This window comes from Babylonia areolata, chromosome 24, assembly GCF_041734735.1.
Source record: "Babylonia areolata isolate BAREFJ2019XMU chromosome 24, ASM4173473v1, whole genome shotgun sequence".
Classification (NCBI taxonomy): domain Eukaryota; kingdom Metazoa; phylum Mollusca; class Gastropoda; order Neogastropoda; family Buccinidae; genus Babylonia; species Babylonia areolata.
In genome coordinates this window covers 5,453,649-5,518,648 of record NC_134899.1, presented here as the reverse complement: position 1 = coordinate 5,518,648, position 65,000 = coordinate 5,453,649, and the positions used below count along the sequence as shown (strand labels likewise).

The 65,000-nt window shown below is 44.6% G+C and overlaps 2 protein-coding genes across 2 annotated transcripts in view; one reads left to right on the top strand and one right to left on the bottom strand.

The window, feature by feature from the left end:
• Nucleotides 1–11,455, top strand: part of LOC143299145 (cGMP-dependent 3',5'-cyclic phosphodiesterase-like) — a 181,379-nt gene extending 169,924 nt beyond the window's left edge. The window contains exons 28-32 of the mRNA XM_076612274.1: nt 2,044–2,118; nt 2,454–2,553; nt 3,275–3,387; nt 5,352–5,497; nt 9,004–11,455. Of these exons, the coding sequence (XP_076468389.1) occupies nt 2,044–2,118; nt 2,454–2,553; nt 3,275–3,387; nt 5,352–5,497; nt 9,004–9,208 (639 nt within the window). The 3' untranslated portion in view covers nt 9,209–11,455. The remainder of the gene's footprint in view (nt 1–2,043; nt 2,119–2,453; nt 2,554–3,274; nt 3,388–5,351; nt 5,498–9,003) is intronic.
• Nucleotides 11,456–21,516: 10,061 nt separating this feature from the next.
• LOC143299144 (uncharacterized) lies at nt 21,517–50,790 on the bottom strand. The gene is made up of 13 exons (XM_076612273.1): nt 50,307–50,790; nt 49,612–49,817; nt 46,556–46,663; nt 43,458–43,551; nt 42,907–42,956; nt 39,030–39,111; nt 35,836–35,921; nt 33,431–33,625; nt 31,037–31,132; nt 28,883–29,020; nt 28,078–28,203; nt 25,714–25,799; nt 21,517–21,787 (listed from the first exon to the last, which is right to left on the bottom strand). The coding sequence occupies exons 1-13, from the start codon at nt 50,788–50,790 to the stop codon at nt 21,517–21,519; spliced, it is 2,022 nt and encodes a 673-aa protein (XP_076468388.1).
• Between the last annotated feature and the right edge of the window lie 14,210 nt (nt 50,791–65,000).

The window sequence follows — 65,000 nt, the reverse complement described above, 5'->3', positions numbered from 1 at the left end:
TGAGATTTATCGACTTATCAATAACCAACATAGTTTTCCAACTTATATGTCTATGAATGTTGACAGGCATCTGAAGCATGTAATGACCAAATTTAGATTTGGCGTTTCTGAATTGTTTGTCCATCGGTATCGTTACAGACAGTCTAACATTTCTGATACTATTGGTCCGTTATGCAAAAAGTCAAAGGAAGATGAAGTCCATTTTGTGCTAGATTGTGCAGAATTGAGAGATGTCAGAGAACAATTAATTCCAGAAAAATATTTCAGACAACCTTGTTTATTCAAACTTGTCTTGTTAATGTCATCTACAAATGAAAGTCTTGTTAAGCAATTCACTCTTTATCTGTGTAAAGCGTTTAAACATCAAAGTGCCTTCGTAACATCTTGAACATTCTGTGTATTTGTACGCGACTTTCATGTTTATCCCCCTTCTAAGGGGCTATGGCCATTATGAATAAAACATCTTCAGTCTTCAGTCTTCCTGCCTCTCTCTCATTTTGATGGAAAATATTTGATTTGAATGCATATTTTGTGGGGGCCCCTGTGTTTGAACAGAGGGAATCTGTGTAAATACACTGTTTGGGTTTTCATTGTATGGGCGGTGGTGGGTGGGGGGATTAAAATAAATTAATTTCCTCTAGAAATATTTGGTTTGTTTGTCAACACCAAATGTGGCTTAGAAATTAAGAAATCCTTCTTTCCCCACATTCCAATTTCAGTTTGACAAACAGGAGATGAAATGATTAACAAATAGTAAAGAGTGGTAACTTCATAGTGTCTGGGTATGTTCCAATGTACCTTTTATTTACCTGTGTGCTAGCTGAATCGCTAGCGTAAGCAGCACTGACTTGAAGTTGTGTACCCTGTGAATGGAGAGAGTTACCACTCTTTACTATTTGTTAATCACTTCTTTCTGATGTTATGCAAAAAATAGATAAATAAAAGGTTTGGATCAGTGTAAGAATTGGTAACACCTCCTTTCACCCCCCCCCCCCCCCCCCCCTCCCCCATCCCACCCTCCACATGAGCCATGAAGGTTTTGTCCCTTGTTTTTTGAAAGCCATGATGGTTAGTAATGACTTGGTACATTTTTTTTTAAGAAAAAAAGAAAAGAAAAAGAAAGCCCTGAACACACATGTTTCTGTCTCTCGCTGTTGTGTTTTGAAAGCCATTATGGTTGTAATTGACCAGGTGCACATGTTTCTCTCACTCAGCATTGAGTTTTGAAAGTCATGATGGTTGTTGATGACTTGGTGAACATGTTTCTCTGACTCAGCAATGTTTTCTGAGAACCATAATGATCGTTCATGACCTGGTGCACATGTTTCTGTCACACAGCAATGTTAATGACCTGGTGCACATGTTTCTGTCACACAGCAATGTTAATGACCTGGTGCACATGTTTCTGTCACACAGCATTGTTAATGACCTGGTGCACATGTTTCTGTCACACAGCATTGTTAATGACCTGGTGCACATGTTTCTGTCACACAGCAATGTTAATGACCTGGTGCACATGTTTCTGTCACACAGCAATGTTAATGACCTGGTGCACATGTTTCTGTCACACAGCAATGTTAATGACCTGGTGCACATGTTTCTCTCACACAGCAATGTTAATGACCTGGTGTACATGTTTCTGTCACTCAGCATTGTTAATGACCTGGTGCACATGTTCCTCTCACACAGCATTGTTAATGACCTGGTGTACATGTTTCTGTCACACAGCAATGTTAATGACCTGGTGCACATGTTTCTGTCACTCAGCATTGTTAATGACCTGGTGCACATGTTTCTCTCACACAGCAATGTTAATGACCTGGTGCACATGTTTCTGTCACACAGCATTGTTAATGACCTGGTGCACATGTTTCTGTCACTCATCATTGTTAATGACCTGGTGCACATGTTTCTCTCACACAGCAATGTTAATGACCTGGTGCACATGTTTCTGTCACTCATCATTGTTAATGACCTGGTGCACATGTTTCTGTCACTCATCATTGTTAATGACCTGGTGCACATGTTTCTGTCACTCACCAGAGACATCATCTGGCTCAGAGCATGTGCATTCTCAACACCGAGGGAAGCAACATCTTTGAGAACCTCAGCAGCAAGGTCAGTGGTCCCTTCTTCTCTACTGTGTCAGTCTCATCATCATAGTGTCAGGCTGCTAGCAGATTGACCAGTACTGGCAGTGTGTATTTTGAATGTGGTTTATTTTGTTTTGTTTTATTTTCAGTGAGAATAAACTGCAGATTAAGAACAGTTGATGCTGTGTGTGTTGGGTGTTACATCTCTGTGTGATGATGATGGTGTGTGCGTGTTAGGTGTTAACATCTCTTAGTGATGCTGTGTGTATGTGTGTTAGGTGTTAACATCTCTTTGTGTTAGTGATGCTGTGTCTTGGTTGTTACATTTCTATGTGACGTGTGTGTGTGTGTGTGTGGCAGGAGTACCAGCAAGTGCTGGACCTTATGAGGGACATCATTCTGGCCACGGATGTCGCTCACCACCTGCGGATCTTCAGCTCTCTGGAAGAGATGGCGAAAAGTGAGTGGATGTGATTGTGCTGCTGGTCTGGTTCATTGTCCCTGTATCATTCCCAGCCCTCTCCCCTCCCCCATCCCCAATCCATCTCTCCTCTTTCCCAGCACTCTGTTTTTTATTGAATCTGCCTTCACAAGAAATACCACCATTCCAACTGCACAGAAGATTTGGGGGCACATTTTTTCACGGGTGGACAATCCTGATGAATGGAATGGAAGTTTTAACAGTGTACACATGTCTGCATGTCCATAACCAGCTACAGAATATCAAAAGGAAAGAGAAAGACAATCAGCTGAAAAGATGGATAACTGTCACACATGTGTGTGAGAGACTGATGAAAAAAGATGGAGAGAGAGCCTGGCATATAGATTCCTGCACAGCATCACATTTGTAAGTGAGTTCCTGAAAGTTCTTTAAAAAATTCAGTTTGTTCCTGATTTTGCAGTTGTGTGTTACAGATGGATAAGCTTTTATGGTTGGCATGTATGCAAGAAAAGAAAGCGATCTTTACAGTCTGGTCTGTTGACATTTGGTTGACCGATGTGAGGTGCATGCTTTTAAAATCAAATGCCAGTTGCTCATGATATGACCACTGGTTTAACATTTTATTTTAGGTAACCCACACGCTGGACAAAATTTTCATAGGGAAGCTGATAATATCTTGAATATTGGTTTATGTTATTAACTATTTTATTTCCTTTTTTTCTTCAACTTATGTTTGCAGACGGCTACAACAGATCTGACCCAAAGTGTCGTAATTTGCTGCTGTGTCTCCTGATGACGGCATCAGACCTGTCCGACCAGACCAAAACCTGGGACAACACAAAGCACATTGCAGTCAGTCGCCTCTTTGGGAACTCTGATTTGATTGTTGTTGTAGTTGTTTATGATTTGTGTGTGTTGTTGGCAGGTGGTAATTTGTTCATGTTACTAATGTACATTATCATAAGTCCCATCTCACTATCAAGGACTCCACTCTTTTAGAGCAGGCTGATTATTGTCAACAGGTTCAGTAGGAGGGCACAACATCAAATGGCTAAAAGAATTTGAGGGTCCTAGGTTTGAAATCGGGTCATGGCACCTGGTGGGTTCAGGGTGGAGAATTTTCCAGTATCTCAGGTCAACTGGTGTGCAGACCTGCTGGTGCCTGAACCCCCTTCATGTGTACATGCATGCATAAGATCAAATGCACATGTTGAAGGTCCCGTAATCCATGTCAGTGCTCGATGGGTTATGGAAATAAGAAGATACCCAGCATGCATTGCTTGCTAAAATCAAAGAGTACAGTTGCCTGCATGGGAGGTTAAAAAAAGGTCAGACCACCGCTTATCATCCAGTGGAGGAGGGAGAGTAAAAACCATGGTCTGTATGTGTGTGTGCGTGTGTGTGCGTGTGCATGGCCCTGCATGCTTGTATATGTATATGTGTGTGTGTTTCTCCAGAGAGTCCTTTGCAAGTCAGGGACTTGTTTCTGTACACATTTTATATTGGAAACAAAGAGGAAGTGTAGATTTGAAATTCTATTGCCCTTTTGTGTGTGTGTGTGTGTGTGTGTGTGTTCTTCAGCTTGTGCCTCAGTGCATCTTAACTGTGGGTCACCTGTTCTCCAGGTTTTGATTTGAGGTCAAACTTTCAAAGATTTTTTTTTTTAAATTAGGACAGACATGTGTTTTGCATAATAAAAGTGTTAACTTGATCATGTCAGCTCACTTTGGATGTATGTGGAGTGAGAAAGGGAGAGTGTGAGTGGGGGAGGGTTTTTTTGAGAAAGAGTGGTCATGAATGTTTTATGTTACTTGTAATACTTTTCTTTCATGTAAAGCGCCCTGAGCTGTTAGTGAGAAAGGGCGCTATATAAATGTACATTATTATTATTATTATCAGAGATAACATGTATAACATATAGTTGTTATCGATAAATCAACAAAGAAAGAAAGAGAAAATGTTTAGATATAGGATAATTATGCTGGAAAAGGTAATGGAATGCTGCATCTGCTTTGAAGAATAGACATATTTATAGTACTGATAATATTTCTGCATTTTTATCAGTGTTTGATTCATTTCCTAATTCCCATACCTCACCCCACTCCCTTGTCTACCCCTGGTCACCCCTGCCCCACTCCCTCCACTACCCCTGGTCACCCCTGCCCCACTCCCTCCACTACCCCTGGTCACCCCTGCCCCTCTTGGGTCACCCCTGCCCCACTCCCTCCACTACCCCTGGTCACCCCTGCCCCACTCCCTCCACTACCCCTGGTCACCCCTGCCCCACTCGCTCCACTACCCCTGGTCACCCCTGCCCCACTCCCTCCACTACCCCTGGTCACCCCTGCCCCACTCCCTCGTCTACCCCTGGTCACCCCTGCCCCACTCACTCCACTACCCCTGGTCACCCCTGCCCCACTCCCTCGTCTACCCCTGGTCACCCCTGCCCCACTCACTCCACTACCCCTGGTCACCCCTGCCCCACTCCCTCCACTACCCCTGGTCACCCCTGCCCCACTCCCTCGTCTACCCCTGGTCACCCCTGCCCCACTCACTCCACTACCCCTGGTCACCCCTGCCCCACTCCCTCCACTACCCCTGGTCACCCCTGCCCCACTCGCTCCACTACCCCTGGTCACCCCTGCCCCACTCCCTCCACTACCCCTGGTCACCCCTGCCCCACTCCCTCCACTACCCCTGGTCACCCCTGACCCTGTCATCAATTTGACAGGTGAAGGTTTCAGTGAAAATTGACTGCGTACACGTCCATGATGTGATCAGCACTCTGTGTGTTTTTATTTGTGGTGACCATGCAGGTGCTGATCTACCAGGAGTTCTTCTCCCAGGGGGACCTTGAGAAGGCTCTTGGGGAGAGTCCCCTGGAGATGATGGACCGTGAGCGTGCCTGTGTGCCGGACCTGCAGATCTCCTTCCTGGACAATATCGCCATCCCTGTCTACAGGTAGGCCTCCAGCCTCCCACCCCCCTCACTGTCTGCATGCGGCCTGTTTAGCTCCTGGGCTGGGATGCCAGAGCGATCTTTGCAAGGTGGCGCTATGACACAATCGGTCAGGCGTTGCGACTTATGATCCAGTGTTCACCAGTGGTCAGGGTTTGAGGCCTTGTTTCTGCGTGGTGTTGTGTCCTTGGGAAGGCATTTTACCTGGATTTTCCCCACTCCATGTGTTCGGATTTAATGATACTGTTCTGAAATGGTTTCATTCCTACTTACCAGGTCGCACACACTCTGTCCTTGTAAATGGAAACCAGTCGGTTCCATCAGTGCTCAGATATGGGGTACCACAAGGTTCCGCCCTGGGACCAGTACTCTTTACAATGTACACACAATGTCTAAGTTTGATCGTCCAGCAGTCTGTACCTCACTATCATCTGTTTACTGATGATTCTCAACTGCACGATTCTACTATTCCCTCAGAAATTCCATGTTTGGCTTCTAAATTTAAAACTGGTATAGAAAATGTAGCAAAGAGGATGAAACAAAACAAACTAAAAATGAATGATCACATAACAGAACTCATGTTGACTGGTAATAAAAATAAGCTCAAGCAGATAAATACGACGTCTATCATTTGTTCCGGCATAGAAATTTCTTTCTTTTGTTCTTTCCGCAATCTTGGTTTTTACCTGGATTTATCTCTTATGATAGGTACCGTAAAGTTTGGTCTATTGAGTGCACTGGTATATAAGCCACACCCACTAAATTTAGGAAAAAAATTAAACTTCATACATACATAAGCCGCACTGGCTTATAAGCCACACTTATTTCCGGTACCAGAACACATACTGATACTACAGAAAAGCTGTCAATACTGTAGGTTATGAAATAAACACAAGCGGGAACAACACAAAGAAAAGCAAGTGAAAATACTGCTAGTGCCACAAAAAAAAAGAAAAGAAAGTAAACACAACGAAAATAAGATCTATAATTAAGGGATAGTCACATTTATTCAATGTCATCCTGATCACTGAATCCACTGAAATCTTCGTCTTCAGTGTCCGAGTTGAAGAGAACCAACACAGCTTCCTCTGCCATCCGCCTCACTTTCACTTTATGACCATGAACACAAAGTGGAGGTCACTGCTGGTTCGCACTGTAGTCTGCAAGGTTGATCGTCTTTAATTTGAAGGCTGCATGATAGGCATTTCGTTGCGTTTTTGGCATGATGAGGGTGTGTGCTTGAGCAGAGTAGAACTGAATGCTGATCTGAAGGCTTAATGTGTGGGAATTTGATTTATAAAACGTGAACAGTTAGCACACTATCCTGAAGCTCCTCCAAAAATTTATGGACAGAAATCATGATTTTGGTGAGTTGAAGGGCAGCTAAGAATAGACAAGAACGCGACACTCCCGGGATTGTTAAAATCCTCAAATAAGCGGCATCATTGTATAAGCCTTTGAAGCTGGGGTAAAAAGTCGCGGCTTATAGACCGAACTTTACGGTACTCATGTGAACCACAGGTTCTTTACTTTCAGCTTTGTAAGATTAGTAAAATCCGCCCTTTCCTGTGTGTTAATGCTGCAAACAAACTTGCTTTTGCCTTCATTTTATCCCTCATAGATTATTGCAATTCTTTTAACTGGCCTTCACAATGATAAACTCTACAAGCTCCAGAAAATACAGAATAGTGCAGCTCGACTCGTCCTTAAAAAGTTGAGGAGAGAGAGTGCTACTGCTCTCCTGCGGACACTTCACTGGTTGCCTGTTCAAGCCAGAACTGAATATAAAGTTGCCTGTCTATGCTTTCAGTGTCTGAATTGTGATATCACACCCTCATATCTTTCTGAGCTTGTTAACCTGTACTTGCCAAACAGAACATTGAGATCTCTCGACTCCTCTCGGCTATCTGTTCCCTGATACTTCCCTTCTTTGGAATGAGGTCATTTTCCGTCTTCAGCCCAACAACTTGCAATTCTCTGCCTATTGCTGTCAGACAAACAAATCATCTATCTACCATTAAAGCAAATCTTAAAACTTATCTCTTTAAAAAATACTTGTCATAACTCAAATACTGCTGTTCTCCCAGGCTCATAGCAGTGTGAGTGTGTGTGATATGTGAGTAGAGAGAATGGGGGTGGGTAGATGGATGGTGGTGGTGTGGTTCGAAAAGGAGAATGACTGCTGATTTTTACCTCTTTTATCTTTTCTATCTATAACTTTTATTTTACAATTTTTATCAAATCTGTGGAATGCAAATTATAGTTCTGCTCCTTTTTACATTTATGTATTTTAAGTGAAAATTGCTGTTATCTCAGCTGTTTAATTATGTGTGTGTCTCTGTGTGTGTGTTGGAGTGTGACAGTTGTAGTATTGAGAGTATGTGACTTTGTGAGTTTTATGCATTGTGTTTTTATAATATAATAATTCTGTTTTATATTTCTACTACTTTTCATATGTTTTCTTGCTTCACTTTAGGTACTGGATTGTAAAGCACTTTGAGCTTGCTTATGCTTGAATTAAAGCGCTGTATAAGAATAAAATATTTTTTTTTATTATTATTATTATACTGGATACAAGCTTTGTATCCATAATAGGGACTGGTGTAAAAATGTTATTTTTCACTTGTTGGTGTCATTGAGGAGTACTTTCTGCTGCCGTTGTTTGTACTTAATTTCATTCCAGATACAATAATGGTAAGTTGCTACATATATACACATTCACAAACTCATGTGTACACAAACATGCATGCACACATACATTGCATGTGCATGGCCCCTTTTCCCCAACCCATACACACCCATTCTCAACAAACACATGAGTACATTTGAGGGCAGTCTGCCCAAACTGGGAAACACATGGGTACATTTGAGGGCAGTCTGGGAGAAGTTTTGTTTAAAACACATCTATTGTATAACACCATAACTGAAATTCTTTTGAAAGGTGATAACCACATTTATCCAGTATAGGTTATTCTGACCAGTGAAGACAAATTTTGTGGGTTTTTTTTTTTCTTTGGCTTCTAATTGTCCTTGACTTAACCTGAGAGTCAGCTGATCAGATGTGGCATTTCCCAGGAAGTGCCATTGTGATAAGAAGGGAGTGCAGGACCTGACCGTACTGAGATGGCCATAACTTTCATTCCCTTTAGAGAATGACCTGGCCAGCTTGTTGCCCAGAAGGCAGTTAAAGCAGGACAGGAAAACAAGAAGTGGTTCAGTTCTGTGAATCACAAGAAATGGTTTAAATAATGTGGATCAGTAAGTGGACTGAACAAATTTCTGATAGACTGTTATAAACATTATGAATATCGCTATGAAAATGAAGAAAATTCTTATATCATCAGTATGTTAGAGAAATTTATGACTTGTAGAATATATATATATATGCAGAGAGAGAGATGGAGAAGTGAAAAAGTGACAGTTTAGACATTTAAGGCTGGTATCCTTGACATGCGGTCCCCAAGGGGACAGAAGGCAGTGGTTGTGATGATGTCCCCTGTGTTCTGCAGAGTGCTGGCCCTCATCTTCCCCAAAGCCAAGCCTGTGGAGGAGTGCGTGGAGAACAACCGCAAGCACTGGGAGCGCAAGGCCCAGCTCCTCAAGGTACACAACAACTCGGCTCAGTCCATGAGTGTGCAGCAGATCATTGCTCTGGGGGAGAACAGCGAGGAGGAGGAGGTGAAGATGGAGACAAACCAACACAACGGACGGTGAAACTGGTTCAGCTGCCCCAAGCTGTCAGTGAGGGTGTCTCCGGTATAGTCAGTCACAGTGGGCTCACAGTTGTCTCCCTGCAGTCAGTGGTGGGGTAAAACATTTCCCTGAGCAGAGGGAGTGGGGTTGACAGAGGGGGAAGTGTGTGTGTGTGGGGGGGGGTGACCGCAGCAGGTGTTGTGTGTGATCATCTCCCTGACTCCTGGTTGCAGCAGCCTGTTTGTTCTGGTGAAGCAGGCAGCGGGTGGGGCTTTGAGCTAGATTCCTTTCACTGGAATGGAAACCAGCCTGGACAGGACAGGAAACTATGCTGCTGTGTTGGTGGGCAGTTCAGGAAAGACACCAGTGTATCTGTGTGTGTGTTGCACTTCTGAGTGATCCCAGGCTGGCTTTGGTCATCAAAGGAAGCATTGATGAACTGGAGAAGTGTGGAGTTAGGGCTGTTGATTGTTCTGAGTGGAGACTGTACATAATTGTGAACACAGTGTGTGGTTTCAGATAGTCCCTAGTCTGTTGTCCTTCACTCTGTCTGGACTGCGTCTCTTGTGGAGCACTGATGTTTACACGTTTTTGCTACCTGTGGAAAGTTGCTTTCTCCTGAGGGAGGAAGAGGAGACATGTGGTTCAGCTACACTGTGTTATTCCAGATCACATTTGTCGGCATCCTTTTCACACTTTTTATTGTCTGTTCCATACTTGTTAACCAAAACTAAAACAAAGCAGAAAGCTTTGCTTTTTAAGAGTAGTCGAGTTTCTCTGGGTCGCCACCGTAGGCTTTGCTGTGATACTGCTTTCTCAGAAATCTGACAATGTTTGAGAAACCAAGCTGTTCAAAAATGTTAGATTGAGTGTTTTCTTTGTTGTCCTTTTTTTTAGAATCTGTTTTTCATTATAATGTTTCTGTGTTGATTGCATTTATGGGCTTCTTGATGAATAATGTTCCCTCACATTTGATGATGAATTAAGTGTATTTGTATTTATGAAGAATCAGCTGCTTGTTGATCTAAGTAGCCAAGTCTCGATAAAAGTGCAAGACTGTTACCTAAAATGCTTCACTGAATTAAGCACTGTTGATACGTCCCCATATTTCCACCACATTCCCTTCACCACCACACACACACTGAAGACTAAACAGGTACAAAAATTACATTATTCTTTTCCCCCTTAAAGTAAGGAACATTTTGAACACTCTCCTCCAGCACTGTGTCCTTTCTTCGTTGCACAGATACCTTTGGAGCATTCCAGAGACATAGATTTTACAGTAAAGAAACATTTGGATGAATGAGGAATACATTGTATATTGGATGATTCACATGCATACACAGATGATACAACTCTATACGTGATGATATGTTTTAGCCAGATGACTCACATGAAGAACTTCTGTGATGAACTGTTCACTTCTCAACATGTGGAGGATCTGCAAAATAAAGGGAAGTAATTGGCATGCTGACAGTTATAGGACTTGTTTCAGATCTGCCTGCAGTTTTGAGTTGTGTTGATGTTGAAGACATTACATTTGTTGTGAGTAAGTCCCTAGGACAGTGAGCCCTTTGGGGCTGGATGAACAGTGTGTGGACACTGGACTGTCACGCAGTGCATGCTGTGAAAGGAACACGTCTGAAGCTTCTTGTTTTGGGTGATGCTTTTTGATTTTTCATTTTTGGGATGCGGAAGGGGGTAGAATGATTGGGGAAAGGAAGTGGACAGTTAGGATGCTGTTTGAAGTGAATACTTTGTGTGTATGTGTGTGTGTGTGTGAGCGCGCGCGCACGTGTGTGTGTGTGTGTGTGTGTGCAAAATGCTGTGTTTGCATCTTCTCCACTAATGGAGGAAATGGAGCCAACCAGGCCCCAAAACTGTGTGAGGTATGAGTTGGTGGAATTGAGATTGTAACTGTTGGATTGTGAAAACTCTCACTCCTTGAACACACGTTGGAACCCAGTAGGGATTTTTTCTTTCATTGGCCATGTCAGAAGTGGGAACATTCCATCTGCTGCCCCTGCGCTGTCCCCATGAACCGCAGTGGGGTCAGCTTGTGAGGGGTCTTCCTTTGGTGTTCTAGACTCCCATTCCTTGTGAAATGCATGGTTTATTTTCTACACCTGTTTTGATTGACATCTGTGTGTCCCTCTGATTTCTCAGCAGCTGTCTCTCTTCCTCCTCTCCTTTCCTCTGTCTGATAGACCTGCAGCTGTCTGTCCATCCTTTGTCCCCCACCCCCGCCCCCATCTCCCTGTAGTTACTATCCACACATGCACCTGCTAAACATTTCTGTTTTTCTCTCTTTTTTTTTTATTTTATTTTATTTTATTTTTATTTTTTTTTTTACATTTTGTTTTGATAATTGTTCTGTAACAGCATGGGTGATAATCTGTTCAGTGTTTGTGTAGAGCAAAAATATGCATATCAAAGTGTCAGCATCTTGGGGCTGTGCTACTTTGAAAAACGAGATTGAGGACTGTGTACTGTGTGACAAATGTGAGGAATGTTATGCTGATTACAGTGCACTATGAAACTGACTGAATAGACCACATTGCATCGCCGTGCACATGCTGTTTGGAGGAAAGCTATGGACTGAACAATGGAATCCCAGCATTTTCTGTTAAACTTTGACCCTTTGAACTGCCCTTGTATGGTTTTTGGTGATTCCAACTGGAACTGGGGAGTTGTTTTTGTTCTTTACTGTTTTATTATTGCTGGAGGTTTTCTTTGCTTTTTCTAATTTGTATCTTGTGATTCAGTATAAGCCGTGAGTGTATATCTCCACAAAGGAATGGAATCTGCAGATTAAGAAAGCTAATCTGAAAATGGGTTGCATTTTTTAAGTTTTCTTCAGTGCATCATTAGATCGCTTTGATGTTTTCTTTGCTTTTAAAACTGTGCCTTTCTATGCACACAACGGGCAAAGTTCAGATATTTGGCTGTTAAGATTTGCATGCTTTTGGGGTTTGATTTTTTGGTGGTTGTTTTTTTGTTGTTGTTTTTTTCAGTTTTGTTGTATAAATGAAATCAAGTTTGTGTTGCCAGGTGTACTATGCCAGGATATGCATGTTTCATTCAGGAATCAGTGGCTCAGATCCAGCTGTGGAAGTGATGCAGGCCATAGGTGTTGGCCTTGTTTCAGCCGTTACTGCACATATAGATTGTTTTGTTCTGTTTCGTCAGTCATCACTTTCACATCTTTGCCATGTGCTCAGACTCACCTTAGTTCAGTTGCTTGAATGTTTGGGGTTTGTTTTGTTGGGTTTTTTTGGGTTTGTTTGTTGTTGTTGTTTTTTAACTCCTATCTTTTTAAGGAAAACCCTCTTCTTCTTCAGTCCATTTAGATGAAAACCCCATCTTCACACCAGTTCAAAGCAAATTTAAAAAAACAACAACAAAAAAACAGAAAGAAATACTGCGAAGTCTCAGCAGTTAAAAGTTTAAATGTTTCAGCTATATATTTAATGCCAAGCTAGATTACAGTTTCTTGTTTGTTTGTTGTTGTTTTTGTCTTCAAAGTAGTCAGAAAATTGTGATACATTGCATCTGTGTTATGTTTCCTTGGGCATTTTTTAAACACTTATTATTGTGACATATTAGAAAGAATAGTTGTGTATGCCTTTTTGTTCATTTGTGTTTGAAAAATGCTTTCATTCTGTGTTTAAAAAACAAAACAAAAACTTTTTGAACTGATGTCATTTTTATTACTTTTCGATTGATGACTGTTGTACTTTTATTATTATTGGTAGTTTTGTCATTTTTGAATGAGTGTGTGATTGCTTTTGTACTTTTCTTGGTTTTATCAGCAATTTGTAGTTTTATAACTTCAGTTATTTTCATTGTTGTAGCATACTTGTACTTTCATACAGCAAATATTTTTGATAACAGCAATAGCAACATGACATCACTACTATCCTTACTGAAAAAAAATGAAAAAAAAGAAGAAGAAAATGGAAAGGAAAAGAAGGGAAGGGGTGAAATACAGCAGAAAGCTGGTCTGAAGGTGAACTTTTAGAGTCAGGCAGGGTTGACAAGACCTCTTGTTTTCTTTAACCCCAAATGTATCAGGATGAAAATTGCCCTTCACCCTTTCACCACTGTACCCTCCCCCACCTCAGTAAGTTCTGTCAGCCTGTGTGATCTGAGTTCCTCAGGCTGCCAGCTCCCTCCTTGACATCCTCATGTGGGGGATGGACACTTCTGGAACATTCCAGAACAGTTTCAGAAGTCTTGCAGGTACAGGACTGGCAGTTGGAACAAGAAGTGTTCACCTGCCCTTGAGATGCTGGACGTCTGGCTGGGGTCCATGGCGCTCTCTGCTCATTGATGCTTCACATTTCCAAGCCAGGCCACTTATTCCCGCTTTCTTTTATGGTCCATGTCTGTAGAATTGTCTCCATCCCGACAGTTATAGTGGTTCCTGTCTGCACGTCCCCCTGCTCCATACTTGGTGAGAAACTTGAAAAACATCACAACTGGGAATTGAACATGTGCAGTTTCAAGTTATGTGTATATTTGCTGCCATGAGGAGAAACTTTGTTGTGGTTTGCATGCATGGTTTATAAATAGCATGTAGTCTTTTCTCCTGATTGAAAAAGAAAAAAAAGCCTGAAGTTTTAGCATTAGCTTGTCATGATTTGAAACACCAACCAAATTTAGGAACAAACGACTGGGTCATTATGGATCATATGCATCAAAAATATAAGTGTTAATGTACTTAATCCATGTGTGTTTTTCTGGCTCATTCTGTGGTCTCACTGCTTGTGATTGTGTTGACTTTTTGTCTACAGAGCACTTTCCACAAGTAATATCAAAATGGTTTGATGCTGGTTTGGATTGAGAACATTTGCTTCTCCTTTCGTGTGTCCTGCATTCCCACCCCCACCCCCCACCCCCTTTTTTCCCCTGGTTAATTGCTCTTTATCATATTTTTTATGTTATTATTAAGTGGTTGGGTATTAACTGTTAACAGAGGCAGTTACTGTTGGATACATTACTTCCAAAGCAGACAGTTTGCCAAGACAGTGTGCTGGTGTAATGTGCTACCTGTAATCATCTGACTGATGGTGATAGTGATGGTGATTTATTGAGAATTTATCCTACAAAAGCTGAAGTGTTATAACAAACACACATTCTTTTTAACTCTTTAAGAAAAGGTTAAGATAGTACTGTTGTCAAAGTTATTCACAACAGCTGGAAATGCCCTTGAAAACAGCTTTCAGAAAGCAGATGTGTTTTGCAGGGTGAACAGGCATACGGGTGTACTGTGATGAATTATTCAACAGGACTAGAGGGACAAATGTAAAACCTCCATGTGGAGAACTGTTATGAACTTTTGTACACAGGTTAGTTTGAGAAACATTTACACATGCTCATAAGCAAGCTGCAGATTATTGGCAATGTTTACTGTGAATGCTGCAAATATGATCACACAGTTACTTGCATAAAAAGACCACACTCAAAAAGAAATAATAATAATCTAAAACCACTGCAGAGAAAAAGGACAAACCCAAGACTGCTTTTATGAAGCATGGCGTCAAAAGTCACAGACACTCATGAGGTCTGGTTTGAGAAGAAGGGAAAATAAACAGTGCACATTTTTGTGTTGATATCATTTGCTTTTTACACATTGTGGGGCTTTGAGATCCACAGTCAGGATTGGAACTGCCATTTATAAGATATGTTTATTTATTTACTGAGTTACAAAGACATTATAAATTGTGCAAAGCAAACTCCATATATATATAGATTTGATGAACAGCATGAGAAATGTAGAAATATTAAAACCTAATAATATCTAAAAATGGATTGAAAGGATTAAAGACAAAAATGGGTCTAGTGCACCAACACCGTACGGTGAAGGTTAAATGAACAGTGGGGGTTGAAAGATTGAAGCATCCAGTTTTGTCAGTAATTGTTACAGACCACTGTTAAGTTTGTTGGTCCAAGTTTAGAGATGATGATTGTGGCATGGAAACACATGACGTGCAGCAACAAGAAAATAATTTTCTCTTTAAACCCAGATGAAAAAACTAAGGGGCTGTGTAAAAAAATCCTGTGTGCATATTTATAACTTAGCAGGATGGGTGGGTTTTCCCTTCTTTCCGGCATCCCCTCTCAGCCCAGCTCTCCTGCAACATCAGATTCAGATTCATATGGGGCTTTGGCCTTAATGAATAAACCATCTGAATCTGAATCTGAATCTCCTGCAACATCCTTCCGTGTCCTCTTGCCTTGGTAGAAGAAGAAGAAAAGAAAAAAAGAATTATGACAGTGGCGATGTGTGTGGTTATGAATTGTCTGTGCCCACCTTTACCAGTTTCAGTGTTTTTTTCTGGTGAAAATGCTTTTCAGATCCACCCAGAACTGATGAGGAAAGGGGTGGTGGTTAAAAAGCAGGGATTGTTGTTGTTGAAATCCCGGTTTTTGTGTATCTCGGCATAATCTCCTCTGCATGTGATTCTGTTCTTGTTTTGTGTGTGCGTGTTTCAAAGAAGCTGCTTGCCATCTGGTCACATGTGGAATATTACCTTCACTGTTCACGGCTGCACTTGAGTGTATTTCATTTGTTTTATTCCCATTTCCCTTTTCCCAGCAAGTCAGCTGACCTGACCTGATCTGACCTTTCCTTTACCAGTGCCCCTTCCTCCTCTTCCCACCTCTACACATTTTTTGGGTTTTTTTTGTTGTTGTTTTTTTTTTTAATATTCTAAATGGGAATTCTTTTTATCAATGAAAGGAATTCTTTTTATCAATGAAAAGAGATTGGGTGAACTTTTTGGAAATGAAATGGCATTAGGTGAATTACATTTTTGAATGCTGTTTCATTGCTCCAAAACAATGTACCATTCATTTTGTATGTGATGAACAAAACCACTAGGTAGATTTTATTTTTGAAATATTATTAACACTGCTCAAATATGACCTAAATTTGTAGTCGTCTTAATGCCTTTTTAATCTTTTTCTTGTTTCATCATCACATTTAAATGTTCTTTGCCTCTTCAAGGTATGTGATGAAGTCAGACAAGGTCCAAGTTTCAATGGACACACCTGCTTATGACCTGACAATTTGAGCTTTAGATCAAGCACAGAACAAACGTTTTTGTAATCTGTACATATCGAGGAAAAATAGGTGAGTTACTTGGTCAAAACCTTTTGTTGTTGTCGTTACCTATGTTGTATGTAAAGGTCCAATGCAAGTAATCTTATTGTGTGGTGAAGTGATTTCCTTTCGATCTACATCAATCCCTGTGGGAAGTAGTCACAGCTTTTTCGAAGTGTTTATTCTGGTGTTTGAATTGAACACATCCTGTGACCTTTCAGCTTGTGTCCTCTACATATTCTCTCATCCCATTTAGTACATGCGCGCAGATTTTAGACATGGCTGTCGTTCCATTTTATCTGCTTTTTAATGTTGATACATCATTGTCACCGTAGCCTATAGCAAGGGAAATTGTGGCACTTTGTTATTTAATGCGGATACACTTTTTTTCTTTTACAACATCTACATCAGTGTTATGCTCATGACCTTTTTTTTTTTTTTTTTTTTTTTTTTTTTTTTTAAATATGTGACCATTTACTGATGGTGAAGGTGCAATAATAATATTATCATTACTCATTGCATTGCAAGGGTCAGTTCATTGCCCTTTGGAAATGCAGTGGAGCTGTGCACACTCTCCCCAGAGTGTTCTATGCACAGTTGTTGTCCGTGATATCAGGATGTCATCATGCTGGCTGCATTATGTTTGGAGTCATGTTTGTTTAACTCTCACTTGTATGTATGTGTGTGTGTGTGTGTGTGTGTGTGTTTCACTTTGTGTTGCCTTTTTTATTTTTTTACTTTCTGTGTTGCTTTTTTTTTTCTTTAAAAATGTACCACCTTTCCATTTTTTTCCCTCCATATGTACAGGCTGAAGTCAGGACTAAGGGTGCTTATGTACAAACATTACTTTTTACACCTATGATGAAAATAGTTTGTTTAGAGACATTGCAGCTTTTTTCTTCTTTTTTTCACCTTTGTGTGTGTGTGTGTGTGTGTGTGTGCGTGCATGCCATTTCATCTACTGCTGTATAATAATCGTTTTTTAACCACATTGATGAGACATTTTTACATCTTTTGCTTTTTCCCCCCTCACCCTTTAACTGATATTTTATGTGTGTTCTGTAAACAAGGAGAAGGTATACATGTAAACTTGTGAAGACAAAAAAATTCATGAATAGTGATTTTTAGAAATACCTTTAACAGTTCCTAAAAGTAGTTGTAAGGTTACAAACAAAACCTATCAATTTTGAACCACAAATTGTCGATGAAGGCTGTATATGTGTTAAACATTCACTTTGTCTTTTCCATCCTGTTTTCATGGCATGGACTAAAACTTGCTGTTTTGTAAAGAAACAAAATAAACACACAGAAAATAGTCCAGATGATATGAGCTTGCTGTCCGGAGCATGACTGTGATAGGTCAAATTACAGCTTCAGGTAGTATCACCTTTTGATAGTAATGATCTAGTCATTTATTACTCATAGATTTTTGTGTTGAAAATGTTGATGAGATGGAATTTTATTGACGAGACAGAATTTGTTCAGAAAGTTCTGAATACAAATTTTGTAAACATCGACCACTTTTTCTATGTGTAGACAGTTCTTTGTCAAGGAATGAGAATAAAACAGGAATACTGAGTTATCAAGGATGATTTAAGAAATGAATGTCAAGCATCAGGTAACCCTGAGGACTTTGTGGTAAGTCATGTGAGAGGACGCATATGTGCAAGGAAGTTCTGTCTCTTCCAGTTTTGTTTTTTTTTTTTACTTTATGATAATCCGTGTCAGGTGGTGGTTCTGATTCTGTATCTCAAGCAAGCAACTGCAGTATCTGGTTTTCTGCCTGCTTTTCATTACATGAAAATACTAACACTTATCATTTGAGACAAACACTGTTAATCGTTTTAGTAAAACAAAGAAAACCAACTGCCTGCAAGTTGTATACTATGAAATCAGTTTGTGTTGAATTTTTTGGTTTCTTCGGCTGCCGTTGTCATTTTTTGGTCTCAGCTGCATTGTTTTACCTGAAAGGATGTGGGGACAACATTCATCAATTTCAGACTTTTGAAATGAGAATGGTTTATTGACATTGACAGCTTTAATGAAGACTTAAGACAGTGCATAGTTACACAACGGATCATCAACGAACCTGCAGTGAATTTAATTGGACAGCTGTGGCTGACGACTTGGGAGCCCAGTGTAGCTGTTCAGTCAGTTTTGTCCAGTTACGTATTTGCATCAATAGTTTTGATTGAAATCTCATATTGTTTACATGTATTTGTATGGGTTCATTGGCATTGCTGTTACTTTTTTTGGTGAAAGTAGGTATGTGATGCTTTGCACTCTGAAAGATTAATTGGTACTAGCCATATAATAAAAACTTTGCATGGGGTTGACCTGTTGTGGACCCATTTATTTATTTCAATTAAGACAAACTCATGAACACTTACATTATCTGAAATGTGAACAAAGTACTTTTCTCTACAAAGAAAAAAAAATTACTCAAGATAGTTGACATTATATTTGTGTGTATTGTATATTTTTTATTCTGTATATCTTGAATGTAAAACCTTGACATTTACAAAAACCCTTTATCTTGAATGTAAATCCTTAACATTGAAAGATACCTTTTAACCATTAATTTCCAGGTATTGGCATTAGACATGGGTGCTAGCAAAATCTCTACAAAGCAATATCTCAGGTAATTTTCTTAATTATGAAATAGTCAGCAACATTTAAAACCAGAATTGTGTTGGGTGAAATCAAGTACATGTGTGTTTTAACAGTTTTCCATGAAATAACAACAGGCATTACAATCACGCAGGCTTTGTCATGTTTATGCTTTAGAAAAGTTTGTGGTTTTGTTTCTTATTCTTCAAACATGAATCATTTTCAGATGTAAATTGTTGTGCAACTGGCTATGTAGTCCAACTACCATAGTTAAAGGTGCACGTTTGAGATTTCTACTTGACAGCCTTTGTGATTTGTGTTGCGATGTGGAGGTATGAAGAATGTCAATCACTTTTTAGCTCTTGGTCTCGTCTTTTCTATTTTTATTTTGTACATGTCACTGTGGCAGGCTAATTGGGTGTCTTGTAGTTGACATTTATTTATTTATTTATCAGCAACTCAGATTTGTTTCTTAATGCTCAGTTGATTAATGAGTAAACACATGCAATTATATAGTAAAGAGTTTGTCTTTGTCTTCGGTCAGCGGCATGTGTATATTCTCAGAGTGTGTGTGTGTGTGTGTAAGCAACACTTAATATGTTCTCTTCTCACTCCGCTGTTTACTCACTCTGAAAAAATTAAACCCATTCACCAGGTACACAGAAGAGTTACAGTTAAGCATGGACCTCATTCAAGTGACATCCTCTGCTCTCATACACATTTAAGAGTGTTGCTTGAATTCCCTGACCAACACTGCAGTGTCAGTGTCTTTAAGGCCTGAATGATGCCAGGATATATTATGAAAGGAAGTACAGCAGTGTTAGATCGCCTCTGGAACTCTGCAGAGATCCAGCTTTGTCCATCATGCACACAATCATCACAAAGAAAACTGTTCTTGCTATCAGCAGCCAGCTGTGCCTTCTTGACCACCTCCAGCAGGAGATACAAGTGCAGAGATGGAAACAGGCTGGAGGTGTTCGCTGTGGTGCGGCCAAGACAAAGGTTGACAAAGGGATGTCCTGCAGTCCTTTTCTTGCTTTGTGGAAAAGGGAGGACGGGTGGACACACTCTGACAAAGCAGGCACTCAACAACTTGAGAAGAATCGCCACTGCAGCATCTCCAAGGCCCGCAAGAAGAGGAACACAGCAGCAGCAGCAATGCCTAAAGAGTCCAGACTGTTTTCCTGCTCACATTGCAGATGCCCACGCAGATCCAAATTGGGGCTCCATAGCCACATGCCAGAGTCCATGCCAAAGAAGAATGAGAAAGGCACAGATGTCATTGTCCAGCCAGATGACAGACTACCTCAAGTGATGAAGGGGATAAGTTAGCTTGGTATTTCAGTGTTCCAGAGGTTCCGTTATATTCCAACATTGTGAACAAGGATCATATGTTTCTTCCAAATGGTGTTGAACAATGATGTTCAGTCATTGTTTTAATCACTGACAAACTGTTGATTCACAGTCAGGAGAAACCTGCTGTTAACACATACACAAAAAATAACAATACATCACCATCCCCCACACACGCACACATACATCTGGTATAAATCCCTTACTGAATATAAACATACATGACACAATCATGACAATGAAAAATCATTTTAACCCATCTCTCAACAGAGAAATCTTACGGAATATAAAATCAAAACACTATATGATGTTCAATAATAGTTATTCCTCACCACAAGTCTATGACATGAACACAGCAGAAAATCAAGTGACCAGTGCCACACCAGATCATCATACATATTTGCACACCATAACAGCGATAGATAACAATGGAAATGATTGATACTATTTTTCATATTATATCCATATCCACCTGCCAGATCACAGATATTCACACACCAGCATCACAGATAATGGAAGTGATTGATGGTATTTTTCCTATTCACATCTTACATGCCACTATAATGCAGTTCAGACCTAGCTATAAATAAATATTAATACATTCATCCTCACATCAGGTTTTACAAGATAATCACAGATGGCTTAGCAAATACATCATGTGTGTGTGTCTATTTATATACATGAGACATGCATAGACACTATAAACTTTCCAAGCATAACATTTGTTTTTCTTTAACTACAGTGAAGCTTAGCTTCATACTTTTTACAAACTTCCAACACTTACATTTACTTCACCCTCTTGAACAGAGCATAAAAGCAACTGGATCAAAGTGTCTGAAATGCCATCATAGTTTCTTTAACCGCTCAACAGCATGTCATTTGATGGGGAGGGGAAGCGAAAGCTGAGAAGACATATCAACAACAACAAAGCATTTTTCTTTTGAAGCAAGCCTGTCAGCCACACGAAATGTGTGCTTTGGGGTGTGGGGAGGACAGGAGTAAACATGGCAGGGGGAGTAGGAGGGGGACAAGAATGGGCCATTGGGGGCTGGTGGGGGGGGGGGGGGGGGGATAAAATCACCGAGGAAGATTCAATTCCCATGAAGCAGGCCCACCAACCAGTTCCTTACATGATTATCTGTACCATATAAGGATATTTTTGGTTCCTCTTGGTTCTCTCTCTCTCTCTCTCTCTCTCTCTCTCTCTCTCACGCACACACACACACGATTCTCTCTGTGCCTTTGAATGTGGTGACGATCACTCCTTGACTGAGGGCAGGGTGGCCGGCTCCTTGGTGGGCACGGCTCCAGACAGACTGCTCTTCCTCCTGGCTTCACTCAGGATGTCTGGCAGGCTGCCAGACCTGCGCCGCCGCCCCGATGTCTCCATCGACTGTTTGCGCAGTTTCTTGCGCATCATCTTGCGACGGAAGAGCTTCTCTCCATCGATGAGTTCCCTGTAGCGCACGTTTTTATTATCATTGTTATTGTTGCTTATTGTCCAGCCGGCCGCACAAGGCATATCAGGGCTGCCCAACTACACAAATGTCCAACACAAAACTGTCACACATAAAAAAAACCCTCTTTTTTTTAACCAAAAAAACCCCAGCAACATTAAGATAAATATACAAAACAGTTCATGACACAATATCTTAGCTCTCTCCATACGAACGGCGAAAGAGACGACGTTAACAGCGTTTCACCCCAATTACCACCATCAAAATATTGCGAGCGGAACGCTCTTATACTGAAGAGGTGAATGTTGACAAAGATTACCACAATTCTGACGACGGAAGCTAAAGGTTGGGTCATTGAGACACCCACTGGACATCTCGATGGGTCTGTGTAGAGGAGAAGAGAGGACTGGCCGTACTGAGTGAGTTAACCATTTCGCTCCTTAGGGCAAATAAGACGAGGCTGTGCTGATGTCAGCCCGACATCTTAATTTATCATTGTAGGGCAAGTGTTGGACACTGCCAGTCATTAATCAGGACGTCCATGCATATATTTTCAAAGCATTATTTTCATATGGTATGTGCTCAATAAGAAAAAAAAAGAAAATCACTGGCACCAGTTTGAAGAAGCTTTGAAATTAAGCAAGAAACTTCATAACTGGACAAAATTAAATTCATCTCTTTTTGTGTGAATTATTGAACGCAGCTTCAAAAGCATATCTCTGGGGAAAGGTGACCTGAAACATCTTGGGTGTGACTTTTAATTATGTCCATGTGATATATGTGACAATTACTTTTTTTTATTTTTTTTTTTTCAGAGAACACAATAAACTGGCAATATTATGCATACTTTTACTGACATTTATGACTATGCATTATTTGATCAGAGTTTTGTTTTTCACAGAAACAAAAACATTATTCAAAGCTAATTGAAAAACCTTTAACTAGATGACATACATGATAACTCTATGTGTGAATTATGGGTGTAAATCTTTACCCATCAAAACTGATCACTCTTTTTTTTAGAACTTTGCACAGTGAAAATATCATATCAGGGCTCTTTATTCAACACCATACCATATATGTATGTTGTGTTCGACGATGAGGTAACTGCTGTCCCAACTATCTGGGCTAGAATTTGATTATGCTGGAGAGTGTCTCGCCCAAGCTGCATCCCCACTCTCTCGGCCAAGAGGGTTTTAGGACAACCAGCGCTGAGATGGTTCCCAGTGGCCAACTAGCCCCCAAGGCCGCAGCACAAAGAGCCAGTGCAATTTTGCCTCCTGGTTTGAGAGTCATAGTCCTACCATACTTTTTATCATATTGTATGTACCATACCACGCACCATACCATAACATGCCATACACCATACCACATTATAACATATTTTCCATACACCATATATTATAAAGTATGTATTCATACACCACACCACATTATAATGTATGCACCATACACCATATAATGTACACACCACACACCGTATATTATAATGTACATACCATGCATGATAATTATAATGTACATATCATACACCATATGATGGATATGCATAAATACACCATTTGATATGCATACCATACACCATATATTATTATGTACAAACCATACACCATACATTATAACATACATACCATACAACACATCATAAAAAGCATACCATATAACACATACCTTACATACCATATATCATGTCATTAAAACGTACATACCGAACCCTATACCATATCATAACATACCATACACCATACCATATAACTGTAACAGGGTGAAATTGTAATCTTTGCCCAGCTGAGAGAGAGAGACAGAGTGTGTGTGTGTGTGTGTGTGTGTGTGTGTGTGTGTGTGTGTGTGTGTGTGTGTGTGTGTGTGTGTGTGTGCATGCATGTTCATGTCCCAGTGAGCAGTCAAAACGATTCATGCTTTAGTGTGGTTACTTCACACGCAAGATATTGTTCATCTGTAGGAAGGATGTGCTGCATCTTGAAAGGGGAAAGGCAACAGCCTAGTGTCAGGGCCTCTGTCAACTTGATAGAGTGAAGGGTGAGTGAAATATTTCATACTTTATGGTAAACATTTCTATCATTGAGAAATGGAATCCGATATGTTAATACCATTTGTATTTCCTTATTCATACTATTCTGTGAGAGTTTAAATGAAATGCATTTGAATGGATCTATAATTATTTCAAATAATCGAGTTTAGTGTTGAATGACATGCAACCGCAGGTCGTGTGCCGAAGTTTCTGGTATTTCATATCTATCTTTAATAAATTAGACTATTTTGAATTGAGAATCCAAATGGGTGAATGTAATTGCTCAGTTTCATTATTGGGATATTTCATTCTTTTCACTTATTCACTTGAAACAAGTTGTAGACTGATGTGTAGTGTTTGGTAAAGTGATGTTTGGAGTGAGTGAGTGAATGAACTTTGATAGACATAGGTGTAAGTTTGCTTACAAGGCCATTGTTGTTTAGTCCACCGGCTATTTCTTCTTCTGGCAAGAGTACAGTCTCTTGCCCGTTGAGCCCTCACTTTCCTGTTCCCTGCCCATATTCCATCATATTTCCCGTTTGAAGTAAAAGATTTGAAAAGAACCGGAAACCTTAGCTGATGTGGTGAGAGGACCCTATTCAACCAGTCACATAACACACACTAAACCATACTGTGTATGTACCATACACCATACCACATCATAACTTTCATACACACACCATACATGATATGCACCAACACCATACCATATTATGACGAAGCTAACTGAAATGCATGTTTCAATTATAATGCTAGTTTGAATTACTTTATGCAGATCTTTGGTTGGAATCTAACACTGCCAACTTGTGTGAACAGACTTCAAATAAATCAACCAACCAACCATCACTGAAGCATCATTCTACAGTCGTCCACAAACAGCTATAGACAGCACATACACCACAAGCTTATATATGTCGCTACACTGAAAACTGAGCTATGAAATGTCATCATTAAGCATTTCCCACAAAATTATATAAATATGTAAAAAGACTGCTCAGCTGAAAGCAATGATAACACAAAGGAAAAGGCAGAATTTTCTGAGACTCACCAAATATCATTTCATCCAGCAACCTTCAGGAGGTCAGGAGGCAAACAGAAAACCAAACAGTGTCACGGGTTAGTTAGTTAGTTAGTTAGTTAGTTAGTTAGTTAGTTAGTTAGTTAGTTAGTTAGTTAGATAGTTAGTTAGTTAGTTAGTTAGATAGATAGTTAGTTAGTTAGTTAGATAGATAGTTAGTTATCAAAGACATTCACAGCACAGCTGACGTTCTGCCAGACACAGACTGGATTAACAAACAAAATGTTAGTTCAAAAGGAAAACCAGTTAGTTTTAAACTCTCAACCTTGGACTCAAGACACACATGCATATAGGTATGAATATCAACTAAGCACAAAGATTATGTCACACCTACCTGATGTACATCTATATACATGTGTATATACATACAGTTATTGATATATGGAACCCGGGATTAAGAGGAGAGAAACATAAGAAAGAAAGTCAGATTCCAGATAGCTGTCTACTCTGCAGATTACACAACCAGTATAGTTAGCATGTAAGAGTAAGTCCACAAAAACCAGGCCTGCATTTCGGTCTGCTGTATTGACTGAAACAAAATTCAGCTTCAGTCAAATAGACTGCATGATTTGCCAATCTCAATCAGCACAACTTCCCACACACACACACACACACACACACACACAACCCACACACACACGCTCGCGCGCGCTCACACACACACACACACACACACACACACACACACACACACACACACACACACACACACACACACACACACACACACACTAAAACAGGAAATCATCCAAAGTACAACTAGTATTAGTTAATCTTTTATAAGTTAGTTGTTAAAAAGAAAACAAAGTGCAAAAAGCAGCAGCAGCAGGACGTGATGTGTTTAGGTGATCAGAATGACGTCACATCTAGTGGTGATGAACAACGTACTTGAGATCCACGACGCCGTCCTTGTTCTTGTCCAGTCTTTCCATCAGGTCTTCCAGCTGGCCCACCGTCATGGGCACACTGGCGCTCTGCACAGGGAGAGGACCCACAGGTCTGCACTGTGCTGCACGTGCTGCATTGTGTGTGACGAGTGTTTGTTTCGTTGTGTTTGAAGGCTCTTGTGTGCTGTGTTGTGTGTGACGAGTGTTCGTTTCGTTGTGTTTGAAGGCTCGTGTGTGCTGTGTTGTGTGTGACGAGTGTTCGTTTCGTTGTGTTTGAAGGCTCGTGTGTGCTGTGTTGTGTGTGACAAGTGTTTGTTTCGTTGTGTTTGAAGGCTCTTGTGTGCTGTGTTGTGTGTGACAAGTGTTCGTTTTGTTGTGTTTGAAGGCTCTTGTGTGCTGTGTTGTGTGTGACAAGTGTTTGTTTCGTTGTGTTTGAAGGCTCGTGTGTGCTGTGTTGTGTGTGACAAAAGCTCGTTGTGTTGTACAAGTGCTGCATTGAAGGCTCTTGTGTGCTGTGTTGTGTGTGACAAGTGTTTGTTTCGTTGTGTTTGAAGGCTCTTGTGTGCTGTGTTGTGTGTGACAAGTGTTCGTTTTGTTGTGTTTGAAGGCTCTTGTGTGCTGTGTTGTGTGTGACAAGTGTTTGTTTTGTTGTGTTTGAAGGCTCTTGTGTGCTGTGTTGTGTGACAAAAGCTGGTTGTGTTCTACAAGTACTGCATTGAAGGTTCTTGTGTGCTGCGTTGTGTGTGACAAGTGTTTGTTTTGTTGTGTTTGAAGGCTCTTGTGTGTTGTGTTCTGTGTGACAAGTGTTTGTTTCGTTGTGTTTGAAGGCTCGTGTGTGCTGTGTTGTGTGTGACAGGTGTTCTTTTCGTTGTGTTTGAAGGCTCGTGTGTGCTGTGTTGTGTGTGACAAGTGTTCGTTTTGTTGTGTTTGAAGGCTCTTGTGTGCTGTGTTGTGTGTGACAAGTGTTCGTTTTGTTGTGTTTGAAGGCTCTTGTGTGCTGTGTTGTGTGTGACAAGTGTTTGTTTCGTTGTGTTTGAAGGCTCGTGTGTGCTGTGTTGTGTGTGACAAGTGTTCGTTTTGTTGTGTTTGAAGGCTCTTGTGTGCTGTGTTGTGTGTGACAAGTGTTTGTTTTGTTGTGTTTGAAGGCTCGTGTGTGCTGTGTTGTGTGTGACAAGTGTTCGTTTCGTTGTGTTTGAAGGCTCTTGTGTGCTGTGTTGTGTGTGACAAGTGTTTGTTTTGTTGTGTTTGAAGGCTCTTGTGTGCTGTGTTGTGTGTGACAAAAGCTCGTTGTGTTGTACAAGTACTGCATTGAAGGTTCTTGTGTGCTGCATTGTGTGTGACAAGTGTTCGATGCGTGTTGTACGAGCTCTTGCTTTCTTTTCCACCCCCACCCAACTACTCACCCACACTGCTCCACTCACACTAAAATGCATCAATGCACCGGGGTTCATTTTTACCGTGGCTTTTCGGTTTCAGGTGGTATTTTGATTGATAATGGATCGCGGATACATTGAAATGAGCTGGGGACAAAGCTTGCTTTTTCTTCCAAAATCATTACCGGCAGTTCTATGTTAGAATTTGAGGTAGCGTCTTCCAGAAAAGAAGTCCATGCTGATTTGCAAGAATGTGGGTTTCGTTTCATCACACGCAATCATCCTCCCCTTACACACAACACGGCTCCTGTACAATGCACTTCTGCCTTTCACCCACAATCTTTCCTCCGGTATTCACCTCCCCCCCCCCCCCCCGCCCCCCTCCCCAAGAACATTCCTGAACTTTATATTCGACCAGCGATGCCATCGCACAAACGAAAAAATGAAAACAAATTTGAGGAAGCAACGGCAATACAAGCACAGTAGGTGTCAGTCAGTCGTTAGGCATATTAGTTTTAAACGAAAGGATTGCAGTTTACTGACTGAGCAGCATAGCGTACTTTGACATTAAAATTTCTTATATGGATGCAATCAGTGTGAGGTTAAAAATTCGATTTATTGTCTGACTGAACTGTTCCTTAATATATACTCCTGTCCACTACCTCAGTTTCAATGCCTTTAATAAGGAGAGAGGGGACAATAGCAGTTTCCACATAAAATTTATCAGCATTTCTTTGTTATTGTGACATTATGGTCAAGGTATTGATGATGGCACATGTTTACGAATCTTTCCACTAATTCCTGAAAGACAAATCACCAAGTGCTGCATCATAGAGTTTTTTTTATTAAAGGTGTAACTTCCTTCGCAGTCATGTCAGAAGGATATCTACAATGTTAATAAAACAGAAGATAAAACGGTACGTGTGTGTGTGTGTGTGTGTGTGTGTGTGCGCGCGCGCGCATGACAGCTAAAATCCGTACAGTATACTCACAATCAGGCCTTTGCAAAACTCCTCTCTGGTGACGGACATGCTGCGGTCGGCATCGAAGCGTTTGAACAGGTCGATGACCCGGTAGGCTTTCTCGCTCATGTATTGGTACAGCGCTTGTACAGGGTCCTGCATTTAATATAGCCAACACACACACACACACACACACACACACACACACACACACACACACACACACACATTAAACCTTGGTCAGTTGATCTGACGATGCGATAGCTATTGTACGACCCTTTAAAACTGTCAGTACAACATTGGTTAACCTGAAAACAAAAATTAATGGTTATCGTACTACAAAATTTTCTTTTTGCTGTCAGTATATTGGTTTATCTGGCATCACCCCCCCCTCCCTTCCGCCCCCTTCCTCCCCCCCCCCCCCCCTCCCCCCTCCCACTTTTTCTAACTGTCGGTACAACACTGGTGAATGAAAACAATGAACAGCGAGCCCAGTCTTTGGCCTGTACTGGTTAATCTGAAAATAAACGGTTATTGAACTGCCTGTTTTCTTTTCTTTTTCTGTCAGTACATCGGTTAAGCTGACAATTTTTAATGCCAACTAAATTGCCTCCCCCCCCCCCCCCCCCCCCCCCCCACCGCCTTTTTCTTATTGTCGGTACAACATCGGTGACTGTGACAACAAGTGCACGGCCACGGTATACTGCCCTTTTGTTTGTTTGTTTGTTTGGTTGTTTGTTGTTTGTTTGTTTGTTTGTTGTTGTTGTCAGTCAGTGCCACACTGGTAACTGTGACACCCATCAAAGGGTCCGTGTGTGAGCAGTGCTGTGCTGACCATGAAGGAGGAGATCTTGTCGCCTTCCTTGGCCATGGTCTGCCCCTTCTTGATGATGGGGCCCGTCTTGCACACCAGCAGCCGCCGCTTCTTCGTCTCCTCCAGCAAGGTCACGAACTCCTCTTCCACCACCACGTTCTGTTATGCGCACGTGCGCGCGCGCACATTAACGCACAGATACGCACACACACACACACACACACACACACACACACACACACACACACACACACACACACACACATTCACACACACGCACGCACACAGGCACACACAAGCACATACACACACATAAACGCACGCATACACACACATACACACACACACACACACACACACATTCATTCATTCACACACACGCGCGCACGCAGGCACACACACGCAGGCACACACACACACACACACACACACACACACACATAAATACACGTATACATACACATAAACACACGCGCGCACACACATTCATTCACACACGCGCTCACGCAGGTACACACACGCACACACACACACACACACACACACGCATACACACCCGCATACACACACATAAACACACGCACGCACATACGCATACACACACGCACATACACGCACACGCGCGCGCGTTTCGAGTTTGATAGAACCCTCTGACCCAGTTTGGGGCATGGAGAAAAACGATAACACTTTAAAAACCAACACATTAAAGAACTCTAAAGACATCACACAGACTTGCCCACACCTATTGATCAAAGAAGACAGATCTGTGGAAAACTGCAGAATAATTACAGAAGGGAGAGGGGGGTAATCACGAAAGAAATAATCCTTCCCAAAATTGAATGAATAAATCTTGTAACTGTTGGCAAAATGCGATTAGCGTTGTGCGTTTCTTTTCCGATGCCACAGAAGAGATTTACTGCCTACCATCCTTGAAACAGATCGATAACAGAGCTCACACATCGATCAGGGTGGTGAGATATGTGTAGCTTTAATTAAAAGGCTGGTCCAATAAAATACTGAAGCACTGCACTCACACCACCAGGTCGACTTCACTCAAGGGCGAAGGTGCGCGCGCCAAGTGTCCGAGGAATAAATCATTCCACGTGGCACGACTTTCGCTAGTTCGAGGTGACAGAAATGGAAAGAAAAGTAATTCTGGCCACAGGATGCACCCCTCAAGTCTTCATTGGATAAGATCGTTTTGTTTTGTTTGTTGTTGTTGTTCTATTCTCCTCCATAGGTTGTGTTCTTGATGCGTGCCTTTTCAACGACACTTAGCTTCTCACAAGGGACAGACAATGCGGTAATGTAGATTCGTAATGGGATCCGATCACAATTAAACTTTGGTGAAATATATATGCCTTGGGGCCTTGGTCCGGGAAAGAGAAAGGCACGTGGTGAGAGGAAGGGAAAGAGGAAGGAGGAGGAGGAGGAAAGAGAAGAGGGAGGAGGAAGATGAGAGAAGGAAAGAGACGAGGAGTAGAGGGAGAAAGAGAAGAGGTGGAGGAGAGGAAAGAGAGGAGGAGGGGGAGAGGAAAGAGAGGAGGAGGAGGAGAGGAAAGAGAGGAGGAGGGGAGAGGAAAGAGAGGTGGAGGGGAGAGGAAAGAGAGGAGGAGGGGAGAGGAAAGAGAGGAGGAGAGGGAGAGGAAAGAGAGGAGGAGGGGAGAGGAAAGAGAGGAGGAGGGGGAGAGGAAAGAGAGGAGGAGAGGGAGGAAAGAGAGGAGGAGGAGAGGGAGAGGAAAGAGACGAGGAGGAGAGGGAGAAAGAGAGGAGGGAGAGGAGAGAAAAGGGAGGAGGAGGAGCACTAAGGAAAAACAATCCTCTTTGACAACATCCTCTATATCAGATACCTGACCTATGCATAACTCCATCGCGCTGATCATAGGTTTGTGCAAAAAAAAAGACCAAACATTAAATTAGGTAAATAAATAGCATAAAAGGAAGTGTAATAAATAAAATAAACATACGTGACTATGTGTCCATGAAAACACAATGGAAAAAAAAGAAGAGGAAAAAAACGAACGATGCTTAGAAGGCAGACCATTTAAATAATCACGCAAACAATCCGAACAGGACTGGTGGTATCTTACATACTCTCTCGCTTGAGAAGTGGAAGCAGATTCCCCCCCGAACCTCCCCCACCCCTCCCACTCCCCACCCCACCTCCTTGCTTACCGACAGGTCCAGCTCACGGATGTCCGAATTCTCCGCCTTGGAGATGGCCTTGAGGATGACGGTGGCCACGTCAGGGGTTATCGGGTTGTTGCCAATCTGCAACATGTGTGTGAACTAGGGTTTCAAATACGACACTTCTTCCTTATCAAAGGCTTGAGAGAGTGTGTGTGTATGTATGTGTCCTAGAACGAGGACAGATCCCGCAACAGCTGAAAGATGCCAGCATAGTCCACATCTACAAGAGGAAAGGCAACCGCCAGTCTTGCTTCAACCACCGAGGCATCTCCCTCTTATCTATTTCTGGGAAGATTCTGGTCCGTGTCCTGCTCAACCGTCTTCTCCAATATCTTGAGCAAGGTCTCCTCCCAGAAAGCCAGTGTGGACTCCGTGCTGAACGTGGGACTGAGGACATGATTTTTGCTGCGCACCAACTCCAGGAAATATACCAGGAGCAACACAGCGACCTCTTGACCTTTGTCGATCTGACTAAGGCTTACGTTACGGTTAGCAGAGAAGGCTTGTGGAAGATCATGGAGAAGTCAGGCTGTCCCAGCAAGATGATCACAATCGTCCGGCAATTCCACGACGGCATGATGGGCAGCACGCTCTCTCGCGCGGTGAACATAGACGCTGAGGTCAACAACAGGATCGCCAAAGCCAGCACCGCCTTTGGGAGACTCTGTGAGAACGTCTGGGAGCGGAGAGAGCTCAGCGCCACCGCCAAGCTGAAGGTCTACTGTGTAGTGGTCCTTACCACCCTCCTTTTCGCCAGCGAGACCTGGACTGTCTACAGCAGACACGCCAAACAGCTCAATCGCTTCCATCTAAGCTGTCTTCGCAGACTCGTCCACATCAGGTGGTAGGACAAAGTCACCGACACAGAAGTCCTGGAACGAGCTGGCCTCTGCAGCGTCTACACAATCCTGCAGAAAGCCCAAGCCAGGTGGGCTGGACATGTGGTCAGAATGCCAGACAGTCAACTACCTAAGCAGCTGCTGTTCGGAGAACTGTGTCAGGGCAAGCGTTCAGCTGGAGGGCAGAAGAAACGCTACAAAGACTGCCTCAAAGCATCCTTCAAAGACCTGGGCGTCGACATCAACACATGGGAGACGCTTGCTCTGGACCGTCCAGCTTGGCACAGCAAGATCACCACAGGAGCCCGTGCAGCTGAAGGCAGACGCATCACTGAAGCGCAATGAAAGCGTGCTGTGCGCAAGGCCCGAGCAGCATCCACTGCCACAACAGCACCCAATCACTTGTTTGACACATGTGGGCGAGCCTTCAGGGCCCGGATTGGCCTCACCAGTCACCTCCGGACTCAGCCACCGATCTTCCATCTGACTTTTGAAGCCATTGTCATCTTCGAATCCGAAGGCCGAACATCGCATTGACCTGAGACTTGAAATGTTGACATGTCTTATCAAAGTGAGTCTTCTGTGTGTGTGTGTGTGTGTGTGTGTGTGTGTGTGTGTGTGTGTGTGTGGCCAAGGGTTTGAAACGTTGACGTTTCTTCCATGTCAAAGTCTTGAGAGAGAGAGAGAGAGAGAGAGAGAGAGAGAGAGAGAGAGAGAATGTGTGTGTGTGTGTGTGTGTTGAAATAGTGGAAAGGACATTTTATCGGGTTTTGTTTGCCGTGCCTGCTGTGCCTTTTTCTTACACATTTTGCAAGCTTTTTTCCCTTACTGTCCTGCTTGTAACCTGCATGTATCACAAACTTCACCACACTTAATTTCTCTTACTGCCATAATAATGTTATTCTATTTTTTAAAATAAATAAATAAATAAAAACCCACAAAAAACAAGAACAAAACGAACAAGAACGACAATAACGAGAAGAAGATGAATGAATGAATGATTCTTTATTGGTTAAAGAATAAGGCACAATAAAGGCCTTCTTTTTCTTTCTTTCTTTTTTTTATACAGTTCTGCACAATTATTAACAAGACAAAACATAAAGAAGAACAACAGAAATAAGAACAAAAAGAAGCAGAGGTAGCAGAAGAAGAAGAAGACGAACAACAACAACATCAACAACAACAAGGACGAAGAATGAGAACAAGAAGAAGACGCAGAAGAAGAAGCAGCAGAGGAAGAAGAAGAAGAAGAAGAAGAAGAACAACAACAACAACAACAAGGACGAAGAATAAGAACAAGAAGAAGAAGCAGAGGAAGCAGAAGAAGAAGAAGACGAACAACAACAACAACAACAAGGACGAAGAATAAGAACAATAAGAAGCAGAGGAAGCAGCAGAAGAAGAAGACGAACAACAACAACAACAACAAGGACGAAGAATAAGAACAATAAGAAGCAGAGGAAGCAGCAGAAGAAGAAGAAGAACAAGGACGAAGAACAAGAACCAGAACAAGAAGCAGGAGAACCCCCAGAGCCCTCACCCTCAGCGTGGACAGGGTCTCGTTGACCTGCACGCCCTTCATCAGCCCCCCAACGGCCTCCGCGTCCAGGCGGTTGTCGCTGAGGTCCAGCTCCTTGAGGTAGGCGTTCTCCTTCAGAGACTGGCCTAGGATCTTGCAGCTGTCGCTGGCGAAGCCGTTCCACGAGATGTCCAGGATCTTCAGACCCACGTTCACCTGACGATCAATCATTTTCACTTTCACTTTCACGGTGGTGTCGAAAGCGTGCGGACTGATTTATATTCGCAACACCACATCTACTATTAGAAATATACATACATACATACATAGGCAGATAATAAACAACAACAACAATGATAATAATAAAGAAGAAGAAGAAGGGGGGTGGGGCAGTAGACCCCAGATGTACGTATGCACCCATCCAACACACTATCAAGCCTCGAAAGGCTTTGCCTGTGAACAAGGTGGAGGATAGGGTAGAGAGCGGTTAGGATAGGGTTAAAGGGGGTGGGGTGGGGGCGGTTAATAAAACGAACGAAAAAGGGTGGGGGTGTAATAAAGGAGGGTAGGGGTCAGGGCAAAGAAGTGAGCGATGGAGAAAGAAAAAGGAAGGCAGGGCTGCTGGGATGGAACGACCGAGAAAATGGAGAGAAAAAAAAATAGTGAAAGCTAGGGGGGCGGAGGGGGGGGGGAGAAATTAGGGGTGGATAAAGGAAAAGACAGAACGGAAAGAGAACGAAAAGAGTGAATGGACGAAAACTGGGGAGTGGGAGGGAGGGGGGGGGGGGGAGAATGGTGTGCCGGGGAGTGGGGAAGGAGGTGGGGGAGGCGAGAATAACTGATGGAAAAAAAAAAAAAAAAGGAGGAGGGGAGGGGGGAGGGATGAGAAAGGAAGGGAGAATGTGGGGGTGGGGGTGTGGATAAAAGAAAAAAAGAAATAAAGGAATGAAGAATGAAGGAGGTGCAGAAGGTAAGAAAGGCAGGGAGAGAAAAAAGGGAGGGGAACATAGCTGTCTGGAACTGAGGAAAGGGGGACATGGGGGGGGGGGGAGAGGGGGGGGGGAGATCGAACGTTGGGAGGGATGCGAATGGTGGGGGGGTGCGGGGGGGGGGGGGTATGGTGTGGTGTGTGTGGTGTGGTGTGTGTGTGTGGTGTGGTGTGGTGTGTGTGTGGTGTGGTGTGTGTGGTGTTGTGTTGTGTGTGTGTGTGTGTGTGTGTGTGTGTGTGTGTGTGTGTGTGTGTGTGTGTGGTGTGGTGTGGTGTGGTGTGGTGTGTAGGTGTGTGTGTGGTGGAGTGTGGGGGGGTGTGTGTGTGTGTGTGTGTGTGTGTGTGTGTGTGTGTGTGCAGAATAAGGGAGAGAGAGAGAGGGAGATAGAGAGAGAGAGAGGAGAGAGAGAGAGAGAGAGAGAGAGAGAGAGAGAGAGAGAGAGAGAGAAGACGTGAGGGTTGGAAAAGAAAACGGATGGATGAGAGGAACGAATGAGTGAACAAAGGAAGAAAGGAAGCGGGTGGGAGGAGGAAGGGACGACAGCGAGGGACGAAAAACAAAGGGGAAGAAGGACGGGGGGAGGGCCGAACAAAGCACAGAACAAAGGAGAACAGGAGCACTGAAGAGACAGTGGATGGAAGGACAGAAGTAAAGACACGGGGGGGAAAGGAAGAGAAAGGACAGGACAATAGGATGAATGAAATAAAGGAACGAAGGTAAGGATGGAAAGAGAGTGGACGGTACATCGGGGGAATGGAAGAAAGTAGGTCAAGAATGGATTCTTTTTTTTCTTCTTTTTTTTTTAATCAGGGAAGGGAGGAAAGGGGGGGAAAAGTCAGGAAGAATGGTGGTTGATTAAGGGAACACGACACGACACGACACGACACGACACATGACATGACACAACACACACACACACAACGGGAAAGGAGCGAGACAGTGGAAGGATTTTAGTGATAAACAGTGAAGGAAAAACCTGAGAGAGAGAAAGAGAGAGAGAGAGAGAGAGAGGACAAAACAGGCATGCACACCCACACCACACTCCCCCATCACACTGACCCTCACCCTCCACACCCCACTTCCTGCACCCCCATCACACTGACCGCCACCACCATCACACTGACCCCCACCCCCATCACACTGACCGCCACCACCAACCCAGTAACACCCCCCCACCCCACTCCCTGCACCCCCATCACACTGACCGCCACCACCAACCCAGTAACACACCCCCACCCCACTCCCTGCACCCCCATCACACTGACCCCCACCCCCATCACACTGACCCCCACCCCCATCACACTGACCCCCACCCCCATCACACTGACCGCCACCACCTCAACTCCACCCCAGTAACACCCCCACCCCACCCCACTCCCTGCACCCCCATCACACTGACCCCCCCCCTCACCCCCACCTTCCTCCCTGTAGACGTACCTGCAGGCCAGCAGCGACAGCCATGGCCCCCTTCCCCCTCAGGTGGTTCCACGCCAGATCCAGCACCTCCAGGGTGTCGTTGTTGGCTGGGGCACACACAGCACAGCACACCCAGTGCAGTGGGATGGGGTAGGATGGGATGGGAAGGGTGGGATGGGAAGGTGTGGGATGGGATGGGGTAGGGTGGGATGGGAAATGGTGGGCTGGGGTAGGGTGGGATGCGGTAGGGTGGGATGGGAAATGGTGGGATGGGGTAGGGTGGGATGGGAAATGATGTGATGGGCAGGGTGGGATGGGGTAGGGTGGGATGAGGTAGGGTGGGATGGGAAATGGTGTGATGGGCAGGGTGGGATGGGACAGGGTGGGATGGGGCAGGGTGGGATGGGGTAGGGTGGGATGGGGCAGGGTGGGATGGGCAGGGTGGGATGGGGTAGGGTGGGATGGGCAGGGTGGGATGGGGTAGGGTGGGATGGGAAGGTGTGGGATGGGATGGGGTAGGGTGGGATGGGAAATGGTGGGATGGGGTAGGGTGGGATGGGACAGGGTGGGATGGGGCAGGGTGGGATGGGGCAGGGTGGGATGGGGAATGATGGGATGGGCAGGGTGGGATGGGGAATGATGGGATGGGGTAGGGGGTAGGGGGAATGGGGTAGGAGGGGTGGGGTAGGGTGGGATGGGAAATATGGGATGGGGGGAGGGGGGGAGGAGGGGATAGGGTAGTGTGATATGAGGTAGGATGGGTTGGGAAATGATGGGATGGGCTAGGGGGATGGGGGGAATGATGGGATGGGCTAGGGGGATGGGGGGAATGATGGGATGGGGTAGGGGGATGGGGGGAATGATGGAATGGGGTAGGGGGAAGGGGGGAATGATGGGATGGGGTAGGGGAAATGATGGGATGGGGCAGGGGGATGGGGAAATGATGGGATGGGGTAGGGGGGTAGAGGAATGATGGGATGGGGTAGGGGGGTAGGGGGAATGATGGGATGGGGTAGGGGGGTAGAGGAATGATGGGATGGGGTAGGGGGGTAGAGGAATGATGGGATGGGGTAGGGGGATGGGGGCAATGATGGGATGGGGTAGGGGGAATGATGGGATGGGGTAGGGGGAATGATGGGATGGGGTAGGGGGGTAGGGGGAATGATGGGATGGGGTAGGGGAGTAGAGGAATGATGGGATGGGGTAGGGGGATGGGGGCAATGATGGGATGGGGTAGGGGGAATGATGGGATGGGGTAGGGGGAATGATGGGATGGGGTAGGGGGGTAGGGGGAATGATGGGATGGGGTAGGGGAAATGATGGGATGGGGTAGGGGGGTAGGGGAAATGATGGGATGGGGTAGGGGGTAGGGGAAATGATGGGATGAGGTAGGGGGAATGATGGGATGAGGTAGGGGGTAGGGGAAATGATGGGATGAGGTAGGGGAAATGATGGGATGGGGTAGGGGTAGGGGAAATGATGGGATGGGGTAGGGGGAAGGGGAATGATGGGATGGGGTAGGGGATGAGAAATGACTTTATTTTCACGAATTTCTCATCTTCAAGACTTCAAAATATTGCCATTTCCAGGACTTCGTTTTCTCGACTTTAATTTATATCCAATGAAATGTCTTGAAACTACGGGAGTGTTTTAAGTTTAACATACTTTGATAGTAATGATACTGAGTGATGATGCTTTGTTCATTTATAACTGGGAAATGTGCTGACCTTTTTGTTTTCAGTGTGCCGTTTATCTCGGTGACTGGATGAGAGATGAGAGAGATGACTTGAGATGAGATGGGATGAGACATCATGGAATGGTTACCCGACAGAAAATAGAGTATAGAACAGAAACAGATCCGACTGCAACAGAAAAGAGACAAAGAGGAAGTAAGAGGAGATGAGAGAGAGTGCAGAAGAGGAGAGAAGAGAGGGGGGGGGAAGGAAAGCAGAGTCGAGTGGAGAGAAGAGAAGGAAAAGGAGACCAGAGAAGAGCAGAGGAGAGAGAAGAGAAGAGGAGAGAGAAGAGAGAGAAGAGAAGAGGAGAGAGAAGAGAAGAGGAGAGAGAAGAGAGAGAAAAGAGAGAGAAGAGAAGAGGAGAGAGAAGAGAGAGAAGAGAAGAGAGAGAAGAGAAGAGGAGAGAGAAGAGGAGAGAGAAGAGAAGAGACAGAAGAGGAGAGAGAAGAGAAGAGGAGAGAGAAGAGAAGAGAGAGAAGAGGAGAGAGAAGAGAAGAGGAGAGAGAAGAGAGAGAAGAGAAGAGGAGAGAGAAGAGAAGAGACAGAAGAGGAGAGAGAAGAGAAGAGGGAGGGGGGACAGGAAAGAGGCAGGGCAAGATCCACAATCCCTCCCCCCCCCCCCCCCCCCCCCCCCCCCGCCCCCGAAGGCGGAATGAGCAGTGTTCACAACATGGCGTGAACGTTCACTCCGCCAGTCACGCACTGCAGTGGTGTGGAAGAAATGTGGACATTGCCGAGGGCAGAAGACAGGAAGGAAGAAGAGAGAACACAGGAGAGAGATGGGGAGGAAGAACAGGAGAGGAACAAAGAGAGGAAGGAGAAGATGAGAGGCGAGGTGGTAAAGGTGATGAAAAACTGGGAGAGAGATGCAGTCCACAGCACGGTACAGCAAAACAGGTCCCCAACAGAACAGAAACAAAACTACTGAAATATTGTCATGCAGTACGTGTGTAATTTTTCAAGTGTTTTTGTGTTGGTGGATGTTGATGTTGTAAGGGGATGGGGTGTTTTGTGTTGGTGGATGTTGTTGTTGTAAGGGGATGGGGTGTTTTGTGTTGGTGGATGTTGTTGTTGTAAGGGGATGGGGTGTTTTGTGTTGGTGGATGTTGATGTTGTAAGGGGATGGGGTGTTTTGTGTTGGTGGATGTTGTTGTTGTAAGGGGGTGGGGTGTTTTGTGTTGGTGGATGTTGTTGTTGTAAGGGGGTGGGGTGTTTTGTGTTGGTGGATGTTGTTGTTGTGAGGGGGTGGGGTGTTTTGTGTTGGTGGATGTTGTTGTTGTAAGGGGGTGGGGTGTTTTGTGTTGGTGGATGTTGTTGTTGTAAGGGGGTGGGGTGCCTTCGTGCATGTGTAGAATAAGCCCTGCAACAGCAGCAGGATAGCAGGAGACAAATACAAGAAATGGTGCGAACATCACTCAGAATCTAAACACCCCTGAATATTGTAATTCCACCTTGCACAGTGCCCATTGACTGACTTACCTATGGCTGGCCCAAGGTAAAGGCCTCCCAGTTCCCCGAACTTGTTGTGTCGTACCTTCAGCTCCCGTAGCTTGAAGTTGTTCTGAAAGCAGTCGTCACATGTGGGCTTTACTTTTCTTCTTCTGCTTCTTGTTTTCACGTCATCTATCTAAAAATGTCTTCATCTTCATCTTCATCCATGTGACGGCCACAATCATCAAGTTGACTACTCTGCTGCAAAAACGGCGGTAGCGTCGAGTTGTGAAAAAAAAAGGTTTAGGATAGAAAGAAAAAGGCCTAGACTGGAAATAAAAACCTTTCAGAGAATGCTGCTCTAAGTAGGTTTTACCGGCTGGCTACTGCACCTTCACTTTTCGCCCTTCTGAGCTAGCCAGTCCCAGGCTGCATAAAACAACTCCAGCCCCACCCCAACCCCACCCCCTCCGAAAAAAAACACCAATTCCCTATACTAACTACTGACTGGAGGGCACCCTTGCCTTGAAGGTATCAGGGGTGTCTGCCACCACAGCTGTTTCTGGCAGTTCGTTCCAGTCACGGATGGTGTTTGGGAGGAAGGAAAATTGTCCATACTGGGTCCTGCACTGGAGCTTTTGGGAATGCTTCCTTCGTTAGCGAAGTGGGGCAGGAGCGCTGTTGGTCCTGTCGACGATGGCTTCTCCGTTGATGATCTTGCAGAGCATGGCTCGCCTTGCCCCCTTTCTTGTGTTCCAGGGACGGCCACTGGAGCTTGTCCATCATCAGGATGACACTCGAGGCGTTGTGGTAGCGACTGATGACAAACCGTGCTGCACGTCTTTGGATGGCTTCAATCTTCTTGATGTAGGTCTGGGTGTGTGAATTCCATACAGTGCACGCATATTCTAAGATGGATCTGACAACGATTTTGTAGGCGGTTTCTCTCAGATTTGTCGCGCTAATTTTGAGATTGCGACGGAGAAAGCCGAGAGTCTCGTTGGCTTCAGTGCAGATGTTACTACTGTGCAGATCCCAGCCTAGGTCACGAGAGAGAGTAGCACCCAGGTACTTGGCCAAGTAGACTGTTTCTAGGATTTGGCTTTGGAGTTGGTAGTCGGTCTTGGTAGTGGTTCGTTTTCTGGTGATGGGAAGTGTTGCACTGACAAGGATGGAATGTCATGTCCCAGCTCTTCTCCAAGTCCTCTAGTTTTTGGAGGTCCTCTTGTAGAAGACGTTGGTCTGAATCAGTGGCGGCCAGGTGATAGACAGCTAAGTCATCAGCAAAAAGGCAAGTGAGTGAGGAGAGTTGCTCTGGGAGATCATTTATGTACGCTAAGAAGAGTACTGGTCTGAATACAGAACCTTGGGGGACCCCAGACCACACACTAACTTGCCCTGATGCAGTGCTACCAACAACCACCACCTGTTGTATGTCGTGAAGGAATGCCTCTATCCACCTGTCGATGTTTCCTTGGACGCCACAGTGGTTTAGCTTCTGAATAAGAAGACTGTGGTTGACGCGGTCAAAAGCTTTGGCAAAGTCCATTATGATGACGTCCGCTTGATTTCCTCATTCTAAGGTGGCGAATAGTTCTTTAGTGAAGTTCTGAGTTGTGTTTCGCAGGATCACAACTTGTGAAAACCATGCTGTTCGGGTCGTAAGATGTTATTCGTTTCGAGGTGGGACATGAGAGAGTTGACTATGACCTGTTCTAGGCTTTTACATAGGATGCTGGTGAGGATGACCGGTCGGTAATTTGCTCGGTCATAGTATTCTTCTTTCTCGAAGACTGGAGCTGCAATGGCATTTCTCCAATCTGATGGTACACATCCAGTATCACGTGATGACTGACAGATCAGGGTCAGGATAGAAGTAACTTTAGTGGCAAGTTCTTTCAGTATTCGTGGGCTGATATTGTCCGGGCCACAAGCTTTATGGGGGTCAGGTTTGGAGAGTATCTTTGTTGATGAGAACGTTGGAGAGGATGGAAGCGAGAGTGACGCTTACACTTAGCGCAGAACTCTTCGTTGGTGTATTCTCTCCCCTCACTGAAGACAGACTGGAACTGGCTGTTTAGAACTTCCGCTTGGGTTTCATGGTCTGTGACAAGCTGTCCACTGACCCTCAGGGGGAATGTTGAAGTTTCTATCTGAACACTAGTGATCACAGTCATCACTCGTGAAGAAATTTCTGTCTGAACACTAGTGATCACAATCATCACTCGTGAAGAAATTTCTGTCTGAACACTAGTGATCACAATCATCACTCTTGAAGAAGTTTCTGTCTGAACACTAGTGATCACAATCATCACTCGTGAAGAAGTTTCTGTCTGAACACCAGTGTTGACAATCGTCACTCGTGAAGAGAAGTCCACGAATGGTCTCTGTGTTCCAGAAGACAATGGAGAGACACAGCCGCCCAGAGTGTGCAGCGGGAGAGGCGGACCCCATGGTGGACAGAGGAGTGCTCGGTCAGCACGTCTTGCCGGGGTGAACCATTCGTGGACTTTTCTTCCCCTGTCTCCTCTACACTTCTCTCCCCTGTCTTCTCTACACTTCTCTCCCCTGTCTCCTCTACACTTCTCTCCCCTGTCTCCTCTACTCTTCTCTCCCCTGTCTCTACACTTCTCTCCCCTGTTTCCTCTACACTTCTCTCCCCTGTCTCTACACTTCTCTCCCCTGTCTCTACACTTCTCTCCCCTGTCTTCTTCTCTTCTCCCCTGTCTCCTCTACACTTCTCTCCCCTGTCTCCTCTACACTTCTCTCCCCTGTCTTCTCTTCTCCCCTGTCTTCTTCTCTTCTCCCCTGTCTTCTCTACACTTCTCTCCCCTGTCTTCTCTTCTCCCCTGTCTTCTTCTCTTCTCCCCTGTCTTCTCTACACTTCCCTCTCCCTCCTGTGACCTCTCCTCTCACTGCTTCCAGAGGTGGTGTTGGTGTTTGATGACAGTCCAAAACGGCTTGAGCGAGGGGGTGGGGGAGGCTTTCAAGAGAAGACTTGGATGCCCACTGGGTCACTCTATCCACGCTGTATAATCCCAGAATGTTACAAGTAGGTAGTTCACACATGCCACTAAAAATGTGTTCTACCTGAAGTACAGAATGACGAACAGGCCTGTCGAGGCCTCAAGTGTCTATCAAGTCATTCCATCTAGACACACATTCATTGCAGGAAAATGTGCAGGCCATCGATGGTAGAATGGCGAAATTCCGCACCTGTCGACACAGCTCCGCACTGCTGTCGCGAACTGGTGACTGTAGAAATGGTGATGTTTTGTGGCAGTAAAACCACCTGAACACACACACTGTCGCAGCCTCCCAATGTCTCTTCGTCCATAATCAGCGTTTGACGAAGGCCGCATTTGCACCAAAATTGTTTCAGTATAAACGATTGGCTCAGCAAAATGGTCAGGTTTCGATTTGACCCAATCAGATATGTTTGTTCAACCGCCCATGCCGTTCGCTTGTCAACTCGTGCAATCCCAAACTGTGTCACGTGAGTAACGTGCCATTGCAGAATGTGGTGTGAACAGGGTGTGTGCATGTGTGCTGTGCTCGGCAGAGTCGCCTAAAAAAAAATCCTTGCTTATTTCCACAACGCATTAAAAAAAAAAAAAAGTACACAAATCAAAAATTCATCGCGCGTTGGGTTATGCTGCTGGTAAGGCAGATGTGGTGTAGCGTATATGGTTTGTCCGAACACAGTGACACACTGACAAACTGAAAACTGAAACTGTGACCGGAAAACTCATGAACACTGGTTCTTTTTGCGGGGTTCTTGATAATTCGTTCGTGCGCTATGTTACGATGTGTGTGTGTCTGTGTCTGTGTGTGTCTGTCTGTGAGTGTGTGTGTGTGTGTGCGCGCGTGCGTGCGTGCGTGTGCGCTCTAACACAATAACAAAGTGAAACATGTTTTTACTGACCTCCAATATCATGGCGATATATCTTGCGTCGTGGTCAAACAAATCACTTCCTGAAAAATACAGCCAGTCATGTTTTATTTTTATCAGTAATCTCTCTCTCTCTCTCTCTCTCTCTCCATCACACACACACACACACACACACACACACACACACACACACACACACACAAAAGAAAAAAGCTATCATAGGAAATTCCGTTGTTGAGCATCATCAGTAAATTATTCAACAGCATCATAACATAGTAAAAGACAATGCTTTGTGTTAAAAACAACAAAAACAACAACACACAACACACACACACACACACACACACACACACACACACACACATATATATATATATATATAGAGAGAGAGAGAGAGAGAGAGAGAGAGATGGAAAGGAAAAGTTCCAGCTTAAAGAAAGTATACGGTAACAAAGAGAGAGATATAGAGAGAGCGGAAAGCTGTATGTGTGAGAGAGGGAGAACCAGAAAAAAAAACACAGAGAGAGAGAGAGACAGCCAGACAGCACACCAGCCCCAGAGCAGCAGTGACGTCAGGAACTCACCGGACACGTCCAGTTTCCGGATGGTTTCATTGGTGTTGAGCATCTCAGCTACTGCCCGGATTCCCTTTGTCCCTATGCGGTTCTCGGCTATGCTCTGGCACCGGTCACACACACACACACACACACACACACACACACACACAGACACACACGCGCACACACACACACACACACACACACACACACACACACAGTTACATCGATAGATAGAGAAACCACCAACGCATACAAGTTTTCAGTTTTGTACCTTCGCAAACACGAATAAAGAAAAAAATGTTGTGCCATGCTGCATTCACCGCTGTGCAGATGGCACAGGTGGGGGAGTACCACGACATCATTTTAATTTGTGACATCTTTTTTTTTCTTTTGCATATCAATAGTATTGATAGACAGACATATGGTAGGTAGGTATATAGGTAGGTTGGTAAGTAGGTAGAATGGTTGGCTAGTGGGTTGGTTGATAGATAGATAGATACATAGATAGATAGATAACTTGACACTGTTCGCGTCACACAGGAATTGAACCTCCTCTCTGTCAAGTGGGATGAAAGGTGGGCGAACGAAAAAACGGAATGACATAGAGAAAATATTCTGACAGTAAGTCAGCCAACAAGAAAGGTCATGACATAGAGAAAATATTCTGACAGTAAGTCAGCCAACAAGAAAGGTCATGACATAGAGAAAATATTCTGACAGTAAGTCAGCCAACAAGAAAGGTCATGACATAGAGAAAATATTCTGACAGTAAGTCAGTCAACAAGAAAGGTCATGACATAGAGAAAATATTCTGACAGTAAGTCAGCCAACAAGAAAGGTCATGACATAGAGAAAATATTCTGACAGTAAGTCAGTCAACAAGAAAGGTCATGACATAGAGAAAATATTCTGACAGTAAGTCAGCCAACAAGAAAGGTCATGACACAGAGAAAATATTCTGACAGTAAGTCAGCCAACAAGAAAGGTCATGACATAGAGAAAATATTCTGACAGTAAGTCAGCCAACAAGAAAGGTCATGACATAGAGAAAATATTCTGACAGTAAGTCAGCCAACAAGAAAGGTCATGACACAGAGAAAATATTCTGACAGTAAGTCAGTCAACAAGAAAGGTCATGACATAGAGAAAATATTCTGACAGTAAGTCAGTCAACAAGAAAGGTCATGACATAGAGAAAATATTCTGACAGTAAGTCAGCCAACAAGAAAGGTCATGACACAGAGAAAATATTCTGACAGTAAGTCAGCCAACAAGAAAGGTCATGACATAGAGAAAATATTCTGACAGTAAGTCAGCCAACAAGAAAGGTCATGACATAGAGAAAATATTCTGACAGTAAGTCAGCCAACAAGAAAGGTCATGACACAGAGAAAATATTCTGACAGTAAGTCAGCCAACAAGAAAGGTCATGACATAGAGAAAATATTCTGACAGTAAGTCAGCCAACAAGAAAGGTCGTGACACAGAGAAAATATTCTGACAGTAAGTCAGCCAACAAGAAAGGTCATGACACAGAGAAAATATTCTGACAGTAAGTCAGCCAACAAGAAAGGTCATGACACAGAAAATATTCTGACAGTAAGTCAGCCAACAAGAAAGGTCATGACATAGAGAAAATATTCTGACAGAGAGTCAGCCAACAAGAAAGGTCATGACACAGAGAAAATATTCTGACAGTAAGTCAGCCAACAAGAAAGGTCATGACACAGAGAAAATATTCTGACAGTAAGTCAGCCAACAAGAAAGGTCAGACCAGTGATATATTGGACAGGATAGCAGTGAACGACATGAACGTGATACCTGATACGCAGCACTTGGTCACAGCTAGGGGGGAAAAGTGACAACGAGATTCTTTTCTCTTATGATAATAATAACAATAATAATAATGATAATAATACTGATAATGTGGTGGCTGACACTGCGCGGTTCCCCACTTTCAAGAGCAGGCTCACCGCGCTTTACAGTAAAAAAGAAAAGAAAGAAAGAAAGAAATATAACATTTCTAAGATATGATAATAAAACGATTCACCTCCCACATATCATTCACAGCACAAAAATGGTACATCACACACACACACACACACACACACACCATATACCACTAAATACCTACCTAAGAGCTAAAAACGACACAGAGAATCAACAGAAATAAACAAACACAAGTAAAATGGAGATGAACTACACATTGCACACAAAATATAAACTCCATCTACTCGGGGGGGAAAATACATCACAGAAACTGTTCTTATCTGCATGTACCGCAGTGAGCAGTGCCCATATTAAATCATGCTGCTTTTTGCCCGGTGAACCGCAATGGAGCCATTTCACGGCTGAATACCCGTTCGTTCATGAAACCAGTTGAAGAGAGCTCAATACAATGTTAAAAGGTCGATTAAAACATTAAAGAAAAAAAAACACTTTACCCATGTCTCGCTCTGTCGAGGTAAAATTTCAACCAAGTTAAAAATATCGAAAATAATGTAAAAAGACCAATTCACCCACACATGTTTCAGTCACACAAAAATCAAGATGATGTCTCAAGTATCACTGATTTCCTCCCATGTGGAGGAAGGTGGTAGAATGGTTATGACGCTCATCTGCCATTACAAATAGTCCGTGAGTGTCTCGGTTCGAATTCCGCTCTCACCCTTTCTCCCAGGTTTGATTGGAGAATCAAACTGTGCGTCCAGTCACGAGACACGCTACTTGTACAACACGCACTTGGCGCAGTGAAAAAGAACCTATGGCAACGAGTGTCGATCTCCTGCAAAAGTCTGTAAAAGAAATCCACTCAAAAATGCACACACACACACACACACACACACACACACACACATTGACCAGTGGCTCAAACTTTTTTCCCCTCCTCTCCCACCCCCACCCCTACGCTCTCCTCCCCCACTTCCCTCCAGCTGAAGCCCTCTCCCCCCCTCCCAAACACACACACACACACACACACACACCGTACACAGACAGACAGACAGACAGACAGACACACACACACACACCGTACACACACAGACAGACAGACAGACAGACACACACACACACACACACACCGTACACACACACACACACACACCGTACACACACAGACTCACCACTTCGGTCAGCACGAGGTTCCTCCTCAGCATTTCAGCGATGCTGATAGCGCCCTCTGCCCCGATCCAGTTGTCCTCAAGGTCAAGGCTTTCCACTGTCTTGTTGTCCTGTCAGAACAGGAGAGAGGAATGGCTGGGATCTGACACTGATTCTGTGTGTGTGTGTGTGTGTGTGTGTGTTGTGATGTGTGAGTGTTCTGTGTGTCTGTGTGTGTATGTGTGTGTGTTTCTGTCTCACAAACTGGTCAAACTGCGGTGGAAAAAGCGAACTGGAATTCAACTCGAACAGTCAAAGGTCCCAGCACGTGCACAACTAAAGTTACATGTAAACTTCATGGTCTGACCCAGTTCCATTTTGGGCGACAGTGTTTTCCTGCAATGACTTGACACCAACAGTCAGCATAGCTGTGGTTGCATTGAACACGCAAGTGCATGAATTGAACAAGCGTTATGAAATTTACTGAAAAGAAATCATAGAAAAATTAATTTTTAACAAATCTTTGTAATGTATCATCGTTTGTGATTTTTATGATTCTCTTCGTGGGTTTCCTTGTTAGTGAGATAGCGCCGCGCTTTCTCACTGCATATGGTATCGCTGTGCACACGCATATATTATATATATGTATGTACGTATGTATATGTGTATATATGTATGTATGGGCTGGAAGCAGTAATAAACTCCCCCTGTCTCCATCTCTCTCAGATTGTGTGTCATCAGAAAGTATGGCGTTTTCTTTCAAACGCGATGAATATGGTAGCATAAAGATAACCAGATATGTGTGTTGCTCTATCAGGGGTCATCCCTATGTTCGCCAGGGCAAAGTTTTCCTCTGGTCTATGTTCCCGAAGGTCTGAGTTCCTCCAGGTTTGTGATCACATCCGTCTGTGTTCCCCCGAAGTCTAAGTTTCCCCAGGTCTATGTTCCCTAAAAATTTATTTTCAATTAGGTTTGTGTTCCCTCAGGTCTGTTCTCCAAGTTCTATGCTCCCGCAGTGTTTTTTTTCTCTGGGTCTTTGTTCTCCAAAGTCTGCTATTTGGTGTGTGTGTGTTTTTCTCACACGATCATGAAATAAGTCTGCCTCTATTTTCCCCCCATTTTTTTTTTCAGAAGACCGTGCAAACTGAGATGGATAAACCAAATCATTACTTTGTGGACACGCATTCAAATTCAATAACCAAAAGAACGATAGTGAAATACTCCACTCTGTCCGTTCATCGGAACAAACACTGTCACGGGCACAAGACGGTCAGCCCCACATTTTCAAAGCCAGAGAAACAGGCTGTCCAGTCCAAGTAATCCTTAACTATTTGTGAAGTCTGTATATCATCACGCTGGATTGGTCAGTACACAAGCGGTCCTTAATTATCTGTGAAGTTTGTATATCACCGCGATGCACTGGTCAGTCCACGTGGTCCTTAACTATTCGTGGTCTGTATATCATCGCTCTGCACTGTCAGTCCAAGTAATCCTTAACTATTTGTGAAGTCTGTATATCATCGCTCTGCACTGTCAGTCCAAGTGGTCCTTAACTGTTTGTGAAGTGTGTATATCACCGCTCTGGGCTGGTCAGGACAAGTAGTCCTTAACTATTCGTGAAGTGTGTGCCACGCTACACGTTCCATACCAGGGTAGGCTGTCAAGGCCTGTGAACAGCACGTTGAGTTTGGTCAAAGGTCAGGCATCTAAAGCTCCCTTTTCTTTCTCTTTGAAAAAAAAAATTCAAAATACGGCAGATGTGATATAGCATTTTATCATCAGTCGCGAGCTTTGACAATTTCTTGAAACTGATACACTTTTCTTATTGTGTTGTGCTGTGCTGTGCTGTGCTGTGCTGTGCTGTGCTGTGCTGTATTGTATTACTTTCCCAAGGGAGAGAGCGTCGTTACAGTACAACGCCACCTTTTTTCTGCCTGCAAGTGTAACTTTCCTATCACAGTGGGTTTTCCCACAGAATCTTGACAGGAACAAACCTTTTGTTGCGGTGGGCTCTTTTACGTGCGCTAAGTACATACAACACACGGGACCTCGGTTTATTGTCTCATCCGGATGACTATAGCGTCCAGATCACAACTGAAGGTCTAGTGGAGGGGGGGGAAATACTGAAGGGTGTGTGATTCCTACCAAAATCCATGTAATTCCAGATACTACAGTAATTACTCTTCTCTTCTCTTCTTCGATCCAGTGCGCTCTCTTCCGAAGCGGACGTGTTACCACAAGGCCACCACCCCCACTCACATATCTCCCACTGTCTCACCAGCAGGACTTGTTGCAGGAGCCAGTCAGAGGTAGCCACAGACGAGGATGACAGAAGAAGAGGTGGAAAGACACTGTCCAAGAAAGGACAGGCGTGCATATATAGACGGGGCGGAACCCTCGAAATCGGTGGAGGACAGATAGACATGTGGAGGAGAGTGGTGCTGGCGCTGTCTTCACTCGTGCCCCCAGCGACATCAGCAGACGTCAAGGGACAGGCGACAGGTGACAGGCAACAGCAGGGTGCAGTAGCCGATTGATCAAAGAGTTGGACTTTCAATCTGAGGGTCTGGGGTTCGAATCTCGGTAACGGCGCCAGGTGGGTTAAGGGTGGAGATTTTTGTGGAGATTTTTCCGATCTCCCAGGTCAAGATATGTTTATACGCTATTGCATGAACCCCCTTCGTGTGCATACGCACGTAAAAGATCAAATACGCGCGTTAAAGATCCTGTAATCCATATCAGCGATCGGTAGGTTATGGAGACAAGAACATAGCCAGCATGCACACCCCCGAAAGCGGAGTATGGCTGCCTACATATTGATACTGATACTGCCTACATGGCGGGGTAAATGAACTAAAAATGGTCATACACTTTAAATGTTACATGTCTATCTGAGTGTGTATGTGTACGTGCCTGAAATCTGATTGAATGACACAGGAAACGAATGATGAGCGTCCAACGGCAGCCGTCAGTCGGCTCTACCCAGGTAGGGGCAGCCTGTTGTGCAAAATGATCCCGAGTCTGTAAAGCGCTTAGAGCTTGGTCGTTCGTTCATCATAACAGGCAACAGACGACTCACCACCAGAGCGATGGCAATGGCCTTGGCCCCTTTCACACCCAGGCCGCGTGTCTTGAGCACGATGTGGGTGTCGGTCAGGCTGGCGGCGATTGGCTGCACGGGGTGCACGCCCAGCCTCCGACACGACTCCACGTAGGTCTTCACGTAGCTCCTCTTCAGCCGCTCCTGCTGATCCAGACCCTCCGGCGTGGCGTCCTCTTTGGGGGCTGCCGGGAGGAATGATTGGGGGTGGGCGGGAGGGATGATGGGGTGGGGGGGGAGGATGAAGGAATGAATTCTGTTTTATCTATATCCCACCCTCACACGTTGTAGGCGTTTGTGGGCATCTCATTCAAAGTAATACGTTTCACATTCTAATGCTATCATAAGGAGAGTAGCAGACATTTACAAACGGAAAAAAACGAAAAGGTAGATCTGGGTGTTATGCGTGTAAATGTGTGTGTGTGTGTGTGTGTGTGTGTGTGTGTGTGTGTGTGTGTGTGTGCGTGCGTGCGTGCGTGCGTGCGTGTCTGTCTGTCTGTCATGTAGACCAATTCCTCCCTCCTCTCCACACACAGACCAGCCCCACTGGCAGCCCCCCCCACCCCCCACCTCCTTCCCTTCCATTCCCCTCCTACCTCACCCACCCTCCTTGCCTAAATAGATGTACTTGCATAAATAAATGAATAATAGATAGATAAACAAACAAACACTACCGTTATCCTCCATGATGTCGTAACCGGTGAAGGTGAACTCCCTGCGGGCCGCTCCCCTCATGGCCGCCACCAGGGCCAGCTCCTCATCCTCCACCACCTTGGAGGGCTGGCGGGACGTCATGGGCGGCAACCGCGAGGCCACGGACGAGTTGCGGCCCCTGAGGTTGGTGTGCGTACGGCTGAGGTAGAGCGTGGCCGTGCGCCGGCCCAGCCCCGACCTTTGAACCTCCGTCCTCGTGTTCTCGCGAGTCACCATCCGACTCCTCGGGGTCAAGGTCGGCTCTTTCTGGGTCAAGGGCGCGGCCGGGGGCAGCAGCAGCTTGGTGCCCCCATCACCACCACCCCCACCCACTCCTGCTCCACCATCACCACCTCCTCCTCCTCTTCTTCCCGGCGCGGCATGCTCCTCCCCCTCCTCCCCCTCCTCCCAGTGTGTTGGGGGAGGCGGTGAAGAGGTCCGAGAAGGCTGGGCACTTGACTCCATGGTCACTCACTGTGGACAGAGGGCGGCGTTCACTGGCTGACTGATTGATTGTCTGATTGATTGTCTGATTGATATTGTCACCAATATAGCGCCAACCCTCGGTCAGAGACCAGGCTCGTCCTCGTCATTTAAATCAGGCTTCAGTCACACACACACACACACACGCACACACACGCACGCACGCACGCACGCACACACACACACACACACGCACTCACACACACACACACACACACACACACACACACACACACACACACACACACACATGGTCCAGAACGTTTGTTTGGTCAGGGTCACGTACATTTCATTCATGTGCAATTATGGAACGCTTCTGAGTTCTCAGTGCAATCACCATCGAGTACAAATAGTTGTAATGTATTGTGTAATTGTATTGTAATGTATTGTATCGTATTGTATTGTACTGCATCGTATTGTGTATTGCGTTGCGTTGAAATTCGGGCTTCTCTCCCAAGGAAGAGCGCGTTGCCACAGTAGACTACAGCGCCATCCATATCTTTGACTGCAAGGGCACTTGTTTTACCATGAAACTTCATGAACAACAGATTTCAACACGTTTGTTGCCGTGAACTATCTTACGTGCGCAAAGGGCTAAGTTCTTGGGACTACTTTCGCTTTCCCACACTTGCGAATGAGCGATGAGAGAACGTGCAGAGAGAAAAACGGTGAAGAGGAACTTTTGAATCGCACATTGTAAATCATCCCCACCCTTTACGTCTTCCTTCGAGTGCATACACACATACTCAAATGGTGCTTGGCAGCCAACGAGATTGCTGGACGACAGAGTCCAGTGGGCCACTAGATAGGCCTATGCGTTTGACCTTGACGCCTAGGGGAGATTTAAGCGACGTGGGAGATAGATAGATAGACAGATAGACACAGAGAGAGAGAGAGTTCGTGTGTGAGTGCGTGGGCGTGTGTATGTACGCGCGCGCACGCGCGTGCGTGTGTGTATGTGTGTGTGTGTGTGTGTGTGTGTGTGTGTGTGTGTGTGTGTGTGTGTGTGTTTATGTCTGTGTGCGTGAAAGTGCGTGAATGTAGACCCACATGATGTCCGTGTGTGTGTGTGTGTGTGTGAATGGAATAGAATAGAACAGAATACTTTTTATTGTCATAAAACCTTAAAGTTTAAGAGAAACAATGAAACATAAACATGAGCATGTCAAGAAGAGAAACATTCGTGAACAAATTTCGCCAGCCATGCCTGTAATTCTGTCAGAAGGATCAATTCACTAGACTTTGCATTTGGACGACATAATAATATCGATCAGGAAGCTGTATCTGTAAGTATTGTATTTTACACAATTGTCTAGAAGGTTTATCTCGTCTTCTAAACTGTTATAGGGGTGTGTGTGTGTGTGTGTGTGTGTGTATGTGTGTCTCTGTGTGTGTCTGTGTGTTTGCGTGCGGACGTGCTTGCAGGCGTGTGTGCCAGTCTGTACTTTTAACATGAACGGACCTGGCCGCAAGAAAGGGGAACGGTCTCCCCCACAGAAATTCAGACACACTGAGACCTGAAATCATGGGCCTGGGAGAACAGCGTGATGACATTATTGTTCCAAACAAAATGACGTCAGTGCAGGACATGAAGACAGCCTTGATGTTGACGTCAGTTTTTTTTTTCCGTCATGTTGATAGGAAATGCTCTCAGCGTTGACAGACCCACACATACATGGGAAGCAGAGCTGTCTGACAGCAACAGTGATTGTGACCAGTTTCGTGTTGACTGGAGAATGGCCACACACACAGTGCTAGAAGGCTTTGCGTGGTTGCTGTCCACGGTGGTACTCATGGCTGACTACGCCTGCAGTGAGTGTTACACCCAAAAGCATTTGGCCCTCTGCCCGTCCCCGGTCTTCATAGACCCCCGTAAATACTCAACTGTTATGATCACGTGCAGATGGGCAAATTATGGTCAGTTCGAGTCACTCAAGCTGGGGGTGATCGATGGCAATTCTCAGTTTTACGTCACAGCTAGGAGTGGGGTCAATGAGCGGCCACATCTGGTGTCTGACGTCGTGAAAATATACAGACCCAGGGGCGAACCGGTTGTTTCTGGAAGCAACACAGACTTCACCGTGACCATTAATCGAGCCACTTCCTATGACTTGAAACAACTCTGGATATGCAAACTCCTCTATGCGGGGAATAACGCCGTGTCGTCTGTTTCCGAAACAGCTAAATTCCAGGCCATTGCACATCCTGGACAAATCAGTCTGTCCCTCAGGCCACCCAAAAATGCTTACCCCGGCGACGAAATCGTCAGCTTGCGATGTAAAGCCAATTATGCTTTGACCATCAGCCCCCAAAAACGTTTGCAGTTTGGTTTTCAGTATTTGAAAAACGGTGGTTGGGTCACCATTGAGAAAGATGACGCTTTCCAGTCAGCAGGAATCGTGTATGGAGCACGGGTGACACAAGGGATCTTCATCAGCAGGACTGTCAGCATGAAACTACTCGTGGCTTCCATTCCAGGCTGCAGCAGACGGTACCGATGCATTCTGAGTTACAACAAGAAGACCTTTGACGAGACCTCGTCACTGCGCGAGGTCAAAGTGAAAGAGGGCACGGGTTTCTGTGGAAACAACATTGACCACACTGACCGCACAGACCACACATCCCCAGCCAAAGGTCCCCCCTACAACCCCAAAGACCCCAACCAGCCCGACAGAGGGTTTGAGGACCAGACTGACGACTACCAGTACCCAGACAGTGACAGCAACGAGAAAAACAAGCCGTCCAGCTCCAGCAGACGCGTGCTGATCATCACTGTGCTGGTGGCCTGCCTCGTCATCTTTATTGTGACAGCCGCCGCCATCTTCCTCACCCGGGTGAGGAACCAGAGAAGGCTGCGCGAGCCTAAGAACCAGGTAGAGGTGGTGATGACGAGGCCCTCAACTGCCTATGACACTAGCGAACTGTCCACCTCCACCTGGGACACTGAGCCATCCTCCACATACCATGCTTACTAGCTGTGTCTCCTCACGATGGCCTGCTACTTTCAGCTGGGCGAGATGAACAAGTGGATGGGGGATCAGCGGTGGTGGATAGGGAATCAGTGGTGGTGGATAGGGGATCAGATGTAGATAGGGGGTCAGTGATGGGGGATGAGAGGTGGTGGATAGGGGATCAGGTGGTGGATAGGGAATCAGTGGTGGTGGATAGGGGATCAGATGTGGATAGGGGATCAGAGGTAGGGGATGGTGGATGGGGAATCAGTGGTGGTGGATAGGGGATCAGATGTAGATAGGGGATCAGTGGTGGTGGATGGGAGATGAGAGGTGGTGGATAGGGGACCAGAGGTGGTGGATGGGGGATCAGGTGGTGGATAGGGGATCAGAGGTGGTGGATAGGGGATCAGAGGTGGTGGATGGGGGATCAGAGGTGGTGGATATGGGATCAGAGGTGGTGGATATGGGATCAGAGGTGGTGGATAGGGGATCAGGTGGTGGATAGGGGATCAGGTGGTGGATAGGGGATCAGAGGTGGTGGATGGGGGATCAGAGGTGGTGGATAGGGGATCAGGTGGTGGATTGGGGATCAGAGGTGGTGGATGGGGGATCAGAGGTGGTGGATAGGGGATCAGGTGGTGGATAGGGGATCAGAGGTAGGGGATGGTGGATAGGGGATCAGAGGTGGTGGATGGGGGATCAGGTGGTGGATAGGGGATCAGAGGTGGATAGGGGATCAGAGGTGGTGGATAGGGGATCAGGTGGTGGATGGGGGATCAGGTGGTGGATGGGGGATCAGGTGGTGGATAGGGGATCAGAGGTGGTGGATAGGGGATCAGAGGTGGATAGGGGATCAGAGGTAGGGGATGGTGGATAGGGGATCAGTGATGGTTGATAGGGGGTCAGTGGTGGTAGATAGGGGATCAGAGGTGGTGGATAGGGGATTAGATGTGGTGAATAGGGGATCAGAGGTAGGGGATGGTGGATAGGGGATCAGTGGTGGATAGGGGATCAGAGGTAGGGGATGGTGGATAGGGGATTAGATGTGGTGAATAGGGGATCAGTCGTGGTTGATAGGGGATCAGAGGTGGATAGGGGATCAGATGTCATGGATAGGGGATTATGTGGTGGGTAGAGGATCAGTAGTGGTGGATAGGGGATATATGTGGTGGATGGGGGATCAGAGGTGGATACGGGATCAGAGGTGGATCAGTGGTAGTGGATAGGGGGTCAGAGATGGATAGGGGATCATAGGTGGTGGGTAGGGGATATGGTGATTGATAGGGCGTCAGAGGTGAATAGTGGATCACAGGTGGTGGATAGTGGATATGGTAGTGGATATGAGATCAGTGGTGGGTAGGTGATTAGTGGTGGTGAATAGGGGATCAGAGATGGATGATCAGAAATGGATAGGGGATCAGAGATGGTGGATCAGAGGTGAAGGATAGGGGATGAGGTGGTGTATAGAGGATCAGGTGGTGGATATGGGGTCAGACATGGATAGGGAATCAATCAGTGGTGGATAGGGGATCAGGTGATGGATAGGGGATCAGAGATAGGGAATCAATCAGTGGTGGATAGGGGGTCAGAGATGGATAGAGAATCAATCAGTGGTGGATAGGGGGTCAGAGATGGATAGGGAATCAGTCAGTGGTGGATAGGGGGTCACATATGGATAGGGAATCAGTCAGTGGTGGATAGGGGGTCACAGATGGATAGGGAATCAGTCAGTGGTGGATAGGGGGTCACAGATGGATAGGGAATCAATCAGTGGTGGATAGGGGGTCAGAGATAGATAGGGAATCAATCAGTGGTGGATAGGGGGTCAGAAATGGATAGGGAATCAATCAGTGGTGGATAGGGGGTCACAGATGGATAGGGAATCAATCAGTGGTGGATAGGGGGTCACAGATGGATAGAGAATCAATCAGTGGTGGATAGGGGGTCACAGATGGATAGGGAATCAGTCAGTGGTGGATAGGGGATCAGAGATGGATAGGGAATCAGTCAGTGGTGGATAGGGGATCAGAGATGGATAGAGAATCAGTCAGTGGTGGATAGGGGGTCAGAAATGGGTAGGGAATCAATCAGTGGTGGATAGGGGGTCACAGATGGATAGGGAATCAATCAGTGGTGGATAGGGGGTCAGAAATGGATAGGGAATCAATCAGTGGTGGATAGGGGGTCACAGATGGATAGGGAATCAATCAGTGGTGGATAGGGGGTCAGAAATGGATAGGGAATCAATCAGTGGTGGATAGGGGGTCAGAAATGGATAGGGAATCAATCAGTGGTGGATAGGGGGTCACAGATGGATAGGGAATCAATCAGTGGTGGATAAGGGGTCACAGATGGATGGAGAATCAATCAGTGGTGGATAGGGGGTCAGAAATGGATAGGGAATCAATCAGTGGTGGATAGGGGGTCACAGATGGATAGGGAATCAATCAGTGGTGGATAGGGGATCAGAGATGGATAGGGAATCAATCAGTGGTGGATAGGGGATCAGAGATGGATAGAGAATCAATCAGTGGTGGATAGGGGGTCAGAAATGGACAGGGAATCAATCAGTGGTGGATAGGGGGTCAGAGGTTGTTCATTGGGGGTCAACGGTGGATAGGGAAGAAGAGGTGGTGGGTACGGGATCAGAGATGGATAAAGGATCAGTGGTGGTGGTGGATAGGGTATTAAGTGGTGGATAGTGGGTCATAGGTGGTGGAGAGGGGATCATAGGAGGTGGATAGCTGATCAGAGGTGGATAGGGGATCAGAGATGGATAGAGGATCAGTGGTGGTGAATAGGGGATCAAAGGTGGTGGATAGGGAATCAGAGGTGGATTCCGGTGACCGTCTGGGGCAGTCAAAATACGGTCGTTAAGAAATCACAGCTGCCACGAGCTTCAGCAAAAAGAACAAACCCGTGAGCCTTGGGGCGAACGAAGGCAACTTGCTCATTCACTTCAACTCCACACCACCGCTGCTTCTTCCACATGGCGCCCATCACCCGCCACTCACGACGTCAGGTCCATTGGTGCCACACAGCCCGGGGACACTGTCTGGTGCCAGCATGTGACGACCGCTGACTGACAGTGTTCACGCTCACCGCTTGTTGCGGTGTTGCATGTGTTGTGTGTGTGTGTGTGTGTGTGAAAGTCTAAACTTAATTCCATAATGGAACATTGAATAATCAGCAACTGCTTTTTTTTCTGAATGAAAAGAAGAAAAAAGAAAGCCGAAACCGTTGACTGCCAGTGTTGACGCCTCACCACTTGCAGCGGTGTTGCGTGTTTGTTGTGAACACCGTGTTCACTTGGAAGCTGGAACATGGAGCTGTTGACTTTGCCACAACTGGAGTTTGCAAGAGGAAAATGCCATGCCTTTTTTCCCCCGAAAACCCTAATCTAGCTGTTAAAAAAAAAAAAAACACATTATAAAAAAAGCTCCCATATTAAGGAGGGACACTTTGGGTATCTACCTAATAATATCAAAACCATAACACGTAGTGGTTCCTGTGGTCACATCAATCAGCTGATAAAAATTCGTATGAATTGAATTGTTTCAGACATTAAAAAAAAAAACTGTAATGTACACAACCTGTTAGACGTTTTGTTTGTTTTTGTTTTTTGGGTTGTTGTGTTTTTTTTGTTGTTGTTTTTGTTTTGTTTTTTTGGGGGGGGTTTGGGGTTTGTTTTTTGTTTTGTTTTGTTTTGGGGTTTTTTTGTTTGTTTTGTTCCACGCTGACCACTGGCATGGGAGAGGATGGCATTATCTGAAAGCCGCAATACATTCTTTTATTAATGACTGTGTGATTTATAAATGTTCATTGACCGATTCACTGAGGCTGTGCTGTTTTTTATTGTTGTTGTTGTTTTTTAACTTCATAGGTTTTTGCGATGTATTTTGCCAAATATCCACCTGTCTCTTCTCTTTCGGACGAAAGTTTCAGTTTCTCAAGGAGGTGTCACTGCGTTCGTACAAATCCATCTACGCTACACCACATCTGCTAGTCTGATGCCTGCCCAGCAGCATGACCCAACGCAGAAAGCCAGACCCAGAGTGCATGCATGTATATACTTGTGTGCCTATCAGAGTGGATTTCTTCTCGGTTCAGAATTTTGTCAGAGGACAACATTAACGTTGTCGTGGGTTCTTTTTCAGTTCGCTAAGTGTGTGCTGCACACGGGACTTGGGTTTATCGTCTCATCCGAAATGACTAGACACTCAGTTTGACTTCCCAGTCAAAGTTTGGAGAAAGGGCGAGATTCGAACCCAGACCCTCACGGACTCTTCGAAGTGGCAGATGAGCGTCTTAACAAGAATGCTCACTAAACTTTGTTGCAGCTTCAGGCATGGAGAACAAAGCACACTTATTTCTGATGTTCGCATGCTCTTTGCAGTGAAGCACGAAATGATTCTCTTCCTAATGTGCATTTGCATCCAAACTGGGCATGTATCTTCAGCTCTCCCAAAATCAAACCACCTCTTTCGTGCCTACAAACGTAATGTTATCGTGCAGAACCTGGCAAGTGTATCACGGCACCACTTAGTCCACGTTTGTTAGAACTATTTTTCAGGTTCCATGAATATTTACAAATGAAAAATACAGGACCATACGTCATTACTTTCCAAAATGAAATGCCAGTTTCGCTTGAAACAGTGGTCTATTTTTTTTAAATCTGAATGTTTCATCCCCAACTCATCCAGACAGTTCCGTTCTTCAAATGACATGCACACACTGTATATTCCAAGAATTTGCACAAAAGTTTTTGGTGAACGTTCCTTTTCTTCTGCTGCACCAAAACAATGGAATTCACCCCCTTCACACATTCGTCACACCCCAACACCCGCGTTCAAGAGAGCAGTCAAAACACATCTTTTCAATTTGTATCTTTCTAAGTAAAGCTTTTCCATCTGTATATGCTTGCTATGATTTGATCGCTGGACACACTCTTGGAGTTGATTTGCGTGCATTTGTGATGATTTGTTTAGTGTGGTTCTGTGAGGCCTGGTTCCTGGTGCATGTTTTTGACTTGGGTAAATGTGATATGTTTTTATCTTGCTGTGATTTTGGGCCTATGTAATGTGAGACTATGATATTTATTGCCTGTGATGATTTTACAGTATATGTGTGTGTATGTATGTATGCGTATATGTATGTGTGTGTATATATGTGTATATTTTTATATATGTAAAAATATGTATATATATATGTGTGTGTGTGTGTGTGTGTGCGTGTGTGCGCGCGCGCGTGTGTGTGTGTGTGTGTGTTCGTTCTTTAGTTTAACGTCTTTTCACTTAAGTGATATTAGACGAGGGTAGGAAAAAAATCAAGTGGATGGAGGGGGCGGGGAAATTACTGTGTACGCATGCGAGTAAATGAAAGTATGTGTGTGTGTGTGTTACATATAGAAAATGATTGATTTAAGTTTTGTTATTTTAAAAAAAAAAAAAGCATAACAATATAACATATTTCTAATGAAAAACTAACAACTATAACAATGAACCAACTGGACTATTTAACAAGGAGTTGAAAAAGTCATACATTAGCAATGGAGTGCTGAAGATCGTCAACACTGAAGATGATTTCAGTTCAGGGATGTGAAACTTTAACATATCACAAGTTGGTATATGATCAGCTGATATGTGAGCACCGCAGATGAAAGAAACATTACTGACATATGCGTGTGTGTGTATACATGTATGTGTATGAAATAATGTGTATACATGTCTGTGTATGTATAATGTATAATGTGTATACATGTATGGGTATGTATAATGTATATATATATATGTGTGTGTGTGTGTGTACACACACACACACACACACACACACACACATATATATATATATATATATATATATATATATGTGTGTGTGTGTGTGTGTGTGTGTCACTTAGTTTGAAGTTAGTAGATTTTAGCCAGCGTGATGTGAGATAGTCTGAAGTATGTATTTTAGCAAATATGATGTGAGACTATGTCTACATATCTATTTTATTCTATTTCTACTTTATTTCTTTTCTCTTTTTTTATTCTATTTTATCATTTATACATGTTTTATGTCACTTAGTCTTAAATTTGTATATCTTATTGTAAAGCGCGATGAGCCCCATTTGAGATGGGGGTACGGCACTATATAAGCCTGTATTTATTATTATTATCATTATATTAACTCTGTCATTTAGCCGTACTATTCCAAACCATTTTCAGTGAGCACCTTTCGGAAATTATTTAGCCAGTTCAATTTACCACCGTCCAACTGCTGATTCGATATAACACATATATGCTTGCTTACATAATCTAGAATCTGGTGATTTAATCATTTCTAACTGATATTTTATGCATCTCATATAAGCATGAATATACAACGGGTACATTCCTGTTTTCCCAATGTAAAGGAGCATGTAAAGCGCTTCGTAGGAAAGGTGTGTACATTATCCATAATTATATATGTTCATTCTAAATAAGCCCACATACTTCAGGAGCATATGATGATAGCATTGACCCAGTCTGAGAGTGAAGAAGTTTCCATAACAATGACAGGTCATATGAGCATGATTTTCTCGTAATCTTAAAAATTGCAATTGACTCTCAAATTGGCTTTAGGCTGTGGCCTATTTTGAGAGAGAAAATAGTTTTTGCTGTTTGCCGTGTGGTTTGTTGTTAGTCTTTTCTTTTCTACATTGTGTGTTGTTCTCTCTCTCTCTCTCTCTCTCTCTCTCTCTCTCTCTCTCTCTCTCTCTCTCTCTCTCTCTCTCCTGCACCATCATCTGCACCGTTTCAGTGGTATTACTCCCACTCCACTGTTTCTGAGTCCCCCATACACGTCCACACCCATGTTCGTCTGTCTCAGTCCCAGTGCCGGCAGACCACAGGAAACCATCGATGTCAGGTCACCAGAAGGCCACACACAGAGGAGACCCTGCACTGCTGCTGAGTCACTTCGGTGGCATTCAGTAGTGCCTGTTCTGATTTAGGACACCTCCTACTAAGCCCCCTGCTGACGACAGTGATGGCTTAGTCGCGCAGCCAGACTGAGTGTCTCCCCCAGAGTGGAGACCGCTACCTCGTTCCCCCAACAACAGTCCCACATGAATCTGCCGACACTGAAGACACTGACAGGACTCACTCCAAGTGCGGAAGTGGAGGGGTATCGAAACTGAGGCCACCATGACAGCAGGACATGAAAAGACTCATAATTTGGGAATTCTGTTTTGTTTTTGTTTTTTGTTTTTATGATGGAGGACGATGATGATGATGAAGAAGCTTTTTTGGAGGTCCATTTAGGCTGGGGACTACGTTACAAGGCTGTACTTCTACGCTTCCTGTCATAATGATATCCGAAGGTCACCCAGGCCCGAGAGATACAGACATTTGCATGTTGGCCAGAAAAATAGAGCAACGCATCCATGAAGTGGATGACACTCGACTGTGTGGTCCCAGTCTTCCTATTTAAGCCCATAGCACACTCAACTCTGGGTAGAAGCCGGCCGCGGGCCGAAAAACCCACCTCCGTTGGGATTCGAACCCGCGTCCCCCAGCCGCAAGTCCGCGACGCTAGCCACTTCGCCACGGCGGCTGGTCCTGTTAATAATTCCTTATTGCGAACATATCCCATGTGCTCACACCCCCTTTTAAGAAAATCTTTTTTTCTTCTTGTACCCCATGGGGTGGGTTTAAAAAAAAAAAGCCCTGTAATTTGTTTATATTATTATAGTCAGGTCTATAAGCCTGAAATAGTTTCGTCCTCCCCCACCCCCTCTTTCTCACTTCTATCCCTTACTCTCTCCTCTCGCTCTCTCTCTGTGTCCCCTCTCTCTTTGTTTCTGTCTCTCTCTATACGTATGTACATCCACCACCACCACCGCCACCCTCAGCGTAAGTTGTGGAATCTTTCGTCTTGGCCCTCACCTGACGGTAAACACAGAAGCTGGACACAGGACGGTGATCCTCAGTGATGCCCCTGTCATCGCTGCCTGAAGATGCGCACACACCATCACTGCACACGGCGAGGAGTCCGCAGAGAAACAGCGCGAAGCATCCTTCTATGTTCCGCTTCGTCGTCACGATGTTAATTCCCTGAAGTCATGGCGCAAACTTCTTCTTCTTCTTCTAAGGCAGTCAACTTCCAGTTAAAAGTGCCATGACACTCATGTGTTCCTACACTGGGGTTAACACAATGAAGTGTGTGGGAGTAGGTCCGAACGCAGGTTGCTGAACACAGTCAGAAGTAAGAACTATTTGGAGAAAACCACGACTTGTACGGTCCAGGCAGAAAAAAGTGTATACACTGAAGGCTAAACCACAAAAAAAAAAACACGGACAGGACAGATTTTTTTCCAATTTTGTTGTTCTCCTGTTGTTTTTGTTGTTGTTTTCCAGCTGTTGTTGTTGCTACTGCTGCTGTTTGTAATCCGCTCAAGGCACCATCATTACTAGTTGAGCTGACATGGAAGAAGAGACCATCACCGAAAAAGAGCTGCGCAGGTATGAATGGAAGAAAAGGCTATCCCATTACGATTAAGGTTTTCATTGATGAGGTATTCCCACTTCGGTCACCAAAGCTGTGTGTATCCGTGTGTTCGCAGGCATGTGTGAGTGTCAAAGAGAGATTGTTAACATTGCGAATCATGCCATACATGTAGTGGAGGAAATAAAGAGAATGGGGGAGGGGGGGGGGGGAGAAAGCGCTCGCTCAGCCGTACAACAACTACACCAGGCTTAAAAGGCTAAACACAACAGATTATCGCGCCCTAATCATTTCTGACCGAAAGCTTTTCAACACCCTCAAGCTCCAACCCAGTCCGTGGCAGTGATTGTGTGTTCACACAGCGGGTGGCGTTGGAGCCAAATCCGGGCCCAGCAGATAGCACAATGGGCCTGCCCTTTCTTTTGGCCACAGCCAGTGGGCGAACAGCCTGGTGGTTCTTTGTCGCTTTGGAACAGAAATCGGTGTGGCCAAACATTGGACGTTGATCGACGATACCCACCAGTCTCTCTCTCTCTCTCTCTCTCTCTCTCTCTCTCTCCAAAGGAACTCGCCAAAAGACCCCACCTCTTGAGTAAAGAAAGTGAAGGGATAGCAAAAAGGAAGTCACTGATTTACTAGTTTTGTGACTTCTGTGTGTGTGTGTGTGTGTGTGTGTGTGTGTGTGAAGAGAGAAAGATATATATATATATGATATACATGTGTGTGTATATAACCAGAGGTGAGGGTGGGGAGATGCAGAAAGAGTAAAGGAAACAAAGGAGAGCAGGGGAGAGAGATCGAGGGAGACAAAGACACTTGAGACATGCAGATTTTTGTCACGCAAATTCCAGAGAATATACAGGGAATAAGAGAGACAGAGAGAGAGAGAGCAAGAACAAGAAGAAAATTTTATTTCATAAGCCTCCGGCCCCTAGAAACAAAAAGAACAATGTAGAATGCTTATCAAGGAAAAACGAAAACATGAACAAGCCATGCATGCAAGAAAGTGGAATTTCCTAAACCTACAGATTTTCAGTTATTTTCACAACTGATAGCCAGTACAGAGGGCATTACTGTATATTACATACGAAATTGTTTCGAATTTTCAATGCATAAAAAAATATAAATACCTCGGTTCCTAGTTTTAAGCATGTTGTCGAATTTTAGTAATTGTGGTGGAGATTATATGCTACACACACACACCCTCCCCTCCACACACACACACACACACACACACACACACACACACACCTCCACTCCCCTACCCAAAATAAGAACAAACAATACGAAAACCTCCCCCGCCCCTCCACACCCCCTCTCCAAAGGACCTCCAGTGGTAGTCAGCGTGATGATCTTTATTTGACCTCCAGTGGTAGTCAGCGTGATGATCTTTATTTGACCTCCAGTGGTAGTCAGCGTGATGATCTTTATTTGACCTCCAGTGGTAGTCAGCGTGATGATCTTTATTTGACCTCCAGTGGTAGTCAGCGTGATGATCTTTATTTGACCTCCAGTGGTAGTCAGCGTGATGATCTTTATTTGACCTCCAGTGGTAGTCAGGGTGATGATCTTTATTTGACCTCCAGTGGTAGTCAGCGTGATGATCTTTATTTGACCTCCAGTGGTAGTCAGCGTGATGATCTTTATTTGATGAGACGATAACTCGGGCTCTCTCGTGTTCCTTGCCCTTTGCGCACGTCAAAGAACACCCGGCAATGACAGAAGCAGCAGAAAAGAGTTCCAGCTGGATCTGGTCGAGGAGGAATGAAAGTAAACTTCATATGGATTAAATTTCCCTACTCAAACTAGGCGTATGATGACTCAGTGGTTAAAACGTCTGCCAGAAAAGGTGACTCAGTCCTGAAGTGGCGACCACCCTGGAGGCGCGGGTTCGAACCTGCTGAGGAAAAAAGACAAAAGAAAAGGCGGCAATACAAGGGCATCCAGGAGTCATGATCTGGGTGCGGCACGGCCCCCTTAGAGTGTAAGGAGTTCAGGGCCGAAACACTTGAGTGAGGACCTTGTACTGTCCAGCTCTCCCTGGAGTTTCTTATCACTCACCCGGTGAAGTTGCTGCTAAACTCTGTTTTGACAGTGAAGCAAAGCACAGGACAGACAGGGAAAGACCAGGCAGGGGGCTGTCCTGTGCTGCTCTGGTTCTCACGGGGACGACATAGCAGGTGGAACGTTGATGCATCTATCAATGCTTATGTTGGAAAAAAATTTGTTTGAAACCAAAATAAATACGTGGGTGTTTATACCAGCTGATACCAAAGCTGTCAGGTTCAACGCACAACGCAATATCTGTACCAGCAAAATATAGCTAGCTTGTGTAGGTGAATAGCAATTACTATGATTCTATGCACAATCATTGCTTTTGATAGAAAGGAATATTATTCGGCAATTTATTCCAGCTGACACTGTAACTGTCGGATTCAGTGCATAATTCAATGTATGCGATTTTTTTTAGTTGAAAGTTATGCAGGTGAATATACTGGCTATTGTGATTCAATGCATAATCAAAACTTGGGACTGAAATATTTCTTTTAAAAATAATGATAATACTCATGTCCGTGATTATACCGGCTAATGATACTGGAGCTATGCACGGTTCAGTGCAAACTTCACTGCTGGTGACAAAAAAGGAATCGGACAGGCTGTGTGGGGACGGTGGCCTCGAGGCTTTGCCAAACACAGCGAGGTGCAGCCAGTCGTTAATACAAAAGCGTTTAGCTCAGTTTCCGTTAAACGGGGCACCCCTTAACGGAA

Coding starts and splice junctions, on each gene's coding strand:
- LOC143299144 (XM_076612273.1), bottom strand. CDS start 50,790: ATGGAGTCAAGTGCCCAGCCTTCTCGGACCTCTTCACCGCCTCCCCCA. Junction 42,957..43,457: donor CCGGAAACTGGACGTGTCCG/GTGAGTTCCTGA, acceptor TGTATTTTTCAG/GAAGTGATTTGTTTGACCAC. Junction 28,204..28,882: donor ACAAGATCTCCTCCTTCATG/GTCAGCACAGCA, acceptor TATTAAATGCAG/GACCCTGTACAAGCGCTGTA.